Here is a 72,089-nt window from a genome sequence, read left to right as displayed (position 1 = left end):
TTCATTGTTGTTTCATTTTTGGTCTCGTAATTTGCCTTTTCATTCTCAAGTTCTTGAATTTATGAAGAGCCTCCTAATATGAGAGTTAGATTCTTTTTTCTTGAGTCAAGCACGTGAAAATATTGGTGTAAATGCATGCGTGAGGGATGAGACTTGAACCAAAGACCTCAGACACCTAATTTTACCTATCATACCGTGTGATCACCTTGTCAAAATTCTTAAGTGATGAGAGATGGAACAATTTATCTATTTATTTTAGATCTTCAACGTGTTATAACAACTCTTTTCTTTCTACTGTTATTCTGCCAAACTCGTCAAATTCATTCTCTCTTTATCATTCAAAACAATTGCTTATAAGAGGGTTAAAAAAAGACGTTCAAAGTTATATTCTTTTCCGCATTAATCAATCACAAACGGTCGAGATGTTAAGATTTTGCCCTGAATGTCTAATCTATTAGGATTCTCTTTCTTGAAGGAAGAAAAAAAGACTTCTAAAATGATTAAACCTCCTTCATATGTCTTATCCTTTTCTTAGAAGAGAAGTTTTGTACTTCTATAAATTAAGGCTTCCGATCCTTCTCAAACAACAACAACCTTCCACAATGTAGTCATTAAAGAGTCTTGTTCATGGGAGATTTTTCTCTCAATAATTTTTATATTTTTATACTAGTTTTTATATGTAGGTCAATTGACCAAACCCCATTATAATGTCCTATTTTTTAAACAATAGTTTCTTTTAATATGTTTGTTTTATGCCTGATTCAATGTCATCAAAGTTGTTTTTGTTGGCTTTCGCATGCACCATATTATTTCGATCTCAACAAGTGGTATTAGAGCCAATGGTTCAAAGCAAGATCGAAAACAGATTTAGGTGGGTTCAAATCAAGCCGCAACTAATTTGACGATAATGAAAATTTATCCAAAAAGTTTAAACGTGATGCTACATGTGGAGATAAATTGCAATCACAAATATTCAAAACCCCCGTTGCTACATCTTTTATAGAAATAACAACTATTTTTTAACCCATATTTAGGCTCCTTTTAACCAATGCTAGTTTTAAACCATGCCTATTTATAACGCATGGGCTCCAATGCCAGTTTAAACTCATGCTTATTTTTAGCGCATGTGTTACTTTCAACCAATATCAGTTTTAAGTCATGCTTATTCTTCATGCGTGAGCTCCTTTTAACCCATTCTTGGGCTTCTTGTTAGTTTGAGTGCCTTCCTAAATTACTAAAGAACTTGATTCTTTACCTTACTCCTTAGAAGTAATTAACGATATAAACAGTAAAACAAAGACAACAATTTTTACGTGTAAAATTACCTGGCTCAAATGTACAAAAACCACGACCTACCACGTAGGATTTTAACTTCAACTTTACTAAAATAAATGAGCCAAATGTATCGATTACAATACCTGTAAATCGATACCCACACAGTTCTCCTCTTTCACTATTTGACTTACAAGTTACTCTAACTTGTAAACTCAAATAATTACTTCAACTCGCAAATTATGTATGACACATTGATTACAACTCGATTTTTTAATACACATTAACTAACTGACTCAAGAAGAACACTAAGACTAATAATCGACTTGAGTGTTGAAAATGTTGTTCATAGTTGACGTGCAAAAAGATAATGTCCTTAGTCCATCAAGAAAGTATTTAAGTTCACTAGGCTCCGGGATCTTTTAGGAGTCCTATGCATAGTCAACTTCTCATTTGATAGGACTCCTACAGTTTCAAGGACTCCACAAATCTTGTGACTCTTGTCTATCACTTATGCAAGCATATCTTCTTGGACAATGACCCTTATCACTTAACAACCTTCTTCCAACAATCTCAGACTAGAGTAACTTTGTGAAAAAGTTACTGCCTCGTAAGAACCTTCAACAACGATCTTGAGGACCTGATTCTTAGTATACTTCGTCAGCTACTTTGAGGACCTCGTTCTTAGCGCTCATTCTCTGAACACACTTTGTTAATCATAAAAATCCCAATACTCAATAAATTCTCCCCTTTGGATGATGACAAACTTTGTGCGCATAAACCAGGTAATCTATCACCTCATAACAATAGCAGTAGCACTTACACCAACACAATGTGACCCAATTCAGAGCAAGTACATCAAGCACCCCTACATCAAGCACCCCAAACTCTATCTTACCCCTTTTGGAATCATCGAAAAAACAACCAAAAAGCTGTTAGACAATCCAAGTAGAGTTAATGCAAGATTCATGGCCATCGAGGCTATAACACAAGCACAAGAAATATCAAGACAAATAAACTATGCTGATGATAAAACTATGTGAAAAGCATGTAAACAACAAAAGAGAGTTCATTAAGTAGTGCCAAATTAAGCACAAGGCCTTGAACTAAAACATTAGAACAAAATAAACTGAAACATCTTGCAACCTACTCAGAACTAGAATAAACAAAATGCACCACTGGGTTAAGAAAACAGACTAGAGACAAGGGGTAAAGGACTAGTCAATGCCTTCCTCTTGATTGTACCCCTGAACCACCAGTCTGGCCTTGTTCATTGTGATATTTCCTTGTTCATCTAGTTTATTTCTGAACATCCATATGGTACCTATGACAGTTCTGTTCTTGGGTCTCTGCACTAGGTGCCAGACCTTGCTTCTCTCAAACTAGTTTAGTTCTTGCATGACTATAATCCAATCTGGGTTCTTTAGGGCTTCTTTTATGCTTTTAGGCTTAGCATATGAGAGGAATATTGTGAGTGTATATACGTTTCTCAGAGATGACCTAGTTTGCACTCCAGTATTAGGATCATAGATAATGTTCTCAAGGGTGTGAGCTTTGATGCTTCCATGGCCTAACTTGCATACCCAAAGATTGTTCAGGCAGGGAGTGACCCAAAGGATCAGTGTCAGTAATTACAGCTTTATCTGTCTGAGTATCAATCAGTGTAGTTCTCTCCTCTTCTTGCTCTTCCCATTCACTCTCAACTTCCTCAAGATTCCCTAATCCTCCTTCAGATTGTTGTTCAAGTTCTCTAGAGGTTCTTTCATCAGTGAGCCCTATGTCATAGTTTTCATCTTGCAAACCTTTCTCAATAAGGTTGTTAGGTTCATTAAAAATAACATGAACATTTTCTTCTACACACATAGGTCTTTTATTAAATCCTTTTTAAGCTTTACTATGTGGTGAGTAGCCTAGGAAAACTCCCTATCACTTCTGTCATCAAACTTATCTAGAGATTCTTTGCTATTGTTGTGCATAAAATATTTGCACCCAAAAGCTCTTAGGCGAGTGAGCTTCTTTCCTCGAAGTGACTCATAGAGAATCTTCTCAAGAATGGGTCTGACATGCATCTATTTAATAAGTAGCAGGCAGTATTGACTGCCTCATCCCAAAAGCTCTTGGAAGTCCACTGGAAATTAACATGGGCTTGCCCATGTATTCTAGAGATCTATTCTTTCTTTTCACAACACCATTTTGTTGTGGAGTTCTGGGTGCAGAGAAGTGGTGATCAATGCCATGAGTGCTACAGAACTCAAGGAATTTGGAGTTTTCAAACTCTGTCCTATGGTCTGTTCTTATACTTAATACATTACAACCCAGTTTCTGTTAGATCATTTTGACAAACACACAGAAAACATCAAAAGTTTCAACTTTAGATCCCAAAAACTGAGGCCATTTTACTTGGAAAAGTCATTTACAATGACAAAAATATGCCTCTTACCTCCTCTACTCCTCACTCTCATTGATCCACATAGGTCCATGTGAAGGAGTTCCAGGGGTTCAGAAGTACTGACAACCTTCATAGATTAAAAAGATGACTTTACATGTTTTCCTCTAATACAAGCATCACATACTTTGTTTGAAGTGAACTAAACTTTTGGTAGTTGAAGGTGATAAGTGAGGATTTTGACTATTTATTAGCACCCTTTAGCTTTCGTTTTAGTCCAAAAGCGCTTAATTGAGTTCCCGAAAACTGATGAAATGTACTTAATTGTAGGAATATTGGAAGATGAGCTCTTGAGATGAAATCCAACTCAAGAAGGAGTAATTTGAACTCAAGGACAAAAACATGCACAAAAGCTCAGAAGTGCGGACCGCAGAATATCAGCTGCGGCTGCAGGTTGTGAAGAATCTTCTATCAGAGAATGTTATAAAGTGTAGTCCACACATGAAGTGTGCAGCCGTAGAAGCTGGGTCAAAGCAAAAGTTCAGAGAACCAGAATCTCAAGTCCACCAAAAGTGCGGGCCGCACAATTATTGTGCGGCCGCCGAAGAGGAGCTACGCGGCCGCAATCACATTTGTGCAGACCGCAGAACCTTTTTAGGTTAATATTTTTGACATCAGCTACTACAGTAGACAGTTCCTCTTACTCTTTTTAGTAGTTTTTGCTATTTTGAGCTTTTGAACAAAGAGTTTATCAATTTAATTAGCAATATGGGTTTAATTATCATTTCTTCTCCTAATTCTTCCATTTTAAGTATGAGTAGCTAGATTTTTACTAGGGTTGTGAGCCAACCCTGGTGTGTAAACTTAATGGGTATTTGATTTATTGCTTGTTTATGGTTGAGTGTTTATTATTTAGCCTTGTTCTTACTTTGATTTGAAGAATTAATGGTTGCAAAGATTAGTTTATGCCTATTTGACTTGGTCTCTACTTGAGAAAGAGAGACTTAGTCTAGGAAAACTTGGCTAGCAAGAAATCGGGTCAATCAAGAGATTGAATAGCCCAATTAAAGGGTTGAACCTAGAGATAGTAAAACCCGACTTGAGCTTTTTATCAATCGTTTTGTTCAATACCCATTTGGACTTGAGAAAGCCAAATTGGGCAAAATCACTCTTTGACCGAGAGGTATTGAGTGGGTAACTGAGTGTTGATAGCTATAATACATCTCGACCAATAAAACATGCTTTAAAGTTTACAACCCGTTAGGCAAACACCTAGGTGAAGGTCATAGCCCTAGTCCTTTTACAACATTTGAAAAACAACAAAAACAATCTTCAAGTTTTATTTCTTAAATTGTAATTGTAGTTTAGATTAAACTTTAAAACAACCAATTTTTGTGAAGTGCAAATTTAGATATACAAACTCACACGCTAAGATATATACTACTAACTCCCATACATATAGCTCCCTGAGGAATTTGACCCCGACTTAGTTGGGTACTATTATTGCATCGACCATTTTCATAACCTCGAATTGATGTGTGAACTTGGACGAGATTAATTTTTGGTGCCGTTGTCGGGGAGCTAAAAACAATGTTAGCTATATATTTAGGTATGTTTTTGGCATATCTTCTTTTCCTTCCTTATTACTAACATGTGAGTATTGTAGATGCAATCATGGCAAACAACGATCTCAGAAACATAGCCGTGGGGGATGTGGATGTTGAGGATGATCAAATAGATGAGGTTCCTCTTGAATTTCAGGCCAATAGACGAGCCCGACCGCCTCAATACAATGTACCCGCTCCATCCCTACCTCCACCACGAGCGGCTCCACACCGGGTATTGCCGAATGAAGGGTATGCAAGTGCTATAGTCCTTCCCCGTATTAGGGTGGGAAACTTTCAAATAACCAACATAATGCTCACTTTGCTAGAGCAATGAGGGTTCTTTACCAGTGCACCGGGTCAAAATGCATATAAACATTTGAAGGGGTTCGTAGATACGTGTCGAGGGAGCAAACAAACAAATATCTCCGAGGATGCTTTGAGGCTAAGGCTTTTTCCCTTCTCTCTACGGGGGGAAGCTTTAGATTGGTTGGAATATTTTCCAAATCATTCCATTCATACTTGGGATGAACTAGCGGAGAAAGTTATCTCTAAGTACTTCTCTCCCGGGCACATGGCTATTCTTCGGGATGAAATTCTAGCATTCAAGCAAGAGCCCAATGAACCCCTACACGAGATATAGGAAAGATATAAAACAATGGTGAAAGAGTGCCCCAACAATGATATTATGGAGAACATGATTCAACAAACTTTTTATCGGGGGATCAATACAACCAACCAATGTGTAGTGAATCAACTTGCCGGTGGGAACTTCATGACTACGCCTTATGCGGAGGTGTGTGATATCTTGGATGAGATGGCGGATACTTCTTCGGCGTGGTAATCTTGAGCTAATGTTCCACAAGTTGACCCCAATGTGATTCACCTTCACAAAGAGTTGCATGATCATGGACAAGCCATAGCCGAGTTGACTACCACCATGAACCAATTGGAAGTACCGAGTTTGCAAAATCTCTTTGTGATCTTGGGGCGAGTATCAATTTGATGCCCTATTCGGTTTTCAATACATTGGGAATTGGGCAACCAAGACCCACATCTATGAGATTACAAATGACCGATCGTACAATGAAGAGACCGTTGGGGGTGATTGATGATGTATTGGTTCGAGTTAACAAGTTCATTCTCCCAGCGAATTTTGGTTATTCTTGATTGTGAAGTGGACTATGGGGTCCCGATTATTCTTGGTAGACCTTTCCTTGCAACAGGGAATGCTCTTATTGATGTGGAAGCTGGAGAACTCACTTTTTGGGTGGGTGATGAAAATGTAGTGTTTCACGTGTGCAAATCTATGAGGCAACCGAATAGCAATGAAGTGTGTTCGTTCGTGGACTTGGTGACCAATGTGATTATTGATTATACAAGTGCCACGACTAATGTGGGTGACATGTTGGAGGCCGTCTTGCTAAATTTTGATGATGACGAGATGGATGGCTTCATGGAATATTTTAATTCTTTGCAAGGAATGAGGTCATACAACTATGCACCCCAGAAGATTTCCTTGGATCTTGAGAATAGGAAAACTCCTCATATAAAGCCTTCAATTGAAGAGCCTCCTATCTTGGAGTTGAAGCCATTGCCTCCACATCTCAAGTATGAATTCCTTGGCCCTTGTTCTACTTTAGTCTTTCCTCTTATTTGACTAACGTGCAGGTTGACTCTACATTGGAAGTGCTCCACAAGAGGAATAAAGCTATTGGGTGGACTTTGGCAGATATTCGGGAAATAAGCCCCGCATTTTGCATGCACAAGATTAACTTGGAGGAAGATGCCAAACCTTCAATAGAACATCAAAGGAGACTCAATGAATTCATGCAAGACGTTGTAAAAAGGGAGATAATCAAGTGGTTAGATACCGGGGTGGTCTACCCCATTTCCGACAGTTCGTGGAATTCTCAGGTGCAATGTGTCCCTAAGAAGGGGGGCATAACTGTGGTCACCAATGATAAGAACGAGTTGATTCCAACAAGAAAGGTGACCGGGTGGAGAGTGTGTATAGACTATCGGAAGCTAAAGAAAGTGACAAGGAAAGACCATTTACCACTCCTCTTTCTTGACCAAATGCTTGATAGGTTGGCCGATCGTGCTTTCTATTGCTTTCTATTCGGGCTACAACCAAATCCTTATTGCCCTGGAAGATCAAGAGGAGACAACTTTCACTTGTCCCTATGACACTTTCGCTTTCAAGCGGATGCCATTTGGCTTATGCAATGCACCGAAAACTTTTCAACAGTGTATGATGGTGATCTTTACCGATATGGTCGAGGACTACCTTGAAGTCTTCATGGATGACTTTTCGGTAGTCGGGGATTCCTTTGATGATTGCTTGGCAAATTTGGATAAAGTATTGGCAAAGTGTGAAGAAACGAACTTGGTGTTGAATTGGGAGAAATGCCATTTCATGGTCGAGGAGGGCATTGTCCTTGGCCAAAAAATTTCAAAGAAGGGCATTGAGGTCGACAAAGCGAAGATAGAGGTGATTTCTAAACTTCCACCTCCAACATCAGTGAAAGGCGTGCAAAGTTTCTTGGGTCACGCGGGGTTCTACCGGAGCTTCATAAAGGATTTTTGCAAAGTGGTGAACCCCTTGTGCAAGATTTTAGAGAAAGATGCAAAATTTCACTTCAATGATGATTGCATGAGAGCCTTTGAATTGCTAAAGTTCAAGTTGACTACTACTCCCACTATCACCACTCCTAATTGGAGTATTCCTTTTGAGTTCATGTGCGATGCTAGTGATATATGGGTTGGAGCAGTTTTGGGGAAACATCAATGAGATTTTTCATCCGGTGTACTATGCTAGTAAGACCATGAATTATGCCCAAGTCAATTACACCATTACAGAGAAAGAGCTCCTTGCCATTGTGTTTGTAATTGAGAGGTTCCGCCCGTACTTGATGGGTACAAAGGTTATTGTTCATACAGACCATGCGATACTTCGTTATCTTATGAGCAAGAAATATTCAAAAGTTAGGTTGATGAGATGGGTGCTATTGTTGCAAGAGTTTGATATTGACATTTAAGATCGGAAAGAGAGTGAAAATCAAGTGGCGGACCACTTGTCTCATTTGGAGGAGGAGGGGAGGCCACATGATGGCCTTGAAATCAATGAATCCTTCCCCGATAAGAAACTCTTGGCCATTTCAATGAAGGAGGTGCCATGGTTCACCGATCTAGAAAACTTCCTTGTATGTGGAATCATCCTGGATGAGTTCTCTTCAAATCAAAGGAATAAATTCAAACGGGATTGTTAAGATTATTATTTGGACGAGCCTTACCTCTTCCGGATTTGCACGGATGGGTTAATTAGAAGATGTGTACCGGATAAAGAGCAAACTATTATTCTTGAGGCTTTCCATTCTTCACCTTATGGTGGTCATCGTGGCAGAGCAAGAACAACGGCTAAAATGCTAAGTTATGGTTTCTATTGGTCCACTCTCTACAAATATTCAAGTGATATGGTGAAAAGATGTGATGAATACCAACGGGCCGGTGGAATCTCGAAGAGGAATGAAATGCCTCTCACTACCATTTTGGAGATCGATATCTTTGACGTGTAGGGTATTGACTTCATGGGTCCTTTTGTGAGTTCTTGAGAAAACACGTACATCTTGGTCGTGGTTGATTATGTGTCTAAAAGGATTGAGGCAGTTTCTCTACCCAACAATGAAGCGAGGAGTATGGTGGCGTTCTTGAAGAAGAATATTTTCACAAGATTTGGTACTCCCCGGGCTACCATAAGCGATGAGGGGTCGCTTTTTTGCAACAAGGTGTTTGACACTTTGCTTAGTAAGTATGGTGTCACTCATAAAGTTACGACTCCCTATTATCCTTAAGCTAGCTGTCAAGTGGAAGTCTCCAACCGGGAGATAAAGAGTATCTTGTCATAAACAGTGAATGCTAACCGGACGGATTGGTCAAAAAGCTTGATGATGCACTATGGGCCTATCGGACTGCTTTCAAAACTCCTATTGGGATGTCTCCATATCAGTTGTGTTTGGCAAAGCTTGTGATCTTCCGGTGGAACTTGAGCACAATGCTATGTGGGCTTTAAAGAAGTTGAATCTTGATTGGGATGCAACCGCTAACTTGCAAGTTGCACATTTGAATGAATTGGATGAATTCTGGTACCATGCATATGCAAGTTCGTCCTTGTACAAAGAGAGAATGAAGCACTTTCATGACAAATACATCCAAAACAAAGAGTTCAAGGTGGGTGATCTTGTTTTGTTGTTCAACTCGCCATTGAATATGTTTTCCGGAAAGCTGAAATCCAAATGGAGTGGTCCCTTTGAAATTGTGGGTGTGACACCTTTTGGTGCATAGGACTTGAAGAACAAAAATGATGAGGTATTCTGAGTCAATTGTCACCGGGTGAAGCATTATTTGGGACAAGATGATGAGGGCCACGTGGTGGCAGTTATTTATTTGAAGTGATGGTAATCTGTGTCGTGCCGTGACTTTAAATCAGGCGCTTCTTGGGAAAAAACCCATGTTTTCTTTTTCTTTTTCTTTTCTTCTTTCGTAGATAGGTGTTATTTTGTGCTAACTGGATTTGAAGTGTGTTGCAGGAATGAGTGTGCTTTACTGGAACTGTGCTCAGAAAATTGGCTAAGTGTGGAAAAAGTACGGACCGCACAATTTTGAATGCTACAACAGAAGGCAACTACAGACGCACAATTCTTGTGCAGACCGCACATCGAATTATGCGGTCCGTAGTAAAAATTTGCGGTTGCACCACAAATTGTGCGGACCGCAGATCAACAAAGGCTATTGAGTCTCTAGGTGTTACACCCCATATTTTTATATGTGAAAGTACGTCGTAAGTAAATTGATATAAGCTCGGAAACGAGATCCTCTTTGAAAGTATATGAAGTGATTTAATGTTGTTACACCCCGTACATCAGACGTCACTGTCATTATAGGATTATCAAATGTAAGCTCAAAAAGGACGAAATCTTTCTACAAGGATAAGAAAGGTTTACCGAAGTCTTAAGTAAATTAAGATGAATATGAGACTTATTAATCATAATTTAAATGAGTTTAAAGTCATGATATGACTATATATGATGATTGGATATGAAATATAAAGTTTGAAAAAAATCGGATTTAAGTTGCGGAAAAACCGACTAAGGATTTGCCTTGTAATGAAGCTTTTTGAGCAATACATTTTATAAGATTTATGATGTATTTTTGGGACATATTATATACCAAATTGAAGGTCTTTGAGTCTAGTTTCTAAATCATTTAATCGTTTATCGTTATGATATCAGAGTAGAGAGATATTTGTATTTTTGCAAGACTGCATAAGCAACACCCATGGGACCCATAAAGTCGGGAAAAAATTCCAGCTTATATTAAAGTCAATTCTTCGTCGTTTTAACTCATTTTTCTTGTCCAAAACAGTTTCTAAATCCTCCTAAATGCTCTCCAATGGTTCCTCCATGATTCTAGAGTGAGAACCTAAGATGAAAACATGAATCCAACGCTAGAAATCCCGTGGTGCTTGCTAGATCCTAGTTTTTCGCCTTGTGGCTGTTTTGGAGGGTTCTTCAAAGGTAAGTAACCTCAAATTTCGTGTTGTTCTTATTGATTAAGGTAATAATCAGTCCCTCCTTCATATATATTATATTTTAAAGGCAAACTACAAGTGTTTACACACCAACTTGAACACCAAAAGTTGATTCAAGAAGAGAATACAACACCTATAGTGTTGCGGTGTTATTGAGGATAGTTGTGGGCTGTGCTTGGCTGAAATTTCATATTGTTTCTACTGTTTAAGGTGAGTATAAAATCCTACTACATGTACTTGAAGTTTTTTGTGTGTTGGTTGCATTATTTGAGCAAAATACTACAAGAGGAGACCTGAAATAGTTTGAGATGTTATGGACATTAATGGACTATTTTGGAAAGGTTGTCTCCATGAACTATAAATGGCTGGAAAATGGGAAAAATAACTTGGTTATGATATGGTTTCTGTTGTTATTCATGTCTATATGTTTATCAAGTGAATTGGTGAAAGAAGCATACGAAACTTGAGGTTGGAAGTGAAGATTAGCTTAAGTCACTTCTATGGTGTTGTATTTGTAAGCTAAATATAACTTGGATTTTGACTTGAAGCTACTGTAGGAGGTATGTATATTGTGTTCTTGTATATGCTTAAGGTTATCTTGACATTGATTAAGTTAAATGGATGGACTAGACATGAACTAGTGAATAAAGTTGTTAATTGAGGATAATTGGAGTTGTGGATTATTTTCTTTGTTATAAATATATGGTATAAGGCTGGAATCATTGATGAATGACTTCATTATCATGTTAATGATACTAGTAAGTTAAAGTAAGAAGTCTATAAAGGGTGATGTGGGGTATATATATTCCAATTGGACTTGTAGCTCGTCGTGAAGTAGTTGTGACTTGTTGTTGTTATATGGTGTCTTGTTATTGATAATTATGTATTGCTAGATTTTTATGGTCATTTTTGTTGGTATATGGTATTGTAAGAGGCTCTTGTTACAGGGGAGATGCTGTCCAAATTTACATAAACGAGCTACTAGTTTAAGTTGCGGACTTAGCTTTTACTCAACACTGATTTTGAATCTCCTTATGTTATGGTAGATTGAGTTGAGTTGTTTGAAGAATTGCTTGGAAGGTATTAAGGACTCAATGGAGTTAATGTATGTTAAGGCTATGCATTCTTTCCATTTTTCATGATCCATATAATATAAGCGAAACGTGCAAACGCGAAACTTTCATAAATGACTTTATTCATAGAAGTACTAGGGGTGCCTATGTTCTTGATTCCCCATGTGTCCTATTATTATATCTTCTATTCATGGGTATCAGAAAAATACGTAAGTTGCTAAAGTTTCTCCAAAGGCATATTGATCATATGACATTGCGAGAAATCTTACTGACTTACTTCATTATGCATTGCATTCATTTATACATGTACATTGACCCATGATCAGATGGCGTTATATATGCGTATATTATAAGTATATAGGATATGGAAAAATATTATGGCGTTATATACGCACCACCACCTGATCAGCTGGTATACGTTTATGATTTCGCCCACATAGACTGAGATGATATGATGAGATGCCCTAAGAGGCTTGATGATGTTATGTACACATATAACTATGCATGATATGACATTTATATGCATACGCATGACATTATAAATATTTTCATGATTCACAAAGCTATTCAGACTTACAGGTTGAGTTCTTTACTCCATGTTTCTTTCATGCCTTTTATATATTGATTTTTATGCCTTACATACTCGGTACATTATTCGTACTGATGCCCCTATTGCCTGGGGGACTGCGTTTCATGCCTGAAGGTGCAGGTAGACAGGCTGACGGTCCCTCTCCTTAGGATCCTAGCTCAGCTAGAGTTGGTGTACTCCATTTGATCCAGAGCTGCTATTGGGTTTTGGTACGATACTTGTGTATACATATAAGGGTATGACGGGGCCCAGTACCGTCCTTTGTACAGTTTTACACTCTATTAGAGGTCTGTGGACAGTCATCTATAGTTGGATAATATGTGGCCTTGTCGGCCGCCCTACTGTATTTCGCATGTATATGTATATATGTCTTTTGAGTATGTCTCTTCACGTATATTATTCACATGATTCAGCAGTTTAGGGACATATGTTATGCATGACCTACACTTATTTCATGTTTATATCTTAGACATACACTTAGGAGTATTCGGTAGGTTGAACTCGGACACTCGTCACAGTCTATCGGTTTGGGTCGTGACACCAGGTAACAGAGTGCGGACCGCAGAAGGAATTCTACGGTTGCACTCCTCCTTTATTTCCCAAGTCTGCCTGCAAGTATAAATAGTAGCCTAAGGCTACTATACTAAGTTTCCCCCCTATCTGAGCACTCTAAATTCTAAAACTTGGAAATCATCTGTTCAATCATTTGCCACACTCCATACACATTTGTGATCATGTAGTTGCACTCCTTCATATCTGGTATGTTTAATTTCTCATAGAATTTTTCAACTTTTAGTTAAATTTATAATTTGTTAGATAGTTTTAGGCCATTTGTCAATATATTTCAATTTTACTAACATGTGGGGTTTAATCTGTGTTGGGTAAACTACTAATTGCTTTATGGGGACCGGGTAAATTGATTTGCATGCTTAATTGTTAATATCATGTCAATTGTTGAAAATTTTTGTAAACCCTAAGAGTCTGATCGATTTTGGTTTGAAACCTGCGGCTGCACAAGAAATTGTGCGGTCCGCAGAAGTAGAAAATATGGCTCTTTGATCAAGCATGATTCTGCATCCGCACTTAAAATTGTGCGGACCGCAGAAATTCCACCGCGGCCGCAGATCATACCAATCTCTATTATCAGAGAGTTGGTACCTTTTGAAATTCTAATGTGTGTCCGCAAAAGAGAAATGTTCGGACCGCACTTCTATTCTGCGGTCACACACAAAAATATGCGGACTGCAGTTCCATTTTTGCTACTGCAAGTTCAAGTTGTGTGGTCCGCACATCCCAGTCTGCGGCCACACTTGTAATTGTGCGGACTGCACTTCCCCACCCTGCACTCATGTTCTACACTGTGATATACTGTCTGTGTGCAGTTGAATTACAACTGACTTATGTTGTTGCTTGTTACAGAAAATGGTTAGATCTCGTGGCCACGGTGACACTTCAAAGGGGAGGGGTGAACCTTCTAGAGGCCGAGACAAAAGCACTTTACCCCTCGCCCTCCAGAAGATAATCACCAAGAAAGCTACAGTAGGCCGAGGAAGATAGCCTGAGCCCTATGAATCTAGTTCATATGCCCCATCTTGGGAAGCATCGGAGGGCGACTCAGTGCAAGAGCATCCTGAAGTCCAATCACAGCCACAACAGCCACAGGGAAGGTATTAACTCCGGGACGAGCCTTCATCCTCATTTAAGACTTCCGAGGGTTCGGAGAGTGCAAGTCAGGATTCAGAGCCCTCTTCTACACCTGTCCCTGAGGCACTAATAGCTATTGTTGACGATATTCCGGAAGATGGCCGAGGGGGTGATACTATAGTTGCCGGTCTTGAGAGTTCGAAGAAAAAAGAGGTCTGGGATGACCGTTTGTGAGTCTAGCTGCCTTCACCAACTTCTGTGGGTGGTGGCTGGTAAGATTGCTCACTCTTAAGTGACAGTTCCAGCTTAAAGATCTTGACAGGTACAATCTAGAAGTGTTGAGACAGTTCCGAGAGAGGAAGGGGTGGATGTGATTCTCCCAGTCAGTTGTAGACGCTAATGAGTATTTAGTCCGGGAGTTCTATGCCAATGTGGCACACATAAAGAAAGGGACCAAAGTTACAAAAGTGAGAAATCTGAAGGTGCGGTTTGACCAGCACACACTGAACTCCTACTTGGGGTTTGAGGACGTTGAGCCGGTATAGTATTTGAAGAAGCTGGAGATGGGTGATGCAGCTCGCCCATGGCTAGCTAAGCTTCTTGCAGCCCCGAGGCCACAACCACCATGGATCACTGCAGGGGTTCCTATTCAGCAGAACACCCTAAATTTTGAGGCGAAGGGATGGAAGACCTTCGTGTGCAGTAGACTAGGCCCGTGCCAGAATGAGACAAACTTACCTATTCCACAAGCAGTTCTAGTCGCCTATATTATGGCCGAGTACCCGATCAATGTGAGTGTCGTGATGTTAGCTAATATGTTAGTGGTCGCCAAGTAGGCTGATACTTCCTACCCGTATCCCAACACCATCACTGAGTACCTTACGGATGCACGGGTAGATCCCAAATATAATGACACGAAGGTTCGTGCGAAGAAGCCCATCTCTTGGTATTCTATGGTGGATGCACACAACCTAAATAAAAAAGGTCAGCCGACTACCACCGTAGACCAGTCTGATGAGCCATCGGTGGTAGGTACAAAGATAGCTAATATGCCATCCACTTCAGCGGAGCCTTCTACCAGTGCAACTGCCATGCCTCCACCTTCAGCCTCAGTACCTCCCACCTCGGCTTTGAAACCGGTACCTATGCCATCTACTCCATTCTCTATGCTGCGAGTCTCCAGACACTAGGGAGCCTCAAGAACTAGATGTAGATATCTACTGCAAAGCTGGATGACATATCCAGTCATGTTGCAGTACAGTCATCCTCTCTGGTACTCCAGATTCCCCCCCACAGTTGATGAAACTTTGAAGAAGCTCCTGGAAAATCAAAACACAATCATGGCCACTTTACTGCAACATAGGGCAGTGATCGAAGAGTTGGGCAAAGAGGTAAATAAAATGAGAAAGCGGCATGCATCTAAAAAGTCAGTGGATGAGCTTTGGTGCCAGGTTACAAAGCTTGCAGCAGCCAGAGACATTCTATTTGACATGTTGATAGACCCGCACCACCGAGACGCAGCTCCTACAATATCTACAACACCAGCTGGCCAGTCTGAGGAGCCAGACACTACTGCTGACACTGTTGAGACAGTCCGTCAGATGTTCACCAACTCAGCCACTCTCGGACTTGAGGATGATGAGATTCAATTGGATGACGCTGAGGTCGGTGCCACTGCTGGGGACACAGAGAAGGCCATAGAGCCATAGGGAGTTTTATTCACTCTCACCCTTCTCTTACTCTTATGTTGTTAAGCATTATGGACAATGCTTATTTTTATTTAGGGGGAGGGGAGGGGGGGAGGGGAGTTTCTTTAACACATTCTAATGATGCTGTATTTTGATAACTATGAGAAATTTGGCCTATAATTAACTTATTACTATTTTCTTCCTCTTTCTTATTATGTATATATTCCCTCTTATTTCTCATTATGTATATTCGTTTAGCTTTCAATAGCTCTTTTGTTTTAAAGCTTCTTTTTCTTTATGTTTGTCTTCTTTTTGAATTAGTAGCTTCCTTTTGATTAAATAGCTTCTTTTTATGTCTTAGTGAATAATAAGCCTTTGATTTTCTTAATGCCACGGTTCTTTCCAAAGGTAGTTTTTGTGTGAAGCTCTTCCCAACGATGGATGGCATGATAACCTTTTTAAGGGATTGAGTCTGTTTTTGGTGTTTAGGTAATAATAGTAGTAATAATAAATAAAAAGACCTAATTGAGTCATTCTCGAAGAGTCAAACATACTTCACTTGGTACCAACACACTTAACTACATGCTTATGGTTAAAAATAAGGTTTTTGGAAATAAATAAGGTACCAACACACTTAACTACATGCTTATGGTTAAAAATAAGGTTTTTGGAAATAAATAGCTCTAGTTAGTGACCTTTTGACTCTTGTATCGATTTAGGCAATCATCGAGTGGTTTAGTCGAACCATAGTAATTTTCAATATTGAATATGGTCATTGTGGGCCCTCAATTCTATCCTCTTTAACAATCCAACTGCGTGAGAGATGAGATATTGTTGTTGCAAGTCCAAGTACCAGGGCGAATGGTCTAGAACTTTCCCCGAATGTGTTTCTAGGCCAAATTTTAAGTTTTGCATGGCTTGAGAAGTGATTGTAGTCTCTTCTTGACCCGCTTGAAATTTTTTGTTGCCCACCAATGTTATTATCCCTAGTCAACCCATTCGAACCATGTAACAAGCCTTTTTTTATTTTTTCATGACCCTCTCTTGGCACCCGAGCTTTCCTTAACACTCTTGTGAAACAATTGGCTAAAAATATAAGTTTGGGGGAGAGACGAGGAGTTTAAAAAGGGTATCAAGGCACAAAATAGAAAATCAATGAAGAGAAGAAAAGACAAGAAAAAGAAAGAACAAAAAAAAATGCAAAAGGAAAGTGAATAAATTGAAGAGTTGAAGGGATTCAAAGAAAAGTAATGATGCAAAGCATGGAGAAATACAATAAGGACAAAATGAATATCATGACCAAGAAAGAGTGATGTTAAGTTTCTCTAGTTCCCCTAAGGAAAAGAAAATGCCTCAAAGAGTTGGCAAAGCATGAGCCTAGAAAAGAAAATGGAGTGCTTAAGGAAAGATGAACCCGTTCTATCATAGCATTTCCTACCTTAGTCCAAAAGCCTTTATTGCATTCCGAAAAAGCCCCACGTGATTTCAAGCCGATTGAGCTTACATTAGTGGTGATTTATATGAGGGAAAAGTTTATGGTACTTAAAGTCGTACTTGCGACATTATTTTGAGAGAGATGAATGAACCTTTCACAAATCTTTGAATTGAGTGCTATATTCTTAAGTGAGATAGGCAAACGGAGAGTAGAGGGGGGAGGAGTTTGGGATCCATAATAACCTACATGAAAGAGCGAGTTTCCTTGATGAACAAAGTCAACTCTTGATGCTCAAGTGTCACGCTAGAACTATTTCTGCTTAAAGGTTTAACTTGTTGCCTTGTTGATAATTCATAAGCGGTGTGGATAATTGTTGGTCCCAATTGATGTGTGATTGATTCACTTTTGATTAGCTGCAATGGCTCCTAGATTGTGGAGGTGGGAACTACTTTATTTGCTTGAGTACAAGTAAAAGCTTACGTTTGGGGGAGTTGATTTGTGGGGATTTTGACTACTTATTAGCGCCCTTTAGCTTTCGTTTTAGTCCAAAAGCGCTTAATTGTGTTCCCGAAAACTGATAAAATGTACTTAATTGCAGGAATATTGCAAGATGAGATCTCGAGATGAAATCCAATTCAAGAAGGAGTAATCTGAACTCAAGGACAAAAATAGGCACAAAAGCTCAGAACTGCGGACCGCAAAATATCATCTGCGGCCGCAGGTTGTGAAGAATCTTCCATCAGAGAATGTTGCAAAGTGCGGTTCGCACATAAAGTGTACGGCTGCAAAAATTGGGTCAGAGCAAAAGTTTAGAGAACCTGCATCTCAAGTCCACCAAAAGTGCGGACCGCACAATTATTGTGCGGCCGCCGAAGAAGAGCTAGGCGACCGCAGTCACATTTGTGCGGACCGCAAAAGAACAAGGTTCGACCACACTTACAATTGTGCGGACCACAAAAAGAGTGCAGTGCATCTGCTTCCAGTCCTGTCAAGCTGAAGAAAAGTGCGGACCGCACATGGAATTGTGCGGCCTCAGAACCTGAAAAGGGGCATTTTTTTCCGAAAATTCCAGCCCTGTATAAATAGAAGAGTTTCACTTTTTAGGTTAATTTTTTTGACATCAGCTGCTGCAGTAGACGGTTCCTTTTACTCTTTTTAGTAGTTTTTGCTATTTTGAGCTTTTTGAACATAGAGTTTATCAATTTAATTGACAATATGAGATTAATTATCATTTCTTCTCCTAATTCTTTCATTTTAAGTATGAGTAGCTAGATTTTCACTAGGGTTGTAACCCAACCCTAGTGTGTAAACTTAATGGGTGTTTGATTTATTGCTTGTTTATGGTTGAATGTTTATTATTTAGCCTTGTTCTTGCTTTGATTTGAAGAATTAATTATTGCAAACATTAGTTCATGCCTATTTGACTTGGTCTCTACTTGATAAAGAGAGACTTAGTCTAGAAAAACTTGACTAGCAAGAAATTGGGTCAATCGAGAGATTGAATAGACCAATTAAAAGGTTTAATCTAGGGATAGTAAAACCCAACTTGAGCTTTTTATCAATCGTTTTGTTCAATACCCATTTGGACTTGAGAAAGCCAAATTCGGCAAAATCACTGTTTGACCGAGAGGTATTGAGTGGGTAACCGAGTGTTGATAGATATAATACACCCCGACCAATAAAACAAGATTTAAAGTTTACAACCCGTTAGGCAAACACCTAGGTGAAGGTCATAGCCCTAGGCCTTTTACAACATTTGAAAAACAACAAAAGCAGTCTTCTAGTTTTATTTCTTAAATTGCAATTGTAGTTTAGATTAAACTTTAAAACAACCAATTTTTGCGAAAGTACAAATTTAGATATACAAACTCACACGCTAAGATATATACTACTAAATCTCATACATATAGCTCCCTGAAGAATTCGACCCCGACTCTTGTTGGGTACTATTATTGCATCGACCGTTTTTATAACCTCGAATTGAGGTGTGAACTTAGACGAGATCACAAGGACCAGGTCCTTGGTTACCAACTTGCTAAGTTGAGATAGACTGGCATGCCCCAGTCTTGTATGCTATAATAGTGGGTCATCTTCCACTACACTTAAACATGTATGCTCGGTCGAAAGAAGAGACATGTTTAAATAGCCCAAAGGTGTTAACAATTCTTTTCTTATTGACCTTAGTCCACTTAGTTTGGACAAAGGAATTGACTGTGGGTTCTTCTTCCTTCTCTACATATTTAAATAGCCCAAAGGTGTTCTTAAACTAAGCATGAATTAAAGCAGGACAAGTATCTCTTAAGTGTCCTACCTTCCCACTGTGAGTGCACATCTTATTATCATAAATTCCTACAAACATGGGATCAAACCTGGTACATATTTTCTATAGCCAATTCTTGATTTGTTAGTGCCACAATTTTCATTTAGCCAATTTAGTACATCTGGGGATCTATGCCACTTGCTTAGCCTAGATAGTTCATAATTTACCTTTTCAATATTTTATTGCAATACTTTATTCCTACAGTCAGCATCACAAGAACTGTCTTTAAGCAGTTTTAATTCATTTCCAAGATTGTCTTGCAGATCAATCATTATTCCCTTGCCACGTGCATCAGGTTGTTGTTCATTTTAGAAAGAACCGGGTCTTATGATCTTTGACATGTCCTTCAAGATCAACTTTGTCAGATTCAAGTTTATTAAGTTCAAACTTAACACATGAAATGTTGCTTATTAACTGATTATTTCCATCATTCAACCTATACATCTCACTCATCACAGTCACTATTATGGCAATTAGCTAATTTTTAGACATAGCATAGATATTTTCTTTCAAGTTAAAAATACTACCTGGTTTGTTTCATCTTTAGCCTCTGAGTCATTCATAACCATAAGCCCTATTACTTCATCTTATGCTTGGTTTTCTTTAATTGCCATTAGAGAAATTTCAATATTTTTTATTTTTAAAATCAGCCTCCAATGTCCTCCATATATCATGAGTAGAGATGAAAGAGGACACCTTGCAGAGAACACTCCTTGGTAAACTTCTATAGAGCAGATCCTTTGCTTTAGCATTTTTCTGGATCATCTGACGATCCTCATCATCATAATCCTCCTCTTTTTTGATACTTTTATTTCCTTCACTATCCACTTTGGTAGGGATAATTGTCCCATGATTGAAAATTATCCATAGGTCGAAATCACTGTCCTGAAGGAACGTTTCCATACGCATCTTCCATTCATCATAGTGGTGTCCATCAAACAGAGAAGGTCTTTTAATGTGCATTCCTAGCTGTACCGGGAGATTAGTCTCCACTGCCTGGTGTGCATCTATCACAACATAAAGTCTTATAATCTCGTCCTCCTTCTCTTCCTCTTTATCACTTTCATTGTCCTCATATGCTGCTAGAAAAGCTTGTTTGATGGCTTCAGCGAATCCTTTGCCTAGGATTTTTGCCTTTGTTTAGGCCCTTCTATTTCATTTTTTTCCTTTTCTCTTTTTTAGCTCTTTCTTTCTTCCATTACATTAGGAAGTTTTTGACCATGTGTTCTAGCTTGTTATATTTGTAACACCCATTGTATGAAGTTTTATAAATCTCCTTAGGTTTTCCACAGTTTTCTCTCTTAGATACTTTTTTAGAATTCTTCATAAACCTCTTGAACTTAGCAAACATTGCTAGGTTTAGATCATCATTGTCAGAATTATCTTATTCGTATTCCTTAAGAACCAAGGCCTTATCCCTCTTTGGTTTCTCCTTGCGCAGTTTCAGCTTTCTCATCTAATGAGTCTTTAAATTTCCAATGACTCATCCATGAAATCTTATCCAACTCCTTTGCATCCCGGATGGCTGTGACTTTTGATTCCCATGAAGCTGGGAGAATCCTTAGAACCTTGCTAACCAACTCTTCAGAAAGGAATACCTTTCCTAGTGATTTCAGTTAATTTGTTATTATGGTAAACCTAGTCATCATCTCCTGGATGAGTTCAAACTCCTTCACGGAGAAGAGCTCATAGTTCCACATAATCAATTCAATCCTTGATCTCTTCACTTGATTTGTTCCTTCATGAGAAGTTTGAAGTGCATTCCAGATCTTCTTTGCATTAGAGGATGCAGATATACAGTTGTACTCATCATGACCAAGACCACAGATGAGGATCTTCTTGGCCTTTGCATTCTTCTCCACCATTCTGAAATCTTCTGCCACGAATTCAGAGGAGTCTTTGGGAACCGTTTTATTTTGCCCATTTTGTTTGATGGGAGTTAGTGGTCCTCGTTTCACAATTGTCCATAGTTCATAGTCTTCAGCCATCAGAAAATTCTCCATTCTTTCCTTCCACCAACTGTAGTATTTTTCGTTGAACAGAGGTGGTATGATAGTTGATTGTCCTTCGTTAATCCTAGGTGGGACACTCATTTTGCTTCCAAGATCTCTCTAGGTGTTAACCACGTGTGAGAGAACCTGGCTTTGATACCAATTGTTAGTTTGATTGCCTTCCTAAATTACTAATGAACTTGGTTATTTACTTTACTCCTTAGATGTAAACGATATAAACAATAAAATAAAGACATCAATTTTTACATGGAAAATCATCTGACTCAAAGGTGCAAAAATCACGACCTACCACATAAGATTTTAACTTCAACTTCACTAAAATAAATGAGCCAAATGTATTGACTTACAAGACCTGTAAATTAGTACCCACACAGTTCTCCTACTCCCACTATTTGACTTACAAGTTACTCTAACTTGCAAACTCAAACAATTACTTCAACTCACAGATTATGTATGACACCTTGATTACAACTCGATTTCCTAATACACATTCACTAACTGACTCAAAAAGAACACTAAGACTAGTAATCGACTTAAGTGTTAAAAATATTGTTCCACAGTTAACGTGCAAAAGGGTGATGTCCTCAGTCCATCGGGAAAGTATTTAAGTTCACTAGGTTCCGAGATCTTTTAGGAGTCCTATGCATAGTTAACTTTTCATTTGATAGGACTCCTACAGTTCCAAGGACTACACAAATATTATGACTCTTGTCTATCACTTATGCGAGCATATATTCTTGGACAATGACCCTTATCACATTAGCATCCTTCTTCCAACAATCTCAGACTAGAGTAACTTTGTGAAAAAGTTACTTCCTTGTAAAAACCTTCAACAAGATCTTGAGGCTCTGGTTCTTAGTGTACATCATCAGCTACCTTGAGCACATGGTTCTTAGCGCATATTCTCTGGACACACTTTGTTAATCATCAAAACCCCAATACTCAACACTTCTTTCAACTAATAACAAGATTTTTCAATCTATACCTATTTTTAATCCTGGCAAGCAACGGTGATGAAGATTATGTGAAGAAGGCGGATCAAGTGTTGTCAAGAAAATTCAGACCAAGGGGAGAATTGTTAGGATTTTGCCCTGAATTTCTAATCTATTAGGACTCTCTTTCTTTAAGGAAGGAAAAAAGGATTCCTAAAAGGATTAAATTTCCTTCATATGCCTTATCCTTTTCTTAGAAGAGAAGTTTTGCACTTCTATAAAGTAAGGCTTCCTTCTCAAATAACAACAACAACCTCCACAATGTAGTCTTCACCAAAATCATGTTTAGGGGAGATTATTCTCAACAAATCTATCTTCTCTTGTTATATTAGTGATAGATCATATATAGGTCGATTGACCAAACCATAATAAATTATTATACTTAGTTTATGGGAGATTATTCTCTCAAAAATTTATCTTTTCTTTTTATATTAGTGAGAGGTCATATGTGTGCGGCACGCTATACAGAACTACGGTGTTGATACAATTGACTGGCCCAATCTGTTGATGTATGAGGATGAATATAGTATTACCTCACACTCAAGGAAATAAAGTAAAATACAATATCAACTACTTGATGTTATATATGATGGTAATAGTATGCCTTCACAGTTCACACAAAGGAAAAAAGTAGATTATAATGTCAACTAGTAGATGACAAGAACATGTACAGTTGATCAAGTGCATTGTAGTATGATATTCTAGCAAAACTTTTAAAACCTATTAGGAAATACTAACTGACCGGCATGTTCTCTCTATTTTCATTGGTGTTGTCAACTATTCTTTAGCTTTCACAAGCATGTCTCCTCATAAAAAATTGTTCTAGTCCTATTAGTTACAATAGCCTGCTTGTGTCATCCATCTTCTGCTGTTTAATATAGCAATTCTCATGTATCTCGACCTGTGCAGGGCACTGGGTTTTCCGGACCTCCAAAATATAGTGTATATTTTTAGATGCTCCCAAAAAATAATTAACTAATAAAATATATATTTTTGTATATAAGTGTTATATACATATTTTTATATTTTTTAGCTAACAAATACAATTAGTTTTGATCGACCGACCAATTTTATATTTTGTCCAATTATTAAATTAGCAACGTATAAGCCCCGAAGAAAAGAGTAAGAAAAAAAAGTAATTGTTGTTGTCTTATCTACTATAGCTTGTTTGGCCAAGTTTCTAAAATTAGCTTATTTTGAAAAATATTTTTTTCAAAAGTACTTTTTAAAAAAGTACTTTTGGTGATAAGCAGTTTGTGTTTGACTAATTAATTTAAAAAATACTTTTGAGCAATAATTAGTGTTTGACTAATCTTTTAAAAACTACTTCTAAGTGTATTTTTCATAAAAATGCTTCTTAGAAAAGTGCTTGTTAGGATCGGGAACCCGGGTAGTGCGGAATATAGCCAAACAACGGTATAATGGCAATAACAAAGACAATGGAAGTTGATAACAACGACAATTAAAGTAGATAAAGAAGACATAAATTTAACGTGGTTCGGTCAAAGTGACCTACGTCCACAAGGGGAGAGGGGTAATTTACTATAACAATAAGAGTACAAAATTAGAGTAAATACTCTAATTAATCCCAAATACCCTAAGGGAATAACCTCACAAGATCACTCCAAAGAAAGGGTTCACACAAGTGCTTCCCAACACTAACTCTCATACAAAACACTCTTAATAAAGTAAGAAAGGAAGAAACAAGAAATGAAGACTCAAGTCTTGTTGGTGTGTTTCCAAATGAGTAGAGAGTCCTCATTATATAGGAAGAGAAGAAAGAAATGCTTGGCCAACAATTGGCCACATCCTCTCAAATTGGCCACATCCTCTCAAAATACAAGGCCATTTATTTGGCCAACAAGGACTTAAATAAAAGGCTCCAAATGTGCCAACAAGGCTCACAAATAAAAAGCCTAAAAATAAGGCCACCTTTTACAGTGCTTTTGAAGAGAAACTATATTTTTTTACTTCTCAAAAATTATTTCTGCTTCTCCTCAAAAATACTTTTTTTTTCTTTCTAAAAGCTTGGCCAAACAACTCAATGTTTTGAAAAACCACTTTTGGCCGGAAAAAAATAAATTGGCCAAACTTGTTAAAATCGATATATCCGAATCACCGTTCCAATGTTATGTTGGTTTTAGAAGCTGTCCAAGCTTATTGGTTGTTGGGACCTCCACTCAAATAATTTACAGTTCTTTAGTCTTTGTTGTTCCTTAATTCTTTAATCCGAATTTCACTCATGTTCCAAGATTTTTCTTTGTATATTTTTTCTTTTTATTTTTTATTTTACTGTTCTCTCTCTCTCTCTCCAGCATTTGGTCTTCAGTAGTACTAACTAGTATAAGATACGTATAAAATTTCAAATCAAAGATTCTTATTCTTATTCTTATTCTCATTTTTCCAATGACAGGCCTACTGGCCAAATTTTGTTGTTAGCTGATAATTGAAAAAAAAAAGAAGGGTGAGTCAACCTAACATCACTAAGTACTAGTATAAATTATAAGAGGGGAAAATTAATGTAAGCAAGAATTATCAAAAGATTAATGGACTTATCTTTGAGTTAAAACAATTTTGTTCTCCAAATTAAGTAGTTTGCGTCACATATCATTCTCTACGAACATTTCCAATCTATAGTATTGGAGAAGTATCCATCAACCATTATATAATGAACTTCTATACCCTATAAAACTTTGACTTTGAGAAGAAGTCCTATGGCACTTTAAGAGGAATGTCAGCCGATAGAAATGATCAAGAAAAGGACTACAAACGTTATTATTTTCAATTCATAGTTGCATTATAGATATGTGTATATGTACTTATACTTTATTTTGTCGTATAACTATCAGATATACGCACGCTAACTAATTCAGATTCGCATCGCGTAGAAACTATTTAAAGGGAAAGTGCTTCATCTTCAGAGTTTTTCGGTTCCCAAAACTCGAATCTGAAGACTCTGGCCATTAGGGTCTGAGGGGTCCCATCCTCCCACAACACCCCTTGGTGGAGTGTATTTATATTATATTTCTCTATACAAACTTTGTTGTAAAACGTGTGATGGATATCCTGAAAGTGCTGCTCATTCTTTTCTTGCCATTTTTGGTTGTCTATGCCAAAAATGATTGCTCAGAATCATATTGTCCTAAAAATAAGTTCCCTATAAGATTCCCATTTTACCTAGAAAACCAACAGCCTCAAAATTGTGGCTATCCTGGCTTTAATCTCAAATGCAATAGCCAAGGATACACAGTTCTTAATCTTCCTTTTTCTGGGGAATTTTTAGTCCAAACTATCAGATATTCCAATCCAGAAATTAAACTCTACGACGCTGATAATTGCCTTGCGCGTCGATTAATGGACTTGAATCTTTCTTCTTCTCCTTTCGAAGCTTATGTGATTGTGAATTACACTATCCTAAGTTGTCCGTCAGAGTATCCATTGACCTTCAGATCACTCGTTGTTGATTGCCTTAGCAATTACACAACTGATTTATTAGCCTTTTATGATGGCTCAGATTATGAAAAATATATGCCTGGGTGTAACGTTACTGCTAGAAATTTCTCTATAGCATCGAATGATTTAAAATATTCAGATTTGTTTGGTTTAAGCTTGACATGGAGTGTGCCGAATTGTACAACTTGTGAAGCAAAATTTGAGTTGTGTGGATTTGAAAACTACTCAACGAACCAAGAAATTCGTTGTTTTGGTCGCCCCAAATCAGGTAAAGAACCTCGTTCAATTTATATTGTTATATGGATCAGAAGCATTAATTACAGGAATTATCTGGATTTGAAATTGAAATTGCTAAGAAGCGTAATAATAATATGGGAAAAAGACACACTCTCTCTCTCTATATATATATATATACACATATATTTTGTATGTTATATACAGCGGAGAAGGGCCTAAAATGCCATTTTACTATGTGAAATAGGACAGTCTAGTCCTCCGTTAAAAGTTGGTTTCTAATCTGCCCTTGTCGTGAACAAATGGGCTCGTATATGTCCTCATCACCGACGGAAGACTCATAAATCTACGTGGAATAAAATTTTGTATTTTAAAAATCCAAAACCTAATTAAAAAAGATACCTGGATTTAAAAAGTTACCCCCGCCCCTCTTTTTTCCCTACCGCACCCTCTGCCCCACCCCCAACAAATATATGTGAGGGCAAAGTTAGACCCTGTTCGAATTGTACAGAGGCATATATGAGTCAATTATGATAGCTATTTCTCAAACACTTCACAACTCCATATCAATTTACTTAGACACCTACTTGACTACTCCAAACCTGTTTACTTATACACTTATTGACAACACCAAACTAATTATCATAGCAAATAAACTTAGTCATAAACACAAATATTCAAATTAATGGGAATGACTTCATTGAATCCTTGTACAAAAACATAAAGCTTCACTACATAACAAAAGACAACAATTAAGCCACAATAATACTAACATTACATATCATTTCTCCATGATCCAAAGAACAAAATAAAACATCCAAATATCACACACATGAAAATCCACATCTTCTTTTGAAATTTAGCATCAAGCACAACTGAGTACTCTAGATCAGCCCACTTTCTTCATTAGAACATTTCTTTCCAATTCCGAGGCTTCTATTCCTCCATGATCGACGAGCATCATAACATTCTCAAGATCGGCAACTTTCCTTTGGAGAGCATTTCTTTCACGGAGTATACCTTCCTTTTCCTTCTTTAAACTGCATAGGAGATTTGAAACTCTACAAGAAAGCCCTTCATCTTGCCATTCCCAATAGGAACATTTTTCATCCAAAAAAAAAAAAAAAAAAGAATTTACAAGGAAATCGGAATAATTAAAAGAACCTATTAAAATATTTACTTACCTCATGCTTCGGGCGCTTGAAAAACCTTCTCCCATCATTTAAAGGAGTCCACATTATGAAATAATTGACAGCAAGTCCACAACGACATCTCCTATTCGACCCCTTTTGAGCTACTCTAACATTGTGACATTGTCTTAAAGAAATCTCTAAAACAAACTGAGAAAGATGAAAAGGAATTAAACCTAAACTAGAACCCACCTCGAAATCGACAAGGTGACCCAATTAGTGGGAGAAACCAGACATCAAGAAGGTCTTGGGATGAAAAAGGGGGAAGAAAAGGGCATGGTAATTGGATGAATTAACCTAACGGCTATATTAGGTAAAGATTGGGGGTGGAGCAGGGGTGCGGTAAGGAAAAAAGAGGGGTGAGGGTATTTTTTTTAAATTCATGTGGATTTTTTAATTAGGTTTTGAATTTTTAAAATGCAAAATTTTATTTCACGTAGTTTTATGAGTCTTCTGTTAGTGATGGAGTACATATACGAACCCATTTATTCACGGCAAGGATATATTAAAGGCCAACTTTTAACGGAGGGCTAGCCTGTCTTATTTCATATAGCAAAAGAGCATTTTAGGCCCTTTTTTGTATATACAAAAATTATACAAAACTTTTTCGACTATCGAGTGTAAATAGTTTCTGGCGCGGGCTAAAAGTGAAAAAAATCCCTAATAATATTATTAATCAATAGAGGTGACATTTTGATCCCGAACCCATTTAACCTGTCCAACCCATCCAAGGTTGGGCTGGCCAGTGACCCGACCATTTGTTGAACCCAGTCCATCTCAATCCATGGGCTTATTTTTAGCCCAAATTGATTCATGAGTAACTTTACTAAAATATCTTAAAAATAATATTTTTTGTTCAATATGTTATATATGACAATAACAAAAGAAAAAAAGTCTTATGTGATAATTAAATAATTCATAAGAAAATAACACACAATAACTAAAGCTTGATAAGAGTTTGGCTGGTTGGGCTTTAAACTAAATGTTAGCCCATCTTGACCCAGACCATCCCAGCCCAAAAAACTTTTGGACGTGTTAATAACGTGTCCATTTATTGACTCAGTCCATTACGACCCACCCAAATCAGCCCAACTCGCCTATTTGATACCCCTATTAATCAATATGGATCATAGAGAAAACATTACTTTACTCTTTGTGCTTTATGTACTCATTGATGTATTTTAATGTCGCAGGAAGCTCAGAGGGTCAGCCGATTGCTAAAGTGATTGCTTTGTCTGTGGCCATTCCAATCAGCCTTTTACTACTGTTAATATTTGGCTTATCATTGAGGATATATTGTAATAAAAGAAGGGAAGCCAGCAGCTGAAAATATTGATTCTTCTTTGTGGATTGTGAATTGATCACCTGCCTCAATATGGATGACATTTGGACAATAAGCCATTAGCATTATGGTTTTATTTTTTTTTAGTTTAGTTTTTGTTCTCGGTTTTGTGAGTGTTTGAATTTTATTTTGGGATAACTATATTTTATGTCTTTTTAGAGAGAATTGGTTTTTGTTTTGTTGTAAACAAAACTGCTTTCACAATAAGAGAATTTTGCTCTTGTTCCTATCTTGTTTCATTGTTATTAGCTCTATATATCTTAATGTCTAAGGATTGTCAATGACACCAGGTCAAAGAAAGTAACTATTAAGCATATGATCTAAATTATAGAAATGTTCAATTTGTTCCAATGAACTAACAAGGCATTGCACCTTTGGAGGAAAAGAAAGAAAAGAGAAAGCCAAGTTGACCCGAGCTAAATGTACATATATCAAGAGGCGGATTTAGAATTTTAAGTTGTGGATACTGAACCCACAACCCTTTTTGGTTACTAGGTTCGGGGTATATTTTTTATACATATTAAGTAAATTTCTTAACACAAATATAAGATCTAAGCCAAAGTTATAACTGATTTTTGCTGAACTCGTAACTTATACGGTAGATTCGCCCTGGTCATGACTTGATTTAAAATTTTTATTTTTACATACTTAAGTATAAACTTTATCCTCAATTTAATAAGTATCAAAATCTTTTTAAAAAGTTGCAAAATTTCGAGATTGAAGTTGATTTTTACTAAAATCAAATCTATTCCAATTCGAGTTCAAGAATTAAATACTCTGAATTCAATAGCACAAAATAGTGATTTTGATTGTGGTGATGGTGAAAGTTAAAAGCATAAGTTTCTAAGATTGTTGGATTTTTTTTATTAAACAATTATTACATCAGCGGAAGGAACATGTTCTGAGTTACAAAGACTGTGTATATATGAATGTTTCAATCTTCATTATAAAATAAACATTTAAACCCTCTAAAACTCTTGACTTTGGAAAGTCCTCTTGCACGATCCAAGAGGAAATGTGAGTGGATAAAAGTTGATCAAATAATCAAGAAAAGGAATACATACCTTGCGTTTTAAATTCCAAATTGCATTATATCTTGCTATAGAAAGGGCAGCCCGCTGCACTAATTAAGCTCCCGTTATGCGCGGGATTCGGGAAAGAGGCGGATCATAAAGATTTATTGTACACAGTCTTACATTTTTGCAAGAGGCTGTTTTCACGGCTCGAACACGTGACCAGGGACGGAGCCAATGAAGAAGTTATGGGTTCATCCGAACCCATTAATTTGGGCTTAGACCCTATATATGTATTAAAAGATCCAGCTAATTAAGTGCAAAAATAGATTTTGAACCCAGTAAATTAGACGCGATGTGGTAGAATTTCGAATTTGAACCCATAAAATTTAAATCTTGGATCCGCCTCTGCATGTGACCTCCTGGTCTTATGGCAACTGTAATATGGCCAAATTTTCATGACATTTGCCATGAAATAATATCCATTATAACAAATTTATGGTTTATGACATTTGCCATGACATAATATCCATTATAACAAATTTGTGGATCATGACATTTGCCATGATATAATATCCATTATTAGGCCAAGAATTTCTTGCTATAAATAGAGGAGTTTCTCCTCATTTGAAAACACACCAATTCAAGAGCTTTTCACTCTTGTTTTTCTTTTTCTTCCTTTATTTCATTATAGAGTATTTTGTAAGAGAGTTAGTGTTGGAAAACACTTGTGTGAACCCAGTCTTTGGAGTGATCTTGTGAGGTTATTCTTTTGGGGTATTTGGGATTAATTAAAGTATTTACTCTAATTTTGTACTCTTGTTGGTATAGTAAAATTGCTCCTCTCCGCCTGTGGACGTAGGTCACCTTGACCGAACCACGTTAAATTTGTGTCTTCTTTATCTTCTTTAATTGTTGTTATTATCAACTTTTATTGTCTTTATTATTTTCATTATACCGTTGTTTGGCTAAATTTCGCACTACCTGGGTTCCCAATCCTAACAGCAACAACTTTACCAATTGCGCCAATACTTGTACTAAAGCTCAGCCAAAGGCATAGGGGAAAAGCTTAAAACCCTATATATGAAAAGCACAGTAGAAAACAGACTTTACCTAAAGCAAAAACTCTCCACTTTTCGTATGGCTGAAGGTACCTCTATATTTACTCATCTTGATACTTTTGATTCTCTTCTTATGGATTTAAGTAACATAAATGCTGAAATCAAAGATGAGGATCAAGCTGTGTTATTGCTTGTTTCCTTACCCGAGTCGTTTAAACATATAAGAGATACTATGCTTTATGGAAAGGATAATATCTCTTATAAAGATATCAAATCTATTTTGAAATCAAAAGAACAAATAGATAGATATATTACTGGGGAAACTAGTGGGAACCAAGGGGAAGGTTTATTCATAAGAGATAGATCCAATAAGAAAGATTCAAGTAGTGAGAAACTTAAATCAAGTTCAAAATCCAGATACAGAAATGTCATGTGCAAATGTTGTCATAAGAAATGTCATATTATTTCTGAGTGCTTTAAATTGAAAAACAAAGAAAAACATACAAAAAACAAAAATGAGCATAAAAATACTAACACTGCCGAAGCAAGTGTAGCTGCTGATGAGACTGAGGGAACTATTTTTTTAGCAACTAATAATAATTTCAAATCTAACAATGAATGGATTTTAGATTCGGGTTGTTCTTATCATATGTGTCCCAGTCGAGATTTATTTACCATATATGAATCTATTGGAGGTGGAGTTGTCTTGATGGGCAACAATGCTGCCTGCAAAGTTATTGGAAAAGGTACAGTCCGAATCAAAATGCATGATGATGTGGTGAGAACTCTCACAGATATTAGACATGTTCCTGACTTGAAGAAAAATCTCATCTCTTTGGGCACTCTAGAATCTCTTGGGTGCAAGTACACAGGTGAAGGTGGAGTTCTGAAAATTTCTCATGGTGCTCTTGTGATCATGAAAGCACGCAGATCTGGGACGTTATATACTCTTTTGGGATCTACTGTTACAGGTGCTGCTGCGGTTTCAATATCAGATAAATCAAATTTTGACATCACCAAATTGTGGCATATGCGATTGGGGCATATGAGTGAAAAAAATCTTTCCATCCTCAGTAAAAGAGGTCTCTTATGTGGTCAAAGTACCGAAAATATAAAGTTTTGTGAACATTATGTGTTCGGGAAGCAGAAAAGAGTCAGCTTCAAATCTCCAGCGATTCATAGAACAAAAGTTACTTTGGATTACATTCATTCAGATCTTTGGGGTCCTTCACGTACCCCATCAAAAGGTGGTGCCAGGTATATGTTAACTTTCATTGATGATTATTCAAGGAAAGTTTGCGTTTATTTCCTGAAAATAAAAGTGATGTTTTCTTAAATTTCAAACAATGGAAAGTTTTGATTGAGAAGCAAACAGGAAAACAGGTTAAGCGATTTAGAACAGATAATGACTTGGAATTTTGTAATGATGAATTCAATGAATTTTGCAAGAATGAAGGAATTGCTCGACATCGTACTGTGAGAATGACACCTTGACCGAACCATGTTAAATTTGTGTTTTCTTTATCTTCTTTAATTGCCGTTATTATCAACTTTCATTGTCTTTGTTATTGTCGTTATACCATTGTTTGGCTAAATTCCGCACTACCCGGGTTCCCGATCCTAACAGCAACAACTTTACCAATTGCGCCAAGGCTCACCTTCAATATATCTTGCTATACTTGTACTAATTATTTCTCTAAACAGACTTTGTTATAGACTTGTGATGGATGTCCTGAAAGTGCTTCTCATCCATCTTTTCTTTCCATTTCTATTTGTTCATACCAAAAACTATTGCCCAGTTTCATATTGTCCTATGTTCAATTTCTCTATAAGGTTCCCATTCTACATAGAAAACCAACATTCACAAAATTGTGGCTATCCTGGATTTAGTATCAAATGCAACAGCCAAGGATATGCAGTTCTTAATCTTCCTTTTTCTGGAGATTTTTTAGTCCAAAGCATACATTATTACAAATCAGGAATTGAACTCTATGATCCTGATAATTGCCTAGCGCGTCAACTAATGAACTTGAACCTTTCTTCTTCTATTTTTAAAGCTGATGAGATGGTGAATTATACTATCGTTAGTTGTCCATCGGATTATCCATTAAACGTGACATCCCACGTCGTTAAATGCCTCAGCAACTCCACAACAAATTTATTAGCATTTAGAATATTTGGTAAGGATTATGAAAAATTAATGTTCGAGTGTAATGTAATTGCTAGAAATTTTTCTTTGGCATCATATTTATTAGAAGAAGAAGATGTTGATCGGTTTGGTTTTATAAGCTTGACATGGGACGTGCCTGATTGTACAGCTTGTGAAGATAAATTACAGTTTTGTGGATTTGAAAGCTCTATGAACAAAGAAATTCGTTGTCTTACAGGTAAAGATTCTTGTTCTGCTCATGATCTTGTTTTCGTGATAGACGAATTTTGTTTTGCTTTATCACACGAAAAAACAGGGTAATTTGGATCGTAACTTTTGCTTTATTTGGATAATTAGGTCAAGTTTTCCTATTAATTGGACTCTAATTAGGTGAGATTTTTCACGGAAGAAGTTTTTCCCTTCTTTCATCTTTTATTCGCTATGGGAGTGTGAATGGAGTTGGATTTGTAAATGGAGGCGGACCTATGCTTGGAGAAGAGGGGTCACCTCAGTAAAAATTCTGAAGTATAAGGGTAGATATGTTGAAAACGATAATATATATTTTGCTTGGAGCCTTTACAATCAAAAGTCCGATAGGGGGCACTATTTGAGCAGTTCGCTCATGTGCCCCAGTTATCTTCAAATACTGGGTACGCCTCCGTTTGCAAAAGTCGGGTTTCTGGACGCATGCACCAAAATAATGTTTTCAATTTTACTTATAGTCGCTTAATTTTACTTAGTACAACGGTAAAATTGCAACACTACAACAACAACAACAACAACCCAATATAATCCCGCTAGTGGGGTCTGGGGAAGGTAGTGTGTACGCAGACCTTATCCCTACCCTGGGGCAGAGAGGCTGTTTGCGATAGACCCTCGGCTCCCTCCCTCCAAGAACTCCTCACCTTGCTCTTGGGGTGACTCGAACTCACAACCTCTTGGTTGGGAGTGGAGGTTGCTCACCACTGCACTATTTTTAGAAATAAACCGTCACGCTGAAATTATAATTATAGAGCGACATATTGGCGCAAAATGTATAATACACATATAATATACATATTTTATACATATTTTTTATATATTTGACTAGCGGATGTAATTATTTTTGGATGATCGACTAAATGTGTAACTTGCCCTTAATTTAATGTTGCAGGAAGCTCAGGGAGTCAGTCAATTGCTCAAGTGATAGTTATGTCTGTGGCCATTCCAATCAGCCTTTTGCTACTGTTAATATTTGGCATATCATTGAGGATATATTGTAATAAAAGAAGGCAAACCAGCAGCTGAAAATCCTGACTCTTCTTCGTGGATTATGGATTTCAAGGCGTTATGGTTTTATTTTGTTTAATTGTACTTTCTTTTTGGTTTTGTGAGTGTTCGAATTTTATTTTGAGGTAACTATTTCCCAGGACACGGGTTTGAGCCGTGAAAACAGCCGTTAATACTTGTATTATGGTACACTATCTATATCACATCCATTGGAGTGCGATCCTTTCCCGAACTCTGCGTGAATACTGGATGCTTTGTGCAACGGGCTGACTTTTTTGTTTCCCGGGTTTGTTGAGAGAGAATTGGTTTCGTTTTGTTTTAGACAGAACTTTTTCACAATAAGAGATTTTTGTTTTTGAACCATAAAACAAAAACATGCCCTACAAATGTGGACCATGACAAGGTTCCAGTAAATCATATGCAATTTCATTTCAAGTATAATTGCAATTCTGCTCTAATCCCCTTTCTATTTCTCTACTGTGTATTTTCTTTGCAGCTTATCTCCGTCTTGTAATTGTGAGTTGGTTTATTTGCTTAGTATACTGCACCTGTTGGAATTGCACTGTTACATGGTTTATTGACAGTGTTCTTGTATGGATTGAGCTCATTACAAACAGGGAAAATTATACACTGATCAATACATACAACTTTGCATTCAATCTCTACAGACTGCAAATCAATCTTCACTCCAACAAAATTGCCAATACATTTAACCCTTCAAGAACACCAAATAAAATTGTAATATACAAAACGGGAAGTTCAATTTTTAACATGTTCAGAAAGAGAAGTACTAGCAAAGGCATTCGATCAACAATTAAACAATTTGTAATATTCTTCTAAATTGAATTCATGGGATATGTTGGAGGAAGATTTGGCTCGTCCAGTTTCTTTAGCCTCAACAGCGTTTCTAGAACGATACACACCAGCATTATCGTACCGAGAAGAAATCCATAGCCTATTTTCCAGCTTTCCCCTGCGCCTGCATAATGCATCCCCAAAACTATGTTTACAGCTCCAAAGAAGACAGCAGTCCTCCCTGTCCAACCATGATACAAATTCCAACACTTGCGGTATTTGCTGTCTCTTTCTGGCCGTAGAAAGAATGCTAACACCTGCATTTAAATTTAGTGAGTGCTAATGTTAGTAAAATATGCTTTTGCCATGATCTGAAATACATGACATCAGAAACTGTGACACAATTTAAAAGAAGAAAAACATGAGGATTGTAATCATTTCAACTATTTTCTCTCTTTGATATTTGATGATGCAGTTTGGTACTGCTGCTATTCTATTTGTCCCCAATAATTAATTCTCGCTGAGTACGCCCTAGTAGGAATCATCAAATTAATAGTAGTAAGGCTGGCTTGAGATTGCTCATCTATGGAACAGCACAAAATAGTACCCCGGGGAGCCTCAATTAATCGAAATTCAGAAACTGAAATTTCATCTCTACCATCAATAGGTTTAGCCGACGTGTTTACAGAACGGCCCAAATAGGCCTCAGTCATAGGTATCTGGGAAATTCTTCCCAAGCAGCTACAACAACAACAACTATGCCTCAGTATCAAACAAGTTGGGATTGGCGATATGAATCCCCATTCCTTTCTTAAGCTCAACTCATATCATCATCATCATTACCAACATAAAATAAAAGTGTAGTAAAAAGTTATAAATCTTTTAAATGAAGAAAGTTATCTAACCGATAATATTCACCCAACTCCCACACAACAAGAGAAAAATATAAAAGGCACAATACAGTACAACAGAAAGTTCTTGTTAGTTAGGAACTTAGGATCCCCTCCGGCGTAAGGTTAAAAAACTTTTGAGAAATCAATTTGCTGAATCAGATAAGAGACAAACCTGAAGAATGCTAAGAACAAGAACAAGAATGCCAATGCCTTCATGTGCTGCAATATGAACCTGCAGCTTGTTGTGAAGTTGAAGTCCAAGAACCACTCCAGCAAGTCCTAATATGAATCCGATGAACTGAGCGGATACATGAAAGTAATACCAAAACTTTTGTTTTTTTAAGTATCTCGCAAAAATTGCTCCGAAGGGGGAAAATAGTCCCCATCCCAATATACCCAACACGCCATGAGTCTTTGTTGAGCTAATGTAGTTATTAGGTGCACCGGCATTAACATCAAATGAAGTACCTGAGGACAAGAGAAAATTAACTCAACCAAAGAAGTCAAATGTTTTACAAACTTTACTGACTGCATTTGGATAAATAGAGAATAAAGCTAACATGTATATACTGAACTACATCAAATGAAAAGCAAATTGAAAGACAGTTCATTAAGTGCAGTCAGTTACATCAATCAACATAAACATCCAGGCAAAAGTATGTTAACATTTTAGTCTTTAATTCCGGGAGAAGGTAAACTGGTTTAATTAAGTCGTTATTACAACAATAACAACAACAACAACAACATACCCGATTTATTCCCGCAAGTGGGGTCTGGAGAGAGTAGTATATACGCAAACCTTACCCCTACCTTGACAAGGTAAAGAGGCTCAACATGTATAGTTATTAAAAACGACAAATGGTCAATTGCGTAAGGAGACTAAGTGGACGAACCTGAAGAGAAGTCGAATAGTATAGTTGTTTTGTCATCATGTACAGTAAGATGGTGGTGATGAGGATACTTGGTTGCAAAAGCTAGTAGAATCGGTTGGTTTTTGAGACGATTTGGATACTTCAATTGGAAGGCCAAGTATATTGTGGCACCTTGAAGATAAACAATGGGAGGAACGCTCGTCAGTGGCAGTTCACCTTTCTCAGGTTTAATTTTTGAAGGTGTTAAGCCCTCTACATAATATTGCTTGATTTTCCCTTGTCCTCCAGGAGTTATCCACCCAACCATACAGCTAGAATTGATCATCTTTCCGTCGCGAGAGAATCCCATTCCTACCCATCCACTTGTGTACACAGTTGATAATATGATTGTGATGACATTGTCTTTAGTCTGTGAGTACTGTAACAATTTATGCAGAAGTTATTACTGCAACCAATTTAGCATGATAAGTCATTGACTACCTAAAGCAGTGTTCGCGAAAAAGCTATAAGGTCCATAAGGCTTGAAATGAAAAGCGAGAAGTGAAGCGCACAAATTATGAAAAACTAGAAGGTACCAAACATATGAATTTGGTAATATATTAATCAAATTTCAAATAAGATGAACTAATTTCAGCATCATGTATACAATAGTTTCAATATTAATTTCACCTTTTGAGATTCAAGCTTCTAAATTTTGACCATGCACATAAAGTTTTTTAGCTTTCGAAATAAAATGTACATATTTATAAACTACGTAAAAAGTACTATAAGTCACAATAATTAATAATTTAAAATATTTAAAAGGCATATGAAAAAATTACGGGCGAAGGATAATTCGTTTGACTCCCGAAATCCGTACAACAACAACAACAAACTCAGTGAAATTACACAAGTGGGGTCTGGGGAGGGTAATATGTGCGCATACTTTACCCTTACCTTACGAAGATAGAGATGCTGTTTCCGATAGACGATCGACTCAAGAACAAGGAAAGGAAGCAATAAACTCTCGAAATCCGTACACTTTCATATGAATTGGGACGCAGGGAAGGGTAGTTTGTAAAGAATATTTACAATCTTAGTATAAATAATTTAAATCCTTTCGGGAATCTTAGTTAGTAGAACTTACACGAAGCAGGAAAGAATTCCAAACAGGTTGGCAAACCATATTTTCAAGACCACCATAAGGAGGAGGAAGAAATTCGGCAAGATTTACACTACTACATAGCGCTTTGCCATCTTCATCAATGGCCATAACAATTCCTTCACGTTGTGCCAATTTACCATCTCTTTCCAAAGAGATTAACATGATAAATAATGACAGTACCAATAATCTTGAAACCATAGCCATATTTTCCTAGAATATCAAAACTTTGAACAGGGAAAATTTGGTCTATTGTCAGAAAAAAAATTGGAAATGAAGAATTGTAGATGATAGATTTAGGTGAAAAAATGTTTTCTTGGAGTTGAAGGTTGAGTGATTGAAGATGGTGTGGTGGGGTTGGGGTGGTGGTTGAAGGTGGCGGGTGATGATCATCATTATTATTTTCTTCCCGCCATATTCTTTAACCAACGACAATAATAGAAATAATGTAAAACCCTTTGAAATTTCTGTTATGATAAAAACCTGTTAACAGGAATTAGGATAAAAGAGGTTTTGCGTGTAAATGGATCAACAAGGCCAGAATATTTGTGGTAAACTGTCACTTCGGTTTTTGGAAATTTAAAACGGAGATAATACTCCCATAAACATTGGAATTGACGATTCCAATCTTTCCTGTTTGCTAGAATATAACAGAAAAGTAACAGTAAAGAATAACATAACTAAGCTCTCTTAAAATTTAAATAGATTCTATGCAATTATTTAAAATTTAAATGGAATTTATGCATCAGCAGTCACTAGTGTTTGCATTAGGGTAGGTTGTCTATACCACTTTCTTGGGTGCGACTCTACCACTTTCTTGGGTGCGACTCTTCTCCGAACCCTCCATGAATACGGGATGCTTTGTGTACCGAGCTTTCATTTTCTACGCAAAAAAAAAAAAAGATTCTCTATAAACAACAGAATTAAAAAGGGAGTTGAACAGGGATATATTTGACCTATAAAATTAGACATCTTCCATTTATTGATAAGATTGATCTTGAATCAATTTTAGCTAGATTGCCATTACAAATTACTCCTAGCCAATGTTTAAAAAAGCGTGGGCATAAAACGAGGCATTTTAACTGAACGGAACGAGGCATAAGCTTTGAGGCGCAGGGCAAAAGCCCTATGGGTATTTTATTTTATAAATTAATCTATACTATATTAAAAGCACGAAGGTCAGCCCTTAGCTAAATATCGTTCGCCTTTTTTACCCTTTAAATATATATTTAATTATTTTCTACTCTTAATATTTAAGATTTAAAATCAACTAAAATTTTACATATTAAATAATTTCCTTATTTGAACTACTATTTAAAAAGTCCTAATATTTAGGATGTTTTTATCAATTAGAATTTACCTTATAGAGCTACATGATATAATTGGAGTAGTAATTATAAGTAATATATAAAACCTAACCTACGAAACTTCATAAAACATATACTTTGTTGAAGGTGAGGAATCCAAAAGAGTAGAAAGAATTGAATTCAATTTGACATTGATTCTGTTTTTTATTTAGGCCGTGTATATTTTGCTTTTTTCTTTTTTATTTTAGAAAATAAGTTGAGCAAAATATTTATGTAAGACTTTTGTGAGAAAATAAGTAATAAATAATAGTAATTGATATTGAGCATTTGTACAAATAAAAAGTATATATCGTTTATCCTTCTTAAAATGATGGTGGAACTAGAATTCTAGTAGAATACCTCTTCTAGGAGGGCTGAAACAATTGACTAAAAAATTATTACTATAAAATTTGATATTATTAATTAAAATTCCACTACAATAACTCTATTCTTTCTAGGATGGCTTGAAGAATTTAAATTTATTTTTTTTGAAATAAACTAATAATATTAATATTTAAAATTTGTAATGAATCTAAAGTTTCAACATTTTGATCATTCCTTGTGTTGAAATACAATAGCCACTTTAAGATAACTCTTCGAGTCAACATCATATGCCTTAATTAAATCGGTCAAATTGATGCTCGCAAGGAATTATAATATTGTGTGCTTAGGAATTATAATCTAAATTCATCCTAAATATTAGTTGTTCAACTATTTTTAGGAGATAACCATGAGAGTTTTACTACACATGAACTTCCTATTTAGTTTCTTTTGCATGATTCTATCTATTTAAAAATAATGTTTAGATTTTTCGTATCCAAAAATTAATTTGATATCGAGTAGGGAAGGATAATGATGATATTTTGTCTAGAATTTTATGTTTTGGTCTTTTCTAACCAGAACGTGTATGGCAAATCTAGCCTATTGCTCTCCACTCTCCTCTTAGTAATCTAAAGCTTTTGGATCACGATTTATGTATTTCTTTTCTTTTGTTTTTCTTCACATGTATGTTTCAATGTTTTTTAAAATCAAAATGAAGTTGTTGGATTCAAACGTTTGCGATAGTAACTTATTCTTTTAAAATTTATTAAAATACTTCATATCGTATCACTTATTGCTTAAAGAAATGAAATAATTTGCATTTTGCTCGCGACAAAGGAAAAAGAGTGTGTCTTTTGTCATTTAGCTGACCCTGTTTGTATCTTCTAGAATGAACTTGAGAATAACTTTCTATTTTATTTTTTTTAAAAGCACTTAAATCTTTATAGTCTGAGTCCTTGATAAACTAAAGAAAAAAAGATAATGTGTGAAATTTAAGTGATGCAATTATAAAACTGGAACAAAGTTTAAGTTGATTTCATAGTTTTGACCTTGCGTTTTTTTTAAAGTTAGCTATATAGGATCAACATTCATCAATTTCAGGAGTTTACACTCTTATTTATAACTCAAACACAGTCTTTAATATACTATTATATATTGCTTAAAAAAGATCCTCATGAATACAGAATACACGCACAATGCTTGTTTGAATGCTTTAAAAAAATTATTCATGGAGATTAGGTACATGCGCAACGCGCGTATCCTAGGACTAGTAAAATAAATATATAAATAAAATAATTCATTAATACTAAAATAAATGAAGAAAATTATAAAATTGAAGCATATATATATATATATATATATATATATATATGCTAACATGTATACGAACCATACAAAAGAATATATTTTTTTTACCTTGAAAAAGTAAAAGACGTAAAGATGCATTACACCTATAATTAACATGACTATGATGGAACATACTTAGAGTTGTAAAAATAATATTTTAGTTCCAAATAATTCAAAGAATAAAAATAAAAATAATATAATATTATTGTTTAAAAACGTAAAAATATATAGCATATCACAAATACTTATTATACTACTTATAGCCAGAATAGATTCTTCAAAACAATATCTAAACTAGAGCGATACCAAAGAAATTCTAAAACTAAAAATTAACTTGAAAAGAATAAATTAAAGAATACAAAAAGAAATTGATAAGTTATGTTATTTTAGGTTTTGATGATTGTAACGACCCGATCGGTCGTTTTGTGTATTATAGTCCCGTTTTTCCATTTACTACTTTTTATGCTCAATTATCGTTATGTGACTTGTCGGGGTAGTTGGTTTGGTTCCGGGGAGGTTTCACAATGAATTGGGACACTTAGTCCTAAGTAGAGCTGTGCATGGATCGGATAGGATCAGATTTAGCACATTTCAGATTGAAATTTCAGATTTCGGATTCTACAAAATGCAATCCGAATCCTATCCGAATTAATACCGGATCGGATCTGTCACGACCCAAACCGATAGGCCGCGACGGGCACCCGGTACCTTACTCAATCGAGTACCAACATAACATATCTTTCGTATCATTCCATCATAGGTAAATGAACTGGAGTAAAGCATGAGAAAATAAGCTTATACATATGACATACTGGCCTATAAGACCCAAAACGATCACTCGTACACTGAACATAGGCCGACAAGTCCATACAACCTTTCATATGCATGACATCTGTCTACAAGCCTCTAAGAATACATAATTATCATAAAGATCGGGACAGAGCCCCGCCATACCAAACAATACACATCTAAATCATACTGACCAAACAAGCAACTCCGAAGCGAATGGAGTGCACCAACATCTTCTGCTAAGCTGATCGCCTACTTGGAGGACTCTCAACCTGTTTATCGAGACCTGCGGGCATGAAACGCAGCGTCCCCAGGCAAAAAGGACGTCATTACAAATAATGTACCGAGTATGTAAGGAATAAAAATCAGTAAACAATAGACATGAGAGAAACATGGAGTAAAAGACTCAACATGTATATCTGAATATCTCTGTGAGTCATTTAATATTATAATGTCATGCATATGCGTATAAATGTCATTGTCATGTCATGCATGGGTATAGGTGTACATAACGTCATCAAGCCTCTGAAGGCATCCCATCATATCATCTCGGCCACTGTGGGCAAATCATCAACGTATACCAGCTGATCAGGTGGTGGTGCGTATATAACACCGTAACCTTTTTCCATATCCCATATACATATAATATACATATATGCATATATAACGCTATCTGGTCATGTGTCAATGTAAATGAATGCAATGCATGGGAAGTACGTGAGAAGTACGTCAATAAAATCTTTCGGAGTGTCATAAGACCATGATGCCTTTGATTAATATCATGAAATAAACTTTATCAACTTACGTAGTTTCTGAGACCCATGAATAAATGATAGAATAATATGACACACGGGCAATTAAGAACATAAGCATCTTTAGTATTTCTATGAATAGAGCCATTTATGAAAATTGTGCATTTGCTCGTTTCGTTTGTGTCACATAGAGCATGCCAAAAGAAAGAATGGATAGTCTTAACATACCTGAGCTGATTCTCTTGACAATCCCTTTAACATACGTCTTGCGAAAACACGTGACGGCAGATTGAAGTAGGGAAAAATCTGTATGATATTCTTGAGAAAGATTGTACTGTGCTCTCTTAGAATTGCAAATTCCATTGCTATTACGTAGTATAACTTCATACTAATTCCTTGGTTGAGGATCCGATTCTTGAAGATGCTTATAAAATCTCACATTACTTTGTGTCTTATAAATTGGAGAGCTCTTATATTAGAATGGGTGTGGGCCCACTTTATGTGGTGGCTTAACCACATCACTCTCTTAATTGCTACATTCCTCCAAATGTGACACCTTATAGTAATGACTAATGAGTCATTAATTAGAATTGGGGGGAGGGCTGCCACATTAGGGGGATTTAGATTTATCCAAAATTTTACCCCTTTTTCCTTAATCAACTAATTAATCCCCACTAATCCAATAATTATCTAATTACCCACATAATTAAGAATTATCTTAAATTATTTAAAATACTACTCACTTTTAACACACTTTGTACACCTTAATATTATGCTCATGTGTTACCTTGTATGGCACTAGTTCATAAATATGGGATATTTTAGCTCAGGTCGTATTTTATCCCAAAATGTCAAATTTCGACGAAAATTCATTTTCCTCGATTTGCTTACCCTCTCACCCTCACGAATTTACTCATTACTTGTTTGAAATATTATAATGCTTATAATCTCATTTCCGAACTTACGTCGATTAACTTACGACGAAACTTTAACGTACAAAAATGTGGGATGTAACATCTCGTTTCTGAGCTTTCATCAATTTAATGGCATACTTTTATGTACGAAAATATGGGGTGTAATATCATTCCCCCCTTTGGAATATTCGTCCTCGAATATTGACTGAGGCACTTATCATTCTTATAACCCATTGCTCTTGCGAATACTTTAATACTCTTTTTGTCATTTAGGCAACTGTTCTTTGAATAAATCTAAAGGCCAGGTCATTTCCCCCTTTAGGCCTCTTTCTCACACCACGGTCTGTAGTCGGAATTCTTCAAATCTCGCAACTCTTGCTACCTTCTGTCATGCAGCCTTTACGACTTGTTCCTTGTATGTGCGCTTATGCGACTTTTCTCTCCTTTTTCTTCTAGCTATTAGCCAATCCCTAGGCCTCATTTTGTGAACATATACATAGCTTAATAAGATGTCCCTCTGGGCATTTATAAGTACAATGAAGTTCTTCGCTCGATACTTTGTTGAACTTACAAATATAGTTATATCTTATTTCATAGACTCGATTATCCATTTGTATGACTTTACTGCATCTAGGTAGGTCATACTATACCATAACTCTTACTTCGATTTATTGTTACTGAGGTCTGCGACCAACTCCAGGTTACTCTCGTTGCTTATCCTATATGTATAAAGCGAACTCTTTTAACGTTTCTTCATTATTGTTCATCTTAATACTCATGGCCTAATCTCACCTCGTACTTTGTATCTTTTATCCATCCATTGTCGATTCACCTCAATGTCGATCTTACAATCTTCCATTGATAACTTGAAACTTCTTATGTAATACATTGCTACTAGGGCTTAAGTTGCATCGAGAAATATTTGAAGTGATTTTCCTGATCCACCTGGGGGCTATACGATACTATACTTCCATAATCGTATTTCATAGCATCCCAATGTGATTTACCTTACGTGGTATTTAGTCCTGTACAATTCATGAAATCATTACTCAACCGAAGGCCCAGTCGCCATCCTTTATCGATCACAATTACACCTTCATTGTACTTATCAGGGCGGTATTCCATCTCTTGTAAATGCCATTAGTCTTAGACTTCTTTGAGTTCATTCAGGCTATACTGAGTTTTCTATAACTTAGAGAAACCATTGGCTCTCTTGTTATCACGGGCTTAATCTCGGGGACTTATCCATTTTCGTCATTTTCTCACTTGCCTTTTCTTATCCTTACTCTTGTCTCCCTAAATCCTTGTCGCTCTACCATACTTTAGCTTGCGACCGACACATATCTTGCAACCTTCCTTCAACTTGCTTGCCCCATAGATTTCCTTATGTTATTTTGGAACACCAAGCGATATATCACATCGTCTCTAACTCTTCTTTGCTCTCCTGACTAGGTCTATTAATACCTAGAAACCATAGGTTGGAAAAGATACCATTGGCGATGCCTCTATCATTCCTGGATAGTGAATCCTAGTGCTTCTAACCTTCTATCTATAGTATGGATTATTCGCAACCTTCTGCATTTGAGTATCTCGTACGTTTTTCACCTTTACCTTACTTACCTTAAAATCTTGCTTCACGTCTTCTATCTCTTTCATGACCTCGCTTTAACATAGGTATAATTCGCATCCACAATTTAAAGCTCTATTATAATACTTGCACCTCTGGTGCATACACAATCCGGTGAGAGCTTCATACTGACTTCTTATGAGGCTGGTACTTTTCTGACTAGCTTTATCGTAGGGCCGTTATAGAATATGGCTACTGTACTATCTCTCTTATACCTCTGATATTAAGAGTGATTCTGCAATGTCCTCAATCACGATTTTTATAATTTTCTGGGTCCAATAATCAGACTCCTGATTTACTTTGTTGATGTAACTCTTTAGTTTTCTCTTCCTTCTGATCAGCCTTTATGTAGGCGTAAGCTATCTTCCGATCTGCGGCTCATGGTATGAGTTATTACTTTAGCCTTTCATAGACACTATGGAATATCCATGATATCCTCAGCTAATAATTTAATCCCTTGTCTATGACCTGGACTCAATTCTTTCTTTTAACTTATACCAGAGTCTTCTACAACTGTATGATTGTCAACATATATGTTGCATGAATAATACTCCGAAATCTTAAGTGTGTTCATAATGTAATTAACTCTGAATCATTGATCGAATAATTCATTTCGTTCCTTCTCAAATTTCTTTAAATGTAAGCAATTACTTTTCCTGGTCGTTTTTGCCCCCTTGTTGGGTGCATACTTAGCTTATCTGAGTTCTCATGCATCCCGAAATTTTTGGGCAACTCATATGGTCTCGAATATTACTTTTGGTTTTATTCCCTGCTCCTTAGCCATGGTAGGTGCCACTTTCTTTTGGAGTGCATACAATTTTATAGTGAGATTGTTGTTACAAGACCATTTCCTCTTTAGGTTACTGTGCTTAGGTTGGATCCTTCTTCCTTATTTCCTCAACTAGTCTTTCATTGTAGTAATTAGGGAGGATCCTCTGACTCTTGTAAAGCTTCGAGCTTATCACATCGTATTCTTGACAGAAGTTTTGATGTTCTTCCTCGCCTATAATTATCCGTAGTTACTTATCCCCACTCCCTTGTGCTTGTAGGGTTGCTTATGAACTAATATTTCAACTGAAGTCCCAGTGGTACTCTCTTTTATTTCTGTAACGCCCATACGGTACCTTTAACTACCCCAACTCCTATATGAATATTTCTCAAGGTTCACGATGCCATATCTGCAAGACTGAATTCCTCATGTTAGGGTTCACTATGTTTATCTTGTACGATCTGCTGACTCGTCTGTAACCTCCTGTTTAGGCATAAATAGGCTCTTTCTGAATCAATTACTAACTACTCATTGGCCCATTCTCATAACAATATTCTGCGCAATCTTCCTTGGGTTATTTCCTTTGTCTTAACTTACGTCTGGCACTGGCTCCTTTTCAGTCAATAACATCTCGGGCAGGGACTCTTACATCCTTTCCTTCACGTCATGTTTGCATAATGTTCTGTAATCGTAGCATATCTATAGGCTTTGAATAAGTGCAATCTCATCCCTTTCTCAATTTCATCGCATTCTTCCTTTACCATTCCATAATTACTAGAACTACTTAATTCTGACTTAATGCCACATCACTCCATATTCCCCCATTTAGGGGAGAACTAAAGTTTAGTGCTAGGACGATCTACCTATAGATGTTTTACCTCTTCATCTTTGGAGTCTTTTCACATCATCGATGACCCTTACCTGCCTTGCGGTAATCCTTCTGTACTAAGGATAACAAAATTCCTTACTCGCAAGTGTGACACTTAGTCTAACTGGCACATACAGTTCCTTAAGCTTAACTTTGCTCATATTTCTTGCTTTAGGGAAGCATCTTCCTGAAGGACCTTTAAAGGGTATTCTTCTGTCGTCCATTCTATTATCGCTGGAATGTAATCTCTGAAATTCTCATGATGCCGTATTACCAAATCACTCAATCCCTAATTCATGTTTAGTTTATCTTGCTCATCAGTCCCTACTGATTTCCAGTATTCTGGGGTCTAACTTTTCCTTTTGGTAATTGCGTTAGAGTCGCGAACTTATTTCTCGAAATGAGGACATGACTGTATGGCCTATACTCTTTTGCTGTCTCAAGGCCTGTCACCTCTCGTCCTTTCCTTCACTTGACTATAGACTCTATAATACTGTCATCTTTTTGATCTACCGTTGTCATCCATGTATCACATCTTACTCATAATGTTCCATTAACTCTCTTCTTATTTCCCGCTAACATTTATGTCTATCACTTTATTCTGAAAACTCGAACAAGACATTATTTTGCTTTTAGCTCCCCTTTGCTCCATCCAGTGGCTCTTCGGGTTGCTTAACGTTCTCGCTCTACTAGGGATGCGAGCCACACCAAGGTAATATTTATCCCTTCCAGGCTTTCCGTGCCTATCTTCTATTTTTTTTTTCTAGTTGTACTATTTTAGAGTGCACTCTTACCCCAACCGGATCTTGATATCCGTCGTTCTCTTATACTACTTTTGTTAGCCCCCATAAGGCATAAATGAGATGGGTGTGGCCAATTGTACATACCTCTGTTACTATTGAAGGTAACTCAAAATGCTTATATTTCTCTGGTTGAATTGTAAATACTGATAATCTTCATTAACTGGGCGTCTCGTACCCTTCTTCACCTTGCTTCTTTTTTCTCATCATGAGCATCATGCAAAATTGAGTTCCTCTAACATAACTCTTCCACAACTATATCTCTTATCATCTTTCTGGATGTAGGCATTGTCGTATTATGAATAAGATAGAGTTTAGGAAATTGAGTTCTTACAACTGAGCTCTACCACACAATATAGAATAAGAAGAAAGAGTGACAGTCCTAAATGCCATGTAGCCTCCTGCTTATATGTGTAGTGCACAACACACCCATAAACAAGACTCTACTAGACACGACTTGTACACTCACTAGGACAGAACTGCTCTGATACCACTTTTGTTATGACCCAAACCGATGGGCCGCGACGGGCACCCGGTACCTTACTCAATCGAGTACCAACATAACGTATCTTTCGTATCATTCCATCATAGGTAAATGAACCAGAGTAAAGCATGAGGAAATAAGCTTATACATATGACATACTGGCCTATAAGACCCAAAACGATCACTCGTACACTGAACATAGGCCGACAAGGCCATACAATCTTTCATATGCATGACATCTGTCTATAAGCCTCTAAGAATACATAATTGTCATAAAGGTCAGGACAGAGCCCCGCCATACCAAACAATACACATCTAAATCATACTGACCAAACAAGCAACTACGGAGCAAATTGAGTGCACCAACATCTTATGCTAAGCTGATCGCCTACTTGGAGGACTCTCGACCTGTCTATCAAGACCTGCGGGCATGAAACGCATCGTCCCCATGCAAAAGGGACGTCAGTACAAATAATGTACCGAGTATTTAAGGAATGAAAATTAGTAAACAATAGACATGAGAGAAACATGAAGTAAAGGACTCAACATGTATATCTGAATAGCTTTGTGAGTCATTTAATATTATAATATCATACATATACGTATAAATTTCATACCATGCATGGGTATATGCGTTCATAACGTCATCAAGCCTATGATGGCATCCTATCATATCATTTCGGCCACTGTGGAAAAATCATCAATGTATACCAGCTGATCAGGTGGTGGTGCGTATATAACGCCGTAACCTTTTCCCATATCCCATATACATATACATACATATATACGTGTATATAACACCATCTAGTCATGGATTAATGTGCATGTATCAATGAATGCAATGCATGAGAAGTACATCAATAAAATCTTTCGGAGTATCATAAGACCACGATGCCTTTGATTAATATCATGAAATAAACTTTATCAACTTACGTAGTTTCTGAGACCCATGAACAGATTATAGAAAAATATGACACACGGGCAATCAAGAACATAAGCATCTCTAGTATTTCTATGAATAGAGTCATTTATGGAAATTGTGCATTTGCTCATTTCGTTTGTGTCGTATAGAGCATGCCAAAAGAAAGAATGGATAGTCTTAACATACCTGAGCTGATTCTCTTGACAATCCCTTTAACATACGTCTTGCGAAAATACGTGACGACAGATTAAAGTAGGGAAAAATCCGTATGATATTCTTGAGAAAGATTGTACCGTGCTCTCTTAGAATTGCAAATTCTGTTGCTATTATGTAGTATAACTTCATACTAATTCCTTGGTTGAAGATCCCATTCTTGGAGATTTTGGTGAATTTGATCAAACTCTTGTATGGCTTTCTTTGCTAGAATAGTCACATTTCCATTCCTATCTTTATGAATTGTTGAAGATGCTTATAAAATCTCACATTACTTTGTGTCTTATAAATTGGAGAGCTCTTATATTAGAATGGGTGTGGGCCCACTTTATGTGGTGGCTTAACCACATCACTCTCTTAATTGCTACCTTATCCTATTGACTAATGAGTCATTAATTAGAATGGGGGGAGGGGGGCTGCCACGTTGGGGGGATTTAGATTTATCCAAAATTTTACCCCTTTTCCTTAATTAATTTATTAATCCCCCAGTAATCCAATAATTAACCAATTACCCACATAATTAAGAATTAACTTAAATTACTTAAAATACTACTCACTTTTAACACACTTTGTACACCTTACTATTATGCTCATGTGGTATCTTGTATGGCACTAGTCCATAAATACCAGATATTTTAGCTCGGTCCGTATTTTATCCCAAAATGTCAAACTTCGACGAAAATTTATTTTTCTCGATTTGCTTACTCTCTCACCCTCACAAATTTACTCATTACTTATTTAAAATATTAAAATGCTTATAATCTCATTCCCGAACTTACGTCGATTAACTTACGACGAAACTTTAACGTACAAAAATACGTGATGTAACATCTCGTTTATGAGCTTTCATCAATTTATTTATGGCATACTTTCACGTATGAAAATATGGGGTGTAACAGGTTCAGATTTTAAAGTTCGGATCAAATAAATATTTCGGATTTTCGGATTGAATTATACGTATTATTAAGGCTATTGCTAATCTAATCGGCTAATGTATTTGCTTTATCTACTTCTTCTGTGTTTTATGCCTCTAAGTTGCAAAACTTATACTCGAACTGAAGACCACAATGGCACACGCCATACTCATTCCTTTTATCCTTTTTTGTGTTTTCCATTCGTGGTATTGGTAGTAATAGGAAAACGATTTTCCTTGTAAATCTCCCAACTCTAACGTGGATGGCTTGTCTTTGACCAAATCAGATTTGGTGCAGAAAAGTTAATACGATGACATCAATTGCTAATCTAGCAAAAAAGGGATTAAGAAAAAGACCAAAAACGGTAATAGCAGTAAATTGTGCAGGAAACATAGTTCATCTCTGACCAAACCTAAATCTGATGAGAGGCAATACAACAAGAACATCAGCCCTAATCCACGGAAGAAAAGGAAAGCTGCAAATTCCAATTCTCGTGGTAGAATCCATTACATAAACAAAATACAATCTTCATAGCAAAATAAAATTAACTGAAATCCCAAATAGATGTCTAATAAACTGAAATCCTCAACAAGAATTCATTAATCAAAAGAGTTCTAAGCTCCAATTTCTATGGCCATCCCACTCAATCCTGGCTCGCTTTCAAGTTCAGCAGCACTGCACTTGTCAAAAACGAGAGGATTAGTCCTCTAGTGAAAACATTCATAAGATATTATAAACTCCAGAGGATTAGTAATCCAGTGAAAGCATTCATAATCTGAAAGCTGAAATAGCAAAAACGTTAAGACAACAACTAAATGATTAATTTCACACTTGGATATCTGTGGAGCAATGATACAAAGTTTTTTCAGATCAATCAATGTTCTTAAGTATCTGTAATAGAACCATCTAGTTCTACAAATAGTAATGAAGTTTTTTCTTATAAACAGAACACACACAATTTTTCAAAGACAATCAATATAAAAGCAGAACATCACATAAACAGAACATAGTAATGACAATCAATAGTAATGAAGTCTTCGACTTTGCTTATAAACAGAATAGAACATTACAATAGTAAACAGAATATTATAAATACTACAGAACTTTGCTTATAAACAGAACATAATAGAACGTCAATAGTAATGAAGCCTTCAAAGACACTACAGAAGAACATTGATAAAAGCAGAAGAAAAAGAAGTCATCACAGCAGAATATTGATAAAAGCACAAAAAGAAATATACCGAAAATAGCAAACAGTAATCTTCATCGCTATATGTTGACGATGCAAGGAACTCTTCCGGTATTAATAAAGCCTGTAGAATAAGATAGTAATAGAAGAAATTGGTTTAAAAATAATCTAAAGAAACGTAAAATAAGTATACATTAAACACAAGTAAAGTAATAGAAGAAATAAGATAGTCTTACCAGCTTCAAGTTGTTTAAGATTATCTAAATCTTCTTCAATTTTAACTGGAGTAGTTGATTCGTTCCGAAGCCAATCTTGGACATACAAAAGCTTGAACCAATCTAGGAGTCAATGAACTTCTAAATGGATTAAGTATGCATCCGCCGGTGCTAAAGGCTGATTCTGAGGCAATACTAGAAATCAGAATGACTAGCACATCACGTGCCATCTCAGCAAGAGTGGGAAATCTGGGTGAATTCAACTCCATCACCCCAGAACGTTAAAATTTTCATAGTCTTCCTCAACATCTTCACCCAAATATTTATCTAACTCTATTTTAGAATCAATTCCTTCACCCTTCTTATGCTTCTTTAAATCTAGTATGAATTTTGAAAGCGATGATGAAGAAGTAGATGAAGTTGGAGAAGATGGACATGAACTAGGAGAAGATGAAGATGGACATGAACCGGAAGATGGAGAAGATGGACATGAACCAGAACCACCATTCTTCTTTGCATATACATTGAACAAAGATTCTATGTATGTCTTCACCTCATTTTATATTTTCACACCTATTATTTCTCCAAACATAGCAACAAGCGCTAACGAAAGAGATTGAAACTTATGGCGTGGATCCAACACACATGAAATAAAAATCATTTTGTTCATCTTTTGTGGACCCCCCAAATACTTATCAAAGTTCTCTTTCATATTCTTTTCCATTTCTTTCAAGGTAGCATCTTCACTTTGCATCAACTCTTTCAAAGAAGAAACAACAACACATATCTCAATAAAGTGCACATTAGACGTAATATAAAGTGTACCTGATACCTTCAAGGTGAATTCATAAAATATTTTAAGAAACTTCACAATATGTCTTACACTATCCCAATCAGTACTTAAAAGTGGACCTGCAGGTTGCCCATCCTCACAAATACAGTTAGAAATACATGACATCAAACCATAATCAATATCACAATATTTTGTAAAGTCTTCTTCATAAATTGTAGCAACCTTCAACATCAAATATGTGGAGTTTCACCTAGTAGGAACATCCAAGCACAATGATGTTTTAGAAGTTATCTTATCGAGATCACAACGTTCTTTAAACTTCTTACATCTTGCGGGAGATTGTCTTATATACCTAACAACTTGTCTTATTCATTTCACAGACACACTCCCTTCTCTCAACCCATCTTGCCCAACTATATTGATGATGTGAGCCATACATCTCACATGAACATGCTTACCTTCCATCAAATTAGTGTTCTATCTAGTAAATTATATGGATAATTATTTAATCATGACATCGTTAGAACTCGCATTATCAACTGTCACAATAAATACTTTATCCACTCTCCATTCAAGTAAACATGTAGCAATCACTAGCTAAATCTAGGCCTTTGTGACTAGTAATTGGACAAAAAATCAATATCTTTTTATGCAAATTCCAATTCTTGTCAATGTAATGTGATGTAACACACATATAGTTAATTCTTTGAATTGATGTCCATGTATCAGTCATAATACGAATTCTCTGTTTTGATTCTTTAAAAGTTGACTTCAAAGCAAGTCTCTCTTCATGGTAAATCTCAAGACAATCCCTAGTCATAGTAGTAAGAGATGGAATATGAAATAAAGGTTGAAGAGTTCTCACGAAGTTTCTAAATCCATATTTTTCAACAGAAATGAAGGGTTGTTCATCTATAGTTATCATACGAGCTAAAGCCCTCCTACATGCCTCTTGATCAAATTTCTAAGGGATAAGTGAGACATCACCTGTTTGACCTTTCTATTGAAAAGCTAATTTTGTCTGGCTTGTCTCTGCCTTGTTGGGATTGTTCGGACACTTGAGAATATGCGATAGAAAATTGCTTGTACCACTGTTATTTGTATTAGGTACATATTCTTCTTGACAATACTTGCATTTCTCTTTTTTAACATCCTCGACATCAGTGAACTTATTGAAGTGTCACCAAGCAACTGATCTTTCTTTCATGATTTTTCTTTTCTTCGAACCAAATTCAGATTCAATGTTGGTTGTGGAATCATTTTAAGCACCACTTTCACCACATTTTTCAAGAGTTTGAACTTTATTCACCATCTCTACCTCATCTGTCATCTACGAAACAAACAAAAAATTATAAAGTAAAATTAGATTTAGAATAGTAGTACTAGTATGGACTATTTCTGTTAAAGAAAGTGAAGAGTGAAACCCCCAAAATAAATTTATACAACAAATCAAAAACTAAAGTCTTAGCAGTCCCTAAAGCCAAATGCCCAAATCGATACATGCACCCAAATAAGTCTTAGTAGCAGTCCCTAATTTATTTCATCAATTTCTTCCATGAAATAAAAGAGAACAAACACTTCCTTTAAGCTCTAAGAAATGGGGGGAGAGAGAGAGAGAGAGAGAGAGAGAGAGAGAGAGAGAGAGAGAGAGAGAAGGAGCCAGTCTTGCCGTCGTCCGGTCACCATTGATAGTCGGAACTCGGAACACTGAGAGGAGACAAAGGAAGCAAGCAGCAGTCTCTAAAAGCGAGCAGCAGTCTGGGAACACAGAGAAGAGACAGAACTCTCCGATCCAAATATCCAAAATTTTAATAAACATAATCCGAAATCCGATCCAACTACCCGAAATCCGAAATCCGATCCAACTACCCAAAATCTAAAATGCAAAATTGAGCGGATCGGTTCGAATTTTAGATATCCGATCCAAATGCACAACCCTAGTCTGAAGGTTGAAAGCTTAAGTTAAAAGAGTTGAAAGGATGTTAACTTATGTGTAAACGACTCCGGAATAGAGTTTTGGTGATTTTAATAGCTCTGTATGGTGATTTTGGACTTAGGAGTGTGTCCGAATAGGAATTCGGAGGTCCGTAGTTGAATTTGGCTTGAAAGGCGAAAGTTGGAAAATTAAAAGTTTGTCTGAGAGTTGTGGTTATCGGGATCAGATTTTGGTTTCGAAAATTTGAATAGGTCTGTTGTGTCATTTATTACTTGTGTGCAAAATTTGAGGTCAATCGGAGTTGATTTGATAGGTTTCGGCATCGAATGTAGAAGTTGGAGTTTATTAGTTTTCATTATGCTTGAATTGTGGTGCGATTCGTGTTTTTGAAGTTGTTTGATGAGATTTGAGGCGTCGACTAAGTTCGTATCAGTTTTTAGGACTGGTTGGTATATTTGGTTGAGGTCCTGGGGACCTCGGGGTGGATTCCGGATGGTTAACGGATCGGAAATTTGACTTGAAGAATTGCTGGAATTTTCCCTACTGGCGTGATCCCACCTGCGAAGGTTTTGATCACATGTGCCATGCCGCAGGTGCGCCTGGCTAGGTGCAGAAGCGAAATTGGGGTAGGCCTAGGGTACGTCGCAGGTGCGAGGAAACTTCCGCATCTGCGAGCCCACAGGTACGAGCAAGGCTCTGCAGATGCGGAAAAGTGGAAGGGGAGCTAGCTTCGCAGAAGAGAAGGACTTTGTGTAGGTGCGACTCCGCAGAAGCGAAGGCAGTGGCCTTTATGGGAAACCGCAAAAGAGGAGAATTTTGTCGCGCCCGCTATCACGACCCAAAATCAACCGTCGTGATGGCGCCTATCATGGAACTAGGCCAGCCTCAACTCAACAACCCAACACCAACAACAATAAGTTTGAAAATATTAACGGAAGCATTTAACATTAAAGAAAAACTGTTTGAAACATAAGAAAATCCCAAAGTGATACAATCCAGCCCAAAACCAGGGTGTCACTGAGTACATGGGTGTCTAGATCAGAATTACAGTCTACTACAGTGTCTAGAGATATAAAATGAAAGTACGACAAAGATAAAGAAGGAGAGTCAAGGCCCGCGAACGCAGTTCAGCTACCTTGATAGTCTCCTAAACTCTAGGATCCTCAATCAGCAACCGTCGCTACGACCGGTATCGCCTGGATATGCACACGAGGTGCAGGGAGTAACGTGAGTACACCAACTCAGTAAGTAACAAGTCCAAACTTTGGACTGAAAGGTAGTGACTAACTCAACCTCAGCAGGTATAACAGAAATAAATGTGCAGAAACGTAGGTATGCTTTCAAGTCAAATATACAGCTCAAACAGTAAAGGAAATACAGATCTGGACAGTGTAAGGTATACAACTCAGCTATCTCTACGTGCCAATGCATAGACTGTATAAAATGCACCATGCGCTCCACTTTCAAGTATTCAACAACTCGGTACTGTATATTGCCATCCGGCCTAAGAAAATCTATCCCGGAACATATACAACACTGACTATAAGTCACCAGTACCGAGGAAAAAGGGCAATCCAACCCTATGGAGAAATCCATCTCCAGGTATCAAGTACTTCGGACAAATCCATGTCCAGGGAAATCCACCCCTCAATAATATCATCCGAGCTCACTAGGGGTGTGTTACAGACTCCAGAGGGGCTCCTACAGCCCAAGCGTTATCATAATCATCAATATAACCGTTGCGGCGTGCAGTACGATCCCATAACTATCACTCATAACCAGGATCTCGGCCTCACTCAGTCATCAACCTTTCCAGTCTCACCTACGGCTCACAATGTTATGAAAACAAACCCGAAACAATGATATGATGACTCAATAACTAATCGAGACTCAGATATGATATAAAAATACATTAGCGTGACTGAGTACAGAATATTAATGAAAATAATTAGATGACAGCAAGAAACGACCACTAAGGGTCCCAACAATACTAGCGTAAAGCCTAAACATGATATCTAGCATGATTTACAACTCAATTACTTTATCACATGATGAAAGCATGGATATTAATAGAATAGAGTCACTAAACGGTGCCATGGAATCACCCAAGACACAATTCTCACAGTGCACGCCCGTCACTTGGCATGTGCGTCACCTCAATACCAATCACATAACACATATGGGGTTTCGAACCCTCAGAACCAAGTTTGGAAGCGTTACTTACCTCAAACCAAGCAAAATCCTACTCCGTGATGCCCTTGCCTCTCAAATCGGCCTCCAAACGTCCCGAATCTAGCCACAAGCAATACAATACGATCAATATAGGCTAAAGGAACCAATTCCACAAGCAAAAATACCAAATTATAGCCAAAATCCGAAATCGGCTAAAACCTGGTCCCCGGGCCCACGTCTTGGAATCTAACTAAAATCACAAAACTGGAAAGACCATTCATTCACTAGTCTAGTCATACCCAATTTACAAAAATTCGACCTCAATTGCCCCTCCAAAACCCCAAAGTTCACTCTCCAACTTCCAAGCCCTAAATCCCCAAATTTCCAATTCCAATCATTAATTAAATGATGAATAAAGCCATATATTCATGGAAATTAGACCAATACGGGCTAGAATCACTTACCCCAATGTCTTCCTTGAAAACCTTCGAAAAATCACCTCTCTCCCGAGCTCCCCAAGTCCAAAAGCCAAAATGGAAGACAAGCCTCGAGTTGGGGTTTTCTACCCAGTTAAAACCGCACCTGCGGAACTGCATCTCCGAACCGGGCTCCGCTTCTGCGGAAATTCATTAAAAGCTTGACTCTGCTCCTGCGATCACTTGACCGCATCTGCGGTCATCGCAAATGTGGGACCCAACCCGCACCTGCGATCCATATGCGCATCTGCGCCTCCCAAACCGCTTATGCAACCACCGCAGATGCGGGATTTCCATCGCACCTGCGGTCTGAGCCTATGTCTCCCTTAGCTACACCTGTGGCTCTTCCTTCGCACCTGCGGCCTCGCACCTGTGGTTCCCACTCTGTAGGTGCGGAAGACACCAGAACCAGCAGCTTCAGCTGCACTTCTCCAACTCCAAACCTTCCGTTAACCACCCGGAATCACACCAACATATCCTACAACCTGATACAAACTTAGTCAAACCTTCGGATCACTCAAATCAACATCAAAACTCCAAATTACGCCCGGATCCAAGCCTAAGAACTTTTAAACTTCTGAATTCCATAAACTATGCTGAAACCTACCAAACCACGTCCGGATGACCTCAAATTTTGTACACAAGTTAGAAATGACTCCACAAACCTACTCGAACTTCCAGAAATCCAATCCGACCCCGATATCAAAATTTCCTATGCCGGCCAAAATCGTCAAAATTCTAATTTTCGCCAATTCAAGCCTAATTCTACCAGGACCTCCAAATCACATTCGGGACGCGCTCCTAAGTCCAAAATCACCTAACGGAGCTAACGAAACCATCAAAATTCAAATATGAGGTCGTTTACACATAAGTCAACATCCGGTCAACTCTTCCAACTTAAGCTCTCAACTAAGAGACTATGCATCTCATTTCATTCCGAAATCACTCCGAACCTGAACCAACTACCCCCGGTATATCATAATATAGTTGAAGAACACAAAAATAAGCAGGAAATGGGGGGAACGGGGCTATAACTCTCGAAACTACCGGTCGGGTCGTTACATCCTTCCCCTCTTAAATAAACGTTCGTCCTCGAACGAGCCTAGAGACATACCTGGAGCCTCAAATAGGTATCAATATCTGCTCTGCATCTCCCGCTCAGTCTCCTAGGTGGCCTCCTCCACAGGCTGACCTCTCCACTACACCTTCACTGAAGCTATATCCTTTGACCTTAACTTCCGAACCTGCCGCTCCAAAATGGCCACCGGCTACACATCATAAGTCATATCTCTATCGAACTGAACCGTGTTGTAGTCCAAAACATGGGATGGATTGCCAATATACTTCTGGAGCATAGATACGTGAAACACTGGATGCACACTCAACAAGCTGGGTGGCAAGGCAAGCTTATAAGCCACCTCCCTTATCCCCTGAATCACCTCAAAAGGCCTAATGAACCGGGGGCTCAACTTTCCCCTCTTCCCAAACCTCATAACACCGGTCATGGGTGATACCTTCAACAAAACCTTCTCTCCGACCATGAAAGACACATCACAGACCTTCCTATCCGCATAGCTCTTCTGCCTAGACTGCACCGTGCGAAGCAGCTCCTGAATTAATTTCACCTTGTCTAATACATCCTGGACCAAGTCTGTACCCAAGAGCCTAGTCTTACCTGAATCAAACTATCCTACTGGATATCTACGCCTCCTTCCATATAAATCCTCATACAGAGCCATATGAATGCTCGATTGATAACTGTTGTTATATGCAAACTCCGCGAGCGGCAGAAACTGGTCCCATGAACCCCCAAAATCGATGACACAAGCGCGTAGCATGTCCTCCAAAATCTGAATAGTGCGCTCGGATTGTCCGTCCGTCTAGGGTGAAAGGTTGTGCTCAACTCAACCTGAGTACCCAACTCTCGCTGCACGGCCCTCCACAATTGCGATGTAAACTGAGTGCCCCTATCTGAAATGATGGAAATTGGGACACCATGAAGGCGAACAATCTCTCGGATGTAAATCTCAGCCAACCGCTCTGAAGAGTAAGTAGTACCAACTGGAACGAAGTGTGCGAACTTGGTCAGCCGATCCACAATCACCCAAATAGCATTGAACTTCCTCAAAGTCCGTGGGAGCCCAACTACGAAATCCATGGTGATCCACTCCCACTTCTACTCTGGGATCTCTAACCTCTGAAGCAAGCCACCCGATCTCTGATGCTCATACTTAACCTGCTAAAAGTTGAGACACCGAGCCACAAACCCAACTATATCCTTCTGCATCCTCCTCCACCAATAGTGCTCTCTCAAATCCTGGTACATCTTCACGGCACCCAGATGGATGGAATACCGCGAGCTGTGGGCCTCCTCAAGAATCAACTCCCGAAGCCCATCCACATTGGGTACACATATCCGGCCTTGTATCCTCAACACGCCATTATCACCAATAGTCACATCTCTAGCATCACCTTGCTGAACCCTGCCCTGAAGAACGAGGAGGTGGGGGTCATCATACTGACGCTCCCTGATACAGTCATAAAGAGAAGACTTGGAGACCACACAAGCCAATACCCGACTCGACTCTGAAATATCCAATCTGCCAAGATGGCCAGCTAAGGCTTGAACATCCAATGCCAAAGGTTTCTCTGCTGCTGGAAGATATGCTAAAATCCCCAAACTCTACGCCCGATGACTCAAAGCATCGGCCACCACATTGGCCTTCCCCGGATGGTAAAAAATAGTGATATCATAGTCCTTGAGAAGCTCCAACCATCTCCACTGGCGCAAATTAAGATCCTTCTCCTTGAACAGGTGCTGCAAACTCCGATGATCAGTGTAAATCTCATAATGAACCCTGTACAAATAGTGCTGCCAAATCTTTAAGGCATGCACAATAGCTGTTAACTCAAGATCATGGACAGGATAATTCTTCTCACGATTCTTTAACTGGCGTGAGTCATAGGCAATCACCCTACCCTCCTGCATCAGAACACATCTAATCCCTATCCTCGAAGAATCACAATACACGGTGTAAGAACCTGAAGCTGACGGTAGAACTAGAACTGGAGTTGTGGTCAAAGCAGTCTTGAGCTTCTGGAAGCTCTCCTCACACTCATCCGACCACCTAAATGGAGCACCCTTTTGGGTCAATTTGGTCAAGGGCGATGCAATAGATGAAAATCCCTTCACAAAGCGATGGTAATAGACTGCCAACCAAGGAAGCTCCTAATCTCTGAGGCTGAGGACAATCTAGGCCAACTCTGCACCACTTTTATCTTCTTCGGATCCACCTGAATACCCTCGCTGGACACCACGTGCCCCATAAACGCCACTGAATCGAGCCAAAACTCACACTTGGAGAACTTTGCATAAAGCTTCTCCTCCCTCAATCTCTGTAACAGAATCCTCAGGTGCTGGGCATGCTCCTCCTGGCTACGAGAGTACACCAGGATGTCATCAATGAATACAATAATGAATGAGTCCAGATAGGGCTGGAATACACTGTTCATCAAATCCATGAACGTTGTTGGGACATTGGTCAGCCCAAAAGACATCACTAAGAACTCATAATGGCCATATCGGGTCCTGGAGGCTATTTTAAGAATATCTGAATCCCGAATATTCAGCTGGTGATACACATACCTCAAATCAATCTTGGAGAACACCCTCGCTCCCTGAAGCTGGTCAAGTAGTTCATCAATACGAGGCAAAGGATAATTGTTCTTGACTGTGACCTTGTTTAACTGCCTTTAATCAATGCACATCCTCATGGAACCATCCTTCTTCTTCACAAATAGGACCGTGGCACCTCAAGGTGACATACTAGGCCGAATAAATCCCTTATCAAGGAGTGCCTGAAGTTGTCCTTTCAACGCCTTCAACTCCGCCGGTGCCATACGATACGGTGGGATAGAAATGGGCTGAGTGCCCTGTACCAAAGTCAATATCCCTGTCAGGCGGCATGCCCGGCAGGTCTGCAGGAAACACATCCAAAAAATCATGTACCACAAGAACATAATCAATAGCAGGGACCTCTGCACTAACATCCCTCACAAAAGCCAAATAAGATAGGGAACCCTTCTAAACCATATGATGAGCCTTCAAGTATGAAATCACTCTACTAGGAACACAGTCTATAGAACCGCTCCACTCAACCCTCGGCAATCCCGGCATCACCAACGTGACGATCTTAGCGTGACAATCTAAAACAATATGACATGGAGACAACTAATTCATACCCAATATCACATCAAAATCAACCATACTAAGCAGCAAAAGATCCACTCTAGTCTCCAGACCCCCAATGGTAACCACACATGACCAATATACGCAGGTCCACAATAATAGTATTACCTATAGGAGTAGATACATGAACAAATGAAACTAAAGACTCACGGGGCATATCTAAAAAATGAGTGAAATACGATGAAACATATGAATAAGTGGACCCAGGGTCAAATAATACCGAGGCATCTTGGTGGAAAATCAAAAAAATACCTGTAATCACAGCATCTGAAGCAATGGCATCTGGTCTGGTTGGGAGGGCATAGAAACGGGCCTGGCCACCCCCTGATCAGCCTCCCCATCTCGTACGGCCCCTAGCTGACCGAGCTCCACCCCTAGCTGGCTGGGCGGGTGGTGGAGGAACTGGTGCTGAAGTCGAAGGCTGACTCCTCTGGTGAGATGAACCTCCCGTCAGGCGGGGACAATACCTCTTGAAATGACCCAAATCCCCACACTCAAAGCAACCTCTACCGACCACTGGGGACTGAAGGGAACCCTGAGCACTGGAATAACCGCTAGAAGGTCCTGATATAGATGAACCCTGAGCTGATGGTGCATGAGACGAACTCTGAGCTTGTAGCGCACCGAATGATGTCTGGACCTGCTGATAACCATGGGGGCCATGATCGGATGATGCACCTCAGTTCATCATGAGCATGTAGCGCACCGAATGAGCTTGTAGCGCACCGAATGATGCCACTTGAGCATGCCTAAAAGGACGACCTCTACCGTGCTGTAATTGATCCCCAGAAGGTGCACCACTAAATCCTCCCTGTCCACGAGGCCTCTTGGCCTCCCTCTCAACCCTTTCCTGATTGTGAACCAACTCAATCTAACGAGCAATGTTGACGGCCTCATCAAAAGTAGCACCAAACACTCTCTCTCTGGTCATAAGCAATTGCAGCTGATAAGTGAGGCCATCTATAAACCTTATGATCCTCTCCCTATCTATGGGAACCAACCAGATAGCATGACGGGCCAACTCCGAGAATTGCATCTCATACTATGTCACAGACATATCACCCTGATGAAGCGATCAAACTGCCTGTGCAACTCCTCTCTACGGGACTGAGGCACGAACTTCTCCAGAACAATAACGGAGAACTGCTGCCAAGTAAGGGGTGTTGCGCCGACCAGCCTACGCCTCTCGTAAGCCTCCCACTAACTGAAGGCAGCCCCAGGAAATTGGAAAGTAGTGAATAAGACCCCACTAGTCTCCAGAATTCCTACTATACGGAGTATCCTCTGACACCTGTCCAAGAAACCTTGTGCATCCTCTCCCTTTGCACCACTGAAAGATGGAGGCAGGAGTCTTCCAAACCTCTCCAATCTACGCTGCCCATCCTCAGGCATAGCAGGAACTACATAGTTCTAAGCAGCTACAACCAGCTGGGTTGGTGGTGCCTCCGGTGTCTGGAATCCCTGTACCACCTGCTTTGGTGTGCGGGCAGTAGGAGTCTAAGCACCTTCCCCGACCTGAGAAGTGTCTGTTGCGGCCAGAACAGAGACCGCCTGAGGAAGACTGGTACACGCGGTCAGAATCTGAGCTAAGACCTCCTGAAGGCTTGAAATCACAATAGGCACAGTTGGTGCTTGAGCTGGTGCATCAACAAATGGAATCTGGTCCTGATCTGGGGTAACTAGTGGATTTGTAGTTACTACCACAGCTGTTGTGCGGGCTACACCTCTGCCCCTACCGCGGCCTCTACCGTGCCCTCAGCCTCTCACAGTCCTGGTTGGTGGTAGTGGTGGTTGTCCATCCTGCCCGGTTGTATGAGTCCTCGCCATCTGTGAGACAATGAAACAACATATGTTTAGTTACTTGAATCAACAGATTCACACCATAAGAATTCAAGGATGTGGAGTTTCCAAATGGTTCTACAGCCTTTAGAAGATAAGTACAGACGTCTCCGTACCGATCCGGAAGACTCTACTTAACCCGCTCATGACTCGTGAGACCTATGTAACCTGTCTCTGATACCAACTTGTCACGACCCAAAATCAACCGTCGTGATGGCGCCTATCGTGGAACTAGGCCAGCCTCAACTCAACAACCCAACACCAACAACAATAAGATTTAAAAAAAAACGTTAACGGAAGCATTTAACATTAAAGAAAAACTGTTTGAAACATAAAAAAATCCCAAAGTGATACAATCCAGCCCAAAACCAGGGTGTCACTGAGTACATGAGCGTCTAGATCAGAATTACAGTCTACTACAGTATCTAGAGATATAAACTAAAAGTACGACAAAGATAAATAAGGAGAGTCAAGGCCCACGAACGCAGTGCAGCTACCTTGATAGTCTCCAAAACTCTAGGATCCTCAATCAGCAACCGTCGCTATGACCGGTATCGCCTGGATCTGCACACGAGGTGCAGGGAGTAACGTGAGTACACCAACTCAGTAAGTAACAAGTCCAAAATTTGGACTGAAAGGTAGTGACTAACTCAACCTCAACAGGTATAACAGAAATAAATGTGCAGAAATGTAGGTATGCTTTCAAGTCAAATATACAGCTCAAACAGTAAAGGAAATACAGATCTGAACAGTGTAAGGTATACAACTCAGCTATCTCTACATTCCTATGCACAGACTGTATGAAATGCACCATGTGCTCCACTCTCAAGTATTCAACCACTCGGTACTGTATATGGCCATCCGGCCCAGAGAAATCCATCTCAGAATATATACAACACTGAGTCACCAGTACCGAGGAAAAAGGGCAATCCAATCCTGTGGAGAAATCCATCTCCAGGTATCTAGTACTTCGGACAAATCCATGTCTAGGTAAATCCATCCCTCAATAATATCATCCGCGCTCACTAGGGGTGTGTTACAGACTCCGGAGGGGCTCCTACAGTCCAAGCGCTATCATAATCATCAATATAACCGTTGCGGCGTGCAGCCTGATCCCATAACTGTCACTCATAACTAGGCTTTCGGCCTCACTCAGTCATCAACCTCTCCAGTCTCACCCACGGCTCACAATGTCATAAAAGTAAACCCGGAATAATGATGTGATGACTCAATAACTAATCGAGACTAAGATATGATATAAAAATACATGAACATGAGTGAGTATGGAATATTAATGAAAATAATGAGATGATAGCAAGAAACGACCACTAAAGGTCCCAACAATACCAACATAAAGCCTAAACATGATATCTAGCATGATTTGCAGGTCAATTACTTTATCACATGATCAAAGCATGGATATTAACAGAATAGAGTCACTAAACGGTGCCATGGAATCACCCAGGCCATAATTCTCATGGTGCACGCCCGTCACCTGAATACCAATCACATAACACATAATTTGGGGGTTCGAACCCTCAGAACTAAGTTCGAAAGCGTTACTTACCTCAAACCAAGAAAAATCCTACTCCGCGATGCCCTTGCCTCTCAAATCGGCCTCCAAACATCCCAAATCTAGCCACAAGCAATACAATACGATCAATATAGGCTAAAGGAACCAATTCCACAAGGAAAATACCAAATTATAGCCAAAATCCGAAATCGGCTCAAACCCGGCCCCCGGGCCCATGTCTTGGAATCCAACAAAAATCATAATACCCGAAAGCTCATTCATTCATGAGTCTAGTCATACTAAATTTACCAAAATCCGACCTCAATTGCCCCTCCAAAACCCCAAAGTTCACTCTCCAATTCCCAAGCCCTAAATCCCCAAATTTTCAATTCCAATCCCTAATTAAATGATGAACAAAGTCATAGATTCACGGAAATTAGAACAATACGGGTTAGAATCACTTACCCCAATGTCCTACTAGAAAACCTTCAAAACATCACCTCTCTCCCAAGCTCCCCAAGTCCAAAAGTGAAAATAGAAGACAAGCCTCGAGCTGGGGTTTTCTGCCCAGTTAAAACCGCATCTGCGGAACCGCATCTGCGAACCGGGATCCGCTTCTGCTGAAATTCATTAAAATCCTCACTCCGCTCCTATGATCACTTGAACGCATTTGTGGTCATCACAGATTCGGGACCCAAGCCGCACCTGCGTTCCATCTGCGCCTCCCAAACTGCTTTTTCGACCACCGCAGATGCAGGATTTCCATCGCACCTGCGGTCTGAGCCCAAGTCTCCCTTAGCCTCACCTGCGGCTCTTCCTTGTCTCCTGCGGCCTCGCACCTGTGGTTCCCACTCTGCAGGTGCGGAAGACACCAGAACCAGCATCTTCATCTACGCTTCTCCAACTCTAAACCTTCCGTTAACCACCCGAAATTACCCTGAGGCCCTCGGGACCACAACCAAACATACCAACATATCCTACAACCTCATACAAACTTAGCCAAACCTTCAGATCACTCAAATTAACATCAAAACACCAAATTACGCCTTGATTCAAACCTAAGAACTTCTAAACTTTTGAATTCCACAAACGACGCTGAAACCTACCAAACCACTTCTAGATAACCTCAAGTTTTGCATACAAGTTAGAAATGATACCACGAACCTATTTCAACTTCCAGAAATTCAATCCGACCCCGATATCAAAATTTCCACTGCCGGCCAAAATCGCCAAAATTCTAATTTTCGCCAATTCAAGCCTAATTCTACCATGGACCTCCAAATCACATTCCGGATGTGCTCCTAAGTCCAAAATTACCTAACGGAGCTAACAAACCCATCAAAATTCAAATCTGAGGTCGTTTACATATAAGTCAATATCCAGTTAACTCTTCCAACTTAAGCTCTCAACTAAGAGACTATGTGTCTCAATTCACTCTGAAACCACTCCGAACTCGAACCAACAACCCTGGTATATCATAATATAGCTGAAGAACACAAAAAGAAGCAGGAAATGGGGAGAATGCGGCTATAACTCTCGAAATGATTGGTCGGGTCATTACACCTGCGAAGCCGCATATGCGGCCAAGTGGGTTGTAGGTACGAAGAGCCCTAGACAGAATATATTCGAAGGGGTTGCGGGATTTTGGCATTTTTGGGCGATAAAAGCTCGGTTGGGGCAATTTTAGAGAGGAGATTCACGAGAATTCTTGAGGTAAGTCAATTGTGATCATTTTTATTCAAGAATATTGAATTATAATTGAATTTTTCGATTAGTTTACGTGATTTTAAGGTGTAGTTTGAGAATTTTGGCCTAGGGATTTAAAAATAAGAATTGGGGATTTGAGTGACGAGTTGTTGTCGGAAATTGGTAAATTTTGTATGGTTGAACTCGTGGTTGAATGGGCGTTCGTATTTTGTGACTTTTGTCGGATCTCGAGATGTGGGCCCCACATTGACTTTTGAGTTGACTTTTCGAATTTTAATTTAGAAACTTAGCATTTTCATATTGAATTGATTCTTATAGATTGTCTTGATTGTATTAAACTATTTGTGGCTAGATTCGAGGTGTTTGAAGGCTAATTCGCGAGACAAGGGCAATTGGAGTGGGGATATGCACGACTTAAGGTAATTAACACTTCTAAACTTGGTTCTAAGGGTATGAATCCCTAACATTACATGCTATATGATTGGTGTTGAGGTGACGCTTATGCTAAGTGACAGGCGTGTGGTCGTGATGTTCCCAGCCCTATCTTGACTCATTCGTTATTATATTTATTGATGTCATCTTAGTATACTATTAGAGCCGGAAGGATCATGAGCAGCACTTGAGAACCGTGCTTCAGACCTTGAGAGAAAAAAGGTTATATGCTAAATTTTCAAAGTGTAAATTCTAGCTTGATTCAGTGGGATTTTTGGGTCATGTAGTATCGAGTAAGGGAATCCAGGTAGATCCGAAGAAAATTAAGGCAGTGCAGAGTTCTCCCAGACTGTCTTTAGCTACTAAGATTCAGAGTTTTCTTGGTTTGGTAGGGTATTATCGCCGATTCGTAGAGGGGTTTTCATCTATTGTTGCACATCTACAACCTCAATATTGGTGTTGCCTACGGGTTCAGGGTCTTATACCGTATACTGTGATGCATCGTATGTTGGCCTTGGCGCGGTGTTGATGCAAGACGGTAGGGTGATTGCCTACGCATCTAGATAGCTGAAGTTGCATGAGAAGAATTATCTTGTCCATGACCTTGAGTTAGCAGCTATTGTTCATGCCTTGAAGATTTGGCGGCACTATATGGTTAGAGTTTCTTAAGGACTCTGACATCACCATTCTGTATCATCCCGGGAAGGCCAATATGATGGCCGATGCCTTAAGTCAAAAGGCGAAGAGTTTGGGCAGTTTAGCATATCTACCGGCATCAAGGAGGCCATTAGCCTTGGATGTTTAGGCCTTGGCTAACCAGTTTTTTAGATTGGATGTTTCATAGTCGAGTCGAGTTTTGGCATGTGTGGTTTCTCGGTTTTCTCAATATAATTGCATCAGAGAGTGTCAGTATGACGACCCTCATCTGTTTGTCCTCAAGGACACGGTTCAGCACGGTGATGCAAAAGAGGTCACTATTGGGGATGACTATGTATTACAGATGTAGGTCAGGCTATGTGTACCCAATGTGGATGGTTTGCATGAGTTGATTCTCCAGGAGGCTCAATGTTCGCGGTACTCCATTCATCCGGCTGCCACCAAGATGTACCAAGACTTGAATCAACACTATTGGTAGAGGAAATAGAAAAAGGACATAGTGGAGTATGTAGATCGGTGCCTAAATTGTCAGCAGGTGAAGTATGAGCATCAACGGCCAGGTGGATTGCTTCAGAGGCTAGAGATTCCAGAGTGGAAATAGGAGCGCGTTACTATGGATTTTGTTACTGGACTCCCACGGACTCAAAAGAAGTTCAATGCAGTATGGGTGATTTTGGATAGATTGACCAAGTCAGCTCATTTCATTCCAGTGGTGACTACTTATTCTTCAGAGCAGTTGGCTCAGGTTTATATCCGTAAGATTGTCAGGCTTCGTGGTGTGCTCCATCATCTCTGACTGGGGCACGCAGTTTACATCACGGTTCTAGAGAGCTGTACATCATGAGTTAGGCACACGGGTAGAGTTGAGTACAACATTTCACCCTCAGACGGAGGGAAAGTCCGAGCACACTATTCAGATACTGGAGGATATACTTCATGCGTGTGTGATGGAGTTTGGGGGGTTCTTGGGATCAGTTCTTGCCGCTTGCGGAGTTCGCCTACAACAATAATTACCAATCGATCATTTAGATGGCTCCTTATGAGAGGCCTTGTATGGGAGGCGATGTCGGTCTCTGGTGGGTTGATTTTGGACTTAGGAGTGTGTCCGGATAATGATTCGGAGGTTCGTAGTTGAATTTGACTTGAAACGACGAAAGTTGGAAAATTAGAAGTTTGTCCGAGAGTTGACTTTGTGGTTATCTGGCTCGAATTTTGGTTCCAAAAATTTGAATAGGTCCGTTGTGTCATTTATGACTTGTGTGCAAAATTTGAGCTCAATCGGAGTTGATTTGTTAGGTTTCGGCATCAAATGTAGAAGTTGGAATTTATTAGTTTTCATTATGCTTGAATTAGGGTGCGATTCATATTTTTGATATTTTTTGATGAGATTTGAGATCTTGACTAAGTTCGTATCATGTTTTAGGACTTATTGGCGATCTCATAGAGTTCAATTCCCGTTCCCAACCCATGACCAATATGAGCTCGAAGCAGAAATTTGACTTGAAGAATTGCTGGAATTTTGCCTACTGGTGTGGTAGCACCTGCGAAGGTTTTGATCGCAGGTGCGGCTGGCTAGGTGAAGAAGCGGAATTGGGGCTAGCCTGGGGTATGCCACAGGTGCGAGGAAACTTCCGCATATGCGTGCCCGCAGGTGCGAGAAAGTCTCCGTAGATGCGGAAAAGTTGAAGAGGAGCTAGCTTCGAAGAAGCGAAGGACTTTGCATAGGTGCAACTCTGCAGAAGCGAAGGCAGTGGCCTTCACGGGCAACCGCAAAAGAGAAGAATTTTGTCATGCCTTCGAAGCTGCATATGCGGCCAAGTTGGTCATAGGTGCGAAGAGCCCTGGACAGAATATATTCGAAGGGGTTGCGGGATTTTGGCTTTTTTGGACGATAAAAGCTCGGTTGGGGGCGCATTTTGAGAGGGGATTCATGAGAATTCTTGAGGTAAGTCACTTGTGATGATTTGTATTCAAGAATATTGAATTATCATTGAATTTTCCGACTAGTTTATGTGATTTTGAGGTGTAATTTGAGAATTTTGGCCTAGAGATTTAAAAATAAGAATTGGGGATTTGAGTGACGAGTTGATGTCAGAATTTGGTAAATTTGGTATGGTTGAACTCGTAGTTGAATGGGTGTTTGTATTTTGTGACTTTTGTCGGATTCCGAGATATGGGCCCTACATAGAATTTTGAGTTGACTTTTCGAATTTTAATTTGGAAACTTAGCATTTTCATATTTAATTGATTTGTATAGCTTGTATTGATTGTATCAAACTATTTGTGGCTAGATTCGAGGCGTTCAGAGGCTAATTAACGAGACAATGGCATATTAGAGTGGGGATTTGCATGACTTGAGGTAAGTAACACTTCTAAAGTTGGTTTTGAGGGTATGAATCCCTGAAATTACGTGTTATATGATTGGTGTTGAGGTGATGCTAATGTTAGGTGATGAGCGTGTGGGCGTGCACCGTAGAAATTGTGGTTTAGTTGAATCTATGGAATTGTGTAACAATCTTATCTGAATATTATTACTGCATCCTATGTGTTAGAGCACTTGAGCTGTGATTTATGCTAGAAATCATATTTAAGCTATGTGCTGGTATTATTGAGACCCACAGTGGTCGTTCTTTGCTGTTGAGTTATTTGCTTAATTGCAGTTATGTACTCAGTCACATTCATCATTGCATATCATATCAGTATCTATTATCATACAATGTCCCATCATGTATCATTGATTTAGGTTGCTTAGCATGACTGTTATGAACCCGAGAGACCAGAGAGATTGATGACTAAGTGAGGCCGAGGGCCTGTTTGTGAGTGATATTTATGGGATCGGGTTTCACGCCGCAGTAGGATTTATTAATTTATGCCAGGATTTGGCTTGTTATAGCGCTTGGGCTGGATCTGCCCTCCGGAGTATGCACGCCCACAGTAAGCACATTTGCTATTGATTTATGCTAGGATTTATCTTATTATCTACATTTGGGCTGGGTCGGCCCTAGGCTAGATCTTCCCTTGTTATTGATTCACGATGGGATCGGGCTGCGCACACTAGTAGGATTTATTTACATTTGGACTGGATCTGCCCTGTACAATACTGAGTGATTGAGTGAGAATTGAGACAGTCAGATTAAGTACTCCGAGAGTGTGAGTACGCGAGGCTTTCATTCTGTTGCATCACAGATGTATACATATTGGCATGTAGATATAGAGATGCCATATTCCTCATATCATTCAGACTTGGCATATTTTATCTATTATGAGTTTAGATGTAAAACCTGGAAGCATGTCTACATTCCCGTACTGATACCTGAAAATTATGAGATTCTCTAAGATATTACTGTCATATGTTCTATAAATTTCAGTACTGTTTAATTATGTATTTGGACCGTATTGTTCAGACTCGTCACTGCTTTCAGTCCAAATGTTGGACTTGTTACTTATTGAGTTGGTTGTACACATACTACACCCTGCACTTCGTGTGCAGATCCATATATTTTCGGGCACGGTGGTTGTTGATTTCTGGAGGGTATTAGTTCGGAGAATTTTGAGGTAGCTGCCTTGGTGTCCGCAGACCTGACTCTCCTCCATTATTTTTTTTGTTTTGCTTATACTATTCTCCCTTCCTAGACAGTGTTTCAGTTGTCAGATTGTGTTATTGTATAGATGCTCATGTACTTAGTGACACCCAAATTTTGGGAGAATATTATATTAGGTCGTAGTATTTTTGTGTCAGTATTTATGAGATTGTACTCTTAAACGCATTTGTTTATGCTTTCAAATTTAAGGAATTGCGTGATTTATTACGGTTGTCGACTTGCCTAGTATTACGATAGGCGCCATCACGACATGTGAGATTTGGTTCGTGACAAGTTGGTATCAGAGCTTAGGTTACATAGGCCTCACGAGTCATGAGAAGGTTTAGTAGAGACTTGCGGATTGGTATGGAGACGTCTGTACTTATCTTCGGGAGGTTGTCGAACCCTTAGGAAAAATATCACTTTCTTGTATTCTTATCGTGCGAATTTATTGATACTGGAAACTAAAATTCTGTTATTATATTCTCTTATAGATGGTGGGAGACATACTATCGGATCGGACGGACGGTCACTAGTACCACCAGCTAGGGCCACGAGGGGCTGGGGCCATGGTAGAGGGAGAAATGCAGCTCATACAATAGCTAAAGAAGCACCTGTAGATCCACTAGTTGCTTCAGGAGCAGATTCCAGATGTGGTTGAGCCGGTGGGACCAGCTCAGGCACCAGCTGTGCACATTGTGATTCCATGCCTTCAGGAGACTTTGGCCCAGATATTGACTGTTTACGCTAGCCTTGCTCAGGCAGTTTCAGCTCAAGCCACACCAGCCACTTCTCAGGCCGGGAGAGGTACTTATACTCTCGTACTCCAAGCAGGTGGTGCAAGGACTTTAGATACCGGGGGTACTACCCATCCAGCCGGTTGCAGTTTCTCAGGACCAGGTGGGTCCCATTATGAGTGATGAGAAGCAGAAGAGGCTAGAGAGATTTGGTTGCTTCCCACTGAGAGGGAGAAGATTATGAGGTCTATTGATGGCCTTAACTATCTGTTGCATTTTGTTATGACTCGGGAGAATGCATCAGGTGCTAGTTTCGATGAGGTGGTTGACATTACTCTGTGACTAGAGTTGGTGCATAGTCAGGAGCGTGAGGAGAGGGAGGCTAAGAGGCCATATGGTTTGGGTGGTTTCAGTAGTATTCCTTTTGGGGGCAGTCCTATCACAACATGGGTCGTTCTTATAGACCCGCTCAGATGGCTCATCTAGTTCATCGTGGAGCATCAGCTAGCC

The 72,089-nt window shown here is 38.6% G+C and overlaps 2 protein-coding genes across 2 annotated transcripts; both read right to left on the bottom strand.

Annotated features, from left to right (window-relative positions):
• Positions 1 to 21,217: 21,217 nt before the first annotated feature.
• Positions 21,218 to 21,694, bottom strand: LOC142177091 (uncharacterized). The gene has a single exon (XM_075245554.1). It carries the CDS (start codon positions 21,692 to 21,694, stop codon positions 21,218 to 21,220), a length of 477 nt encoding a protein of 158 aa, XP_075101655.1.
• Positions 21,695 to 34,920: 13,226 nt separating this feature from the next.
• Positions 34,921 to 38,437, bottom strand: LOC107768202 (cytochrome b561 and DOMON domain-containing protein At3g61750). Its single transcript, XM_016587308.2, has 4 exons — positions 38,003 to 38,437; positions 36,898 to 37,294; positions 36,177 to 36,472; positions 34,921 to 35,428 (listed from the first exon to the last, which is right to left on the bottom strand). The coding sequence occupies exons 1-4, from the start codon at positions 38,222 to 38,224 to the stop codon at positions 35,153 to 35,155; spliced, it is 1,191 nt and encodes a 396-aa protein (XP_016442794.2). The 5' UTR covers positions 38,225 to 38,437; the 3' UTR covers positions 34,921 to 35,152.
• Positions 38,438 to 72,089: the final 33,652 nt, after the last annotated feature.

Source organism: Nicotiana tabacum, chromosome 23 (assembly GCF_000715075.1).
Source record: "Nicotiana tabacum cultivar K326 chromosome 23, ASM71507v2, whole genome shotgun sequence".
NCBI classification, from domain to species: Eukaryota; Viridiplantae; Streptophyta; class Magnoliopsida; order Solanales; family Solanaceae; genus Nicotiana; species Nicotiana tabacum.
This window is presented reverse-complemented; position numbering and strand designations above follow the sequence as displayed.

Bases quoted from the DNA above. Each gene is read 5' to 3' on its own strand.
- LOC107768202 (XM_016587308.2), bottom strand. From the start codon at position 38,224: ATGGCTATGGTTTCAAGATTATTGGTACTGTCATTATTTATCATGTTA. The intron at 36,473-36,897 runs GTTCGTCCACTT...TCTTGTCCTCAG, and splicing joins ACTATTCGACTTCTCTTCAG to GTACTTCATTTGATGTTAAT. The intron at 35,429-36,176 runs GTTTGTCTCTTA...ATTTAAATGCAG, and splicing joins TTGTTCTTAGCATTCTTCAG to GTGTTAGCATTCTTTCTACG.
- LOC142177091 (XM_075245554.1), bottom strand. From the start codon at position 21,694: ATGAGTGTCCCACCTAGGATTAACGAAGGACAATCAACTATCATACCA.